The sequence below is a fragment of the Chinchilla lanigera genome, unplaced genomic scaffold (genome assembly GCF_000276665.1).
Source record: "Chinchilla lanigera isolate Chin_1 unplaced genomic scaffold, ChiLan1.0 scaffold00008, whole genome shotgun sequence".
In the NCBI taxonomy this organism is placed as follows: domain Eukaryota; kingdom Metazoa; phylum Chordata; class Mammalia; order Rodentia; family Chinchillidae; genus Chinchilla; species Chinchilla lanigera.
Window position 1 is genome coordinate 34,980,646 of NW_004955409.1, and position 72,089 is coordinate 35,052,734.

The 72,089-nt window shown below is 39.7% G+C and overlaps 2 long non-coding RNA genes across 3 annotated transcripts; one reads left to right on the forward strand and one right to left on the reverse strand.

Moving 5' to 3' along the window:
* Window positions 1-13,266: 13,266 nt before the first annotated feature.
* Window positions 13,267-20,678, reverse strand: LOC102019985. The gene is made up of 5 exons (XR_259802.2): window positions 20,467-20,678; window positions 19,063-19,127; window positions 18,700-18,757; window positions 15,419-15,970; window positions 13,267-13,367 (listed from the first exon to the last, which is right to left on the reverse strand). It is a non-coding gene; the product is annotated as an uncharacterized LOC102019985 (long non-coding RNA).
* Window positions 20,679-20,809: 131 nt separating this feature from the next.
* On the forward strand, window positions 20,810-52,714 carry LOC102020220. Of its 2 annotated transcripts, none has more exons than XR_001232614.1 (3): window positions 20,810-21,069; window positions 34,163-34,244; window positions 52,477-52,714. It is a non-coding gene; the product is annotated as an uncharacterized LOC102020220 (long non-coding RNA). The 2 variants fall into 2 exon arrangements; XR_259803.2 differs by lacking the exon at window positions 52,477-52,714 and adding an exon at window positions 41,247-41,548 and having other exon boundaries at window positions 20,812-21,069.
* The last annotated feature ends 19,375 nt before the right edge of the window (window positions 52,715-72,089 follow it).

Below are 72,089 nucleotides of genomic sequence, written 5' to 3' on the forward strand. Positions count from 1 at the left end.
CACCCATAATAGACAATAAGAGAATATCAAAAATACAATATTGAGTGAAAAACTCAGGTCATGGAAGAATAAATAAATTATGAGTTTATTTAAGTAAAATATATAGGTTAAGGGTGTATCTTAGTGCTTGCCTACAGTATGCAAAGGCCCTGGGTTTGATCCCAGCACTAAAAACCAAACCAAAATGAATAAAGTTCAAGTCAGACAAAATTAGACCCAGTGTGTGAGAAAGTGCATGCTACAGTCCAGTGCATGGGCTTGCTCGGGGCCAGTTAACCACACTGGCTAACATGACCCAGGAAAGCCTGGATATCTGGATGTGTCAGTGCAGGCACAGAGAGGGCTGCCACAGCCTCTGCTTATAGACATTCTGCTCCTCCACAGATATCGCCAGAAACATGACAATAATGAATCAGAAAGGAATTTGAAGTTAAAGCTCTGGAAAGAAACAATGAAGAGGCTGTAACCTGAGAAATGAACACTGCACTGCGTTGGACAGCCCCCATACATCACCCCGTTCTCTCCCTCAGGTACTCCAGTCGCTGCTCACTGGTGAATACCAATTCCTTCGTATTGTGAATCCGACACGCGGAAACTAAACAAAACAAATCATTCTCCTCTCAACCCCACTGCAGTGGACTGATAACTGGCGGTCACGTTATAACCCCCAGCTGAACTAAGCGTGGTGCTGGGTGTGGGAGGCCCACCTGGGGATTGTTGCCAGCAGCGTAAGAGGCAGAAAGGGAGAAGAAGTGAGGCTGTTGGGAGCTGAGGAATTCTGTTGGGAGTTGGTAGAAGCGGTCAGGAGCTGTTGGTTCTGTTGGAGGAGCTCGTCATGCTGGCTTCCTGATGAACTTAGCTATTTTCATCCTCCGAGGAGCTCGGGACCTTGTTGGCACTGAGAATAGCTTCAGTTCACTCTGGGGGAGCTCTGGTCCTCACTCTGAGCATCGCTTCCTGACTCCGGAAGGGAAGATGGTGCACTGCCAGTCTCCGGGAGAAGCTTGCTGCGTTGGCTTTCCTGATGGGACCTCAGCCATCTTGTACATCGGAGGAGCTCGGGCCTCACTGTTGCTGAGGACGGCTGTGGTACCTTTCAAGGAAGCGCTGGTTCTAACTTTGCCATCACTTCCCGGTTCTAGTGCAGATTCCTCAGCCTGCTAGCACAGATCCTTCACCCCGCTGGCACAGACTTCCTAGATTCCACCACTGACCTTTGGGCCTTCCCGGCACAGATCTATAAAACAGGTCTGCATGAGATATTGTTATGAGCTCTAGGTCTTCAGCTGGACTCATGCTGAACATTTCTGTGGGGTCCAGGCCCTCAGCTGGATTCCTTGGTCTTAGTGTGTGGACAGATTTCCTGTACTCTTTTGTATGTCATTGTTTGGGTGACTATTATAAATAATCATATAAAATATATGTCCTGTATTACATTGTTTCCCTTGCAAAAATATCCCCCAAACCATAACATCCACGTTTCTCCTTTTCCTGATCTGTTACTTTGGTTCCCTCTCTAAAGCTTCCTTTTGGGGCCTTTCATCATGTCGCTGCTGGTCGGTCAGTCAAGGTATAAAGTAAACAATGTTTGATGAGACTTTCCCTAATTCTCCTAGTCACTGTATATGTAATCTCTGACCTCTCCAAAAGGAAGAAACTTTATTGCTACATAACACTTACAACCTTGTTTATAACATAAAAAGCTGGGGCAGTAGATCCTATACTCTAAGAGAGCCAGACAGCCCCATGAATTCTATTTACACAACCTACTGCTGTGCCTCCTGGCAGACAGGGCAGAAAAGTCTTCACCAATGACAGATGCAATGAGGAGTGTTCCTTAAGCACAGAAGAAAAATAAAGATTAGACTAGACTACTTTTGGAAGCAGTTTCCCAATGAAAAATGTACACTTGCAGACAGAAAAAAGTCTAGATTTCTGGGCTAATCTACTCTAAGACCTCAAGGTTTGACAATCACAGCAGTCTTATACTTAGTTAAAAATTGTATATATCAGTTTATCAACTTGTGAATTATGGACTGTATACTTATATTCTCCTAAAATACCTGTGTTGAGCCCTAAGCCCAGTGTGGTGGAATTAGAAATTCAGCTCTGTGTTGGTTCGGGGGATACTTTTGCAAGGAGAAACAATATATATAATAGAGGACATATATTTTCTATGATTATTTATAATAGTCACCCAAACAATGCTATCCAAAACAGTGCAGAAAATCTGTCCACACACCAAAGCCAAGGAAACTAGCCAAGGACCTGGATCCCACAGAAATGTCCTGCATGAGTCCAGCTGAAGACCTAGAGCTCATAACAGTGCCTCCCATGAGTCCAACTGGAGGCCGAGAGTCCACAACAATGTCTCATGCAGGCCTGTTTCACGGATCTGTGCTGCAAAGGCCCAAAGGTCAGTGGTGGAATTTAGGAAATCTGTGCCAGTGGGATGAAGGATCTGTGCTAGCAGGCTGAGGGATCTGCACTGGAGCCAGAAAGCGATACTCAGGAGAACCAGAGCTCCTCTGAAAGGTACCACAGCCATCCTCAACAACAGTGAGGTCCTGAGCCCCTCTGATGATCAAGATGGCCTGATTCCCATCAGGGAAGCCATCACAGTAAGCTTTTCCAGGAGACTGGCAGTGCACCATCTTCCCCTCCAGAGCCAGGAAGAAATGCTCAAAGTGAGGACCAGAGCTTCCCCAAAGTGAACTGAAGCTATTCTCACTGCCAACAAGTTCTCAGGCTCCTCGGAGGATGAAAACAGCTGAGTTCACCCAGAAAGCCAGCAAGACAAGCTCCTCCAACAGAACCAACAGCTCCTAACTGCTTCTACCAGCTCCCAACAGCCTTTCTCAGTTCCCAACTGCCTCACTTCTTCTCCAGTTCTACCTCTTATGCTGCTGGCAACAATCCCCAGGTGGGCCTCCCACACCCAGCACCACGCTTACTCAGTTCAGCTGGGGGTTATAAGTTGACCACCAGTTATCAATCCACTACAGGCCCTTTGGGAGGTTTAGATGAAGAGATGAGAATGGATTCTCTTGGTAAGATTAGTGCCCTTATAGAAAAGAGAAAGGCACCAGAGCTTCCTGTGTTTACCATATGAGGACTTAGCATCTCACAAAGAACTGAATCTGAGACACTTTGATCTTGTATGTCTCAGACTCCAGAACTATATAAAATAAACATTGGTTGCTTAATCCACCTGCTCCATGCTATGTTGTTGTTCCATCCTGAACAAAGATCATGACTTTAAAATGTGCAAACACTAGTGCAATAACCTCCTAGACATGAGAGAGGAGCAGCAGTGATGTCTGCAACAAAAAATTGTACAAAACAAGCAGCAAAGGCAGCAGCTACAGAAGTGTGTGTGGTACCCCAGGGGAAGGGGAGTGCTGGCACTTTTCTCAGGAAAGGTGAATAGACTTTAACACCTGTTTCTATTAACAGTTATCAGGTATCTAGGCAAATGGTTCTAATAAATGCAGAGAAGTCAGATCCTTTTGCAACTTTAAATATACCATTTAGAAATGAAAACTACAAAAGAATGCAAACTAGAAAGAAGAGGCCATCTAATGCTTCTCCACCCCCAAGGGCTTTAGTATTTATCACTTATTATGAAAGCTGTCCAAGCCGAACTATCAAGAATGAAATGGAGTTTCTATATGGACTTTCCATTTATTCCCTCAAGGATTATTAAATTCCTCTGAAACTCCAATTTCATCATAAACACTGCTCGTAAGGGAGGCTGCATGCAGCATAGCTGAGCTACTGAATTGTAAGTGCTGGCTTTATCCCACGCTCTCCATAGTGACTGTCAGCTACCTACAAACTCTACAGTCTAGCTCTCCCAAGTTTAGCCTGGTCGGTGAGTTAGACAGACAGTCTCATGGGGAAGCTGGCAAATGTAGTAAAACACATCGACATGGCCTTTGGCAGTTATACACTAAGTCCTCCATATCAGCAGATTCTTCATCCTCCAATTAACCAACTTCAGAGAGAAAATAGTCAGAGGGGAAAACTGTATCTATACAGAACAGGAGCAGACTCTTTCTTGGTATTATTTCCTAAAGAATATAGTATAACTAATATTTTCATAGTACTTGCCTTTCCATAGCACTACTTAGTATTAGGGATATTAACAGTGATCCAGCTTTAAAGTCAATGAGAAGATGTATGTAGGTTGCATGCAAACACTGCCATGCCATTTCATAGAAGAGACTTATCATCCTCAAATATTGTTGTCCACTTGGGCCCGTGGAGCAATCCTGCATGGATGTAAACGGAGAGACAACTATACTACCTGGCAACAATCCTTTGAGCTCTCACCAAACCTTAAATTGAGCACATTTATTCCTTCTACTTGTCATAATCATGAATTTAGTACACATGAGTTCACAGAGTTAAAAGATGTAACTAAGAAATTACAAGTCACATTATTAGGACTAGTTACTGCCATGTCCCATTTAATCCAAACACTGATCTGGTATTGACCACATGTTTATTTGTTGTAGCCATCTTCTCTGAGAAATCTTTTACAGCTGGAGTGTGTAGAGGATTTACTAAGTAACTGTATTTAATGAAACTGTTCTTTGAATATTAAATTCTCCCAGAGTTAAATTCAAATATATTACTTTTATTTGTGTCATTCATTTGCTGCAAAACATGCTCAAAAATAAATTATTGAACTCCAAAATTTTCATAATGCCTTAACTCCTAAGTCCTATGTTTCAATAGCAACTCTTGGAAATTTTAAGCAAAAAATTGTTGAATATAGTGTCTTTTGAGACTGTAAAGCAGTACATCACAAATTACATTTGTTGAAAATGAAAAATAAAGGGAACATTAATGGTATTGCATATTAATTACTACAAAGCTTAAGTGAAAATTATGGTTCTTCAGCATCTTGCAAATATAAAATTAGTTTTTTCCTAAATCTGCTTACTATAAGGAAAAAAATTAAAATGTTTCTTTTAATAGCCTATAACAATTATTTGCTTATAGGCTTTGGGGGAAGGATGGGGAAGGGGATTTCTAAAAAGGAAACAAGTTATACTATATACATGTACTCACTTCCGAAAATGATTATAAAATGTATGTATTACAAACATGTACAAATAAAAATAAAATAGAAAAAAATAAAATCAGAAGATATATTTTCTACAAGTCTTTGTTCAGACAGTGTTTGTCTTGAAGGTTAGCTTTTCTAACCTGCTATTAGCAAACCACTCATGATTTCACTGGCCTTGCTCTAAGTAAATTAGGTTTAGAGCAAGACCAGTAAAAGAATAGAAAGATGCTCTTAGGATTAAAAACATACATAGGAAATGAACTTCCAGAACGGTGGTGTGAGTACTGTGGACTTTCTCTCCAGGCATACTACCATTCAAGTGCTGAAAATGTGATAAAATATTTAAACCTCGAAATGATCTTAAGGCCACACAGCAAATAGAAAAGAACTATTCAAGAAAACCTACTAAATCTTGGTAAGAACATCAGGAGCCTGAAGCATTGAGCTCTGTTGTGCTTACACTTCCTTACTTCCCCCAGGCCTCCACTCAATAAGAGAGACTCCAGTGTCTCCCTGTGCAGCCAAGACTAGGATGGTTCTCTACCTAGCTTGCAGGCAAGGACACAGAACTAATAGATGTCTATGGAACACTAACCAACAAAGTAGAGTACACGTTCTTCCCTAGCACATACAGAATATTTTCCACAAGGCCCATGTGCTAGGCCACAGGGAAAGGTCAAGAAACGTGTCAAGGAAAACTAACTTCACTGAGTTGCTGAACCAACCCCAGCAGATATCTTCTTAGAAATTTTGTCATCCATGCCTCTATTAGCTGATATTGACAAGTATTTTTATTTTTTCCACCTAGCTGAAAAGATTCATAATTAATTCTATTGCTGTACCAGACAGGGGAGAAGACAGTGCTCATCATTTTGACAGGGAACTCTGAGAAAAGATATAGACAAATGTGGAATGCTACCGTGGAATTTGAATTGCTCTGTCATTTCCCACCATACCATTTCCTAGGCACCACACTGAGAGTCACTTGTGCTATGGCTGCCATAACCTCACCTGTTATTATGAACAGCTCGATGGCAAAACAGCCCAGTTGCCAGCTCTATTGACTGTTCAGGCTCTCCGTATACACGTGTAATCATGATCAGTTCCCTTGTTAGTTTCAAGGCTCTCAACTTCGGTTAAATCAAAACTTTGCACTGTTTCCCATTGTGTACATCTCGTAAATCTCATTTGAAGTGAGTGATTCCTTCGCCTTTTCTCCTACTCCTCTGCAGATGAGACCTCCTCCATAACCTCTTCCTGTTGGGAGACCATCAATCATGAGCCCACAGAGAGAGAGAGAGAGAGTAAGAGAGATGAATCATTGGTTCAGTTGTGATCATGTGATCACATACTATTCTGATTGCAAAACGTCATTTGTTTATCAGGTTAAAATTATTAGAAATGTTTGTTTGTCCTGTGAAATACTAACAGAAAAAGTTATTTGCAATCCAAGGTATGTGTGTGTGTGTGTGTGTGTGTGTGTGTGTGTTATACACACACACACACATATATTCAGTCTAATTATCTTATGTTAAAGACAATATATTATTATTCCATTTATTTTTTAATGGGGTGTTGTAGTTATGGGTTGTATCTGGATGTCTTCCCAAAGCCTTATGTGCTCATAGGTGGGGCTTTTGGGAAGTGGCTGGGTCATGTGATGCTGGGATTATATGTGTGTGGTACTACCTTAGCACATTGACTAACTTAACATAGTTCTGGGTGAGGATAAAAGGAACCCCCACCTAGATGTAGGTGGAATATAAAGAGAGAGAAAGAGGGCATGCTTGCTGCTTGTTGCTTGCTGCCTTCTGCCTGCTACACCATGGACTGTTTCTCCTTGTGATGCCCGTCTGCCATGCCACCCTGTCATAGAGCCAGCTGACTATGGACCGAAACCTCTACAAACTGAAAGCCAAAATAAATCTTTCCTCCTTTAATTTTGGGTGTTAGGTATTTTGACTCAGCAATGAAAAGGTAACCAAGACACCTACCACTACAGTGCAATAATGTCCCGTTCAAGAGGAGCTGTCAACGTGACCACTTGCCTTTTACTATCTAATACACATAAATGTTAACAAGGTTGTTTTGGTATTCTCCTCATTGTACATCTCCTAAAGTATTTTTCAAATGATATTTCTCCTATATTTTCCTTGTATCTTGATGAGTTTTGAACATATGATGTTTTTTATGTGTTCAGTAAGATGTCATCAAACACCAACCTTCCAACTAGAGACAAAAAGGGGAATGGAAGGCAAAAAAAGCTATGATATCCCTTATCCTGAACATGTATTTAAAAATGTAAAAATTATTTAAAGTGTAATAGAGCTGACATCTCTCCTCAGGTTTTGGTTATACAAAGGCAGATTAGAAGAGTATAATGGAAATTATGACTATATATGTCTGCTCGTACTATTCTATGGAAAAGTTACACTCTACCAAGCTTTTTTTTTTAAAGAGTAAAAGAAGGATAACAATAATGGGGTGGGGGGCTTACCAAATTACAGATAAAGTGGTAGGAAATTATCAATGGTTATTGTTTTACATATTGTTATCTACAAGACAGTTTCTCAGGAAAACAAATAAACAAATAATAGTGAGTTACAGACAAAAGAGGTAGGAGACTGTTGTACTCGACTTAGGTATCTTCAAAAGAAAATAAATAGAACTATACATGAGTGACCAATTGAATAATCATTAACTATTCTCAATGGTTGTTGTAGGAAACACATAATAATAAACATGCATCCATTTATGAAATAGGATAGGAACAATACAAATATTATAAAGTTATGGATAGATTAGTAGGAAAATATCAATGACTGCTGTAATACATGTTGGTATCTTAGAAGTGGTTTCTCAGGAAGATAGAGATACACAAGAAGGATCTAACAAGTAGTTACAGCCTAAGGGTTGTCAAAAATCAAGTGAGCCATCTGGGGCCAAAGCCATTTTTTGTAGCATTTTCTCTCCAGCCTCCCATCGCAATGGGACCCCACAACCAGTTAGTGTCCTCTCCCCAACTGTCAGCACAGGCAGCAGGAATCCTGTTGCAGACTTCTCCGGGGCTCCACCACAGCCCATACTGTCAGGGGAAGAATGGCTTCCAGGGAGTCTCTGCATGTATTGTGCAAGGTCCTCCTGGTTTACAGTTTCCAAGCGGCTCTCATGACCCCAGTCCACAGGACCTCTGACCCCTCGGGCTTAGTCTGCATTCTCATGTTCTCTGAGTCCTTGTTCAGCAGCTGCTCCTCTGCTAACTCTAGACCTTTCTGGTTCTCAATGGCAGGAGCAAGACTGGCCCGTTGTATAGCATGTATTCCCAGGGGTTTTTCCATGTTTGAATGATTCACACACGTCCTTAGGTGGGCATCTGCAGCTGGTGCATGGTGGGCCAACTGTGTCATTGTTTCTCTGTGTCATGATAGTTCTCAATTGAGCAGCAGCGGCCGACCTGAAGGCGCATGCCTCCCTGTGCGTCAGGGGCCCTCCCTCCGGGGGCCTATGAGGCAGAAAGTGAGCCAGCCAGAAGACAGACGCTCCCCGCCCATGGCTCCCCGTGCACCCAGGGCCCTCCCTCCGGGGGCCTATGAGGCAGGGAGCAAGGTGCTGGTTGGAAGACCAGCGCTCCCCACCCATGGCTCCCCATGTGCTGGAGGCCCTCCCTCCGGGGACCTACGAAGCAGGAAATGAGTTAGCCGGACGACCAGCACTCCCCGCCCGTGGCTCCCCATGCGCCTACACTCTACCAAGCTTTATATCCTCCTTTGCCTCCTTGATGCTTGACATTTCTTTATTTTTATTTTACTATGCCTTTTGAAGTCATAACAAATAGTTTTAGAAAAAAATCATAATGTCAATGATTTACACTTAAAAATAGTTGCAACAGTATATGTATTACCTTTAGTAATAACTAAGGTAACAATAGCATAATTTATGCTCTGCTTGTAACTTTTCTAAGCATTTTTCTCATATTTTTATAACAGATTTTTAAGTAAATCTAAGAACAAGCATTGAAATCTAGATATGTGACTCTCTGAAGGTTATGCATTTAGATATTATTAACAATAACCAAAAAACCTCAAGTGCCCTTTTACATTTGGTGATTGCTAATAAGAATTTAAACACAGGTCCCCCAATTCCAGTTCCTACAGTTCTTTGTTCTGTGTGTACTGTTATGGTTTGTGCTTGCACTTCCTCCAAAAAACCTCATGCAGTCATGTGGGCGGGCTTCTAGAGTTTATGATCCATCCATGGTCTAATGCTGGGATTATGGGTATGAGTGCTACACCTGCCCTGGGGCATATGTAAGGGAGAGAAAGAGGCTTCTTGCTGCCACTCCTTCCTCTTGATCTTGCTGATTTTGCTGTCTTTCGCTGCCATGAACAGTTTCCCTGTGCCATGTGCCACTCTGCCTTGGAGCCAGCTGAGTATGGACTGAAACCTCCACAAACTGTGAGTTAAATAAACCTTTCCTTCCTTAATTCTGGGTGTCAGGTATTTTGTCTCAGCAATGAGAGAAAAGTAACCAGGACAGAATTTGGTACAAGGAGTTGGGCTGTTTCTGTGACTATACCTGACCATGTGGTTCAAGAGCCTTTGGAAATGGCTTGTAGGAAGTGTTTGGAAAGGTTCAGAGATGTTGTCTGAAAGAGTACAGCTGGAACACCTTCAGCTCTTCTCTATGGGAGATTCTGGTCAGAGCTCAGAAGACCAGAAGGCTGGTAGAAATCCTGCTGGTAAAGACTAGGTTCAGGAGGTTTCTGCTGAGAAGGACTGCATTGGTTGTTGGACTCCAGATGATGTGTGTTGTGATTTGGTAGAAAGTTTGTCTGCATTTTACTTGTGTCCAGAGACTTTGCTTGAGACTGAGATTAAGGGTGGTGGACTAATCAATCTGGCAAAAGAATTTCAAGGCAGCCAAATGTTGAGGTAGTGTCATGGCTATTGTTGAGGGCTTTTAGCCAGATTTATATTGAGAATCAAGAGCAAAGAGCCCAGCAGGATGATTTAAAATGTGAGTTTGGCCAGAAAGGAAGCTGCAGTAAACCTGTGGACTACAAAGATAAGGCTGAGAAGATTGCTATTGCTGAGAGGGAAGAAGAGAATAGAAAAGATGACCTGAGGGCATCATTAGGAGCAGCAAGTCTTCACCCTTTGCAGCCTCAAAACTGCAAAGGTGACAGATTTTGCTTTGAGAAGAAAGTCGCAGAGCACCATGTTCCAGAATGGTGGAAGCAGAGGCCTCATCAGGTTCCAGAATGGCAGTGGCATAGAGAATTTGCTCCTCAGAATTGGATTCAGTGTGCCCCTGAGAGGGCAGTGTGTGAAGCTGTGAGTGAGAAGCCAGAGGTTCAGTGGAAACCTCAGAAGTTTGGAAAAACCATGAATGTGGATTGTCTAAGGAGAGCTGCAAGGAGGGAGCAAAGGGGGCCCAAGAGAGAAGCCCAGGGAGTTGTAACCACTGGAGGTGCCATAGAGGTGGAGTCATGCAAGTCCTTTGGAGCTCACAGTGTGTCACGAGTTGCTTCAGATTCTGGATGTGGAATTACAGGACTTAATGTTTGCCCTGCTGGATGTTGAACTTACTTTGGTCTCCATGCTTTGTATCCTCTGTTTGTACCTTTTGGAATGGTAATGTTTATTTTGTGCCAGTGAATATTGGAAGTGTTTGACTTTTCATTTGTACAGGGGTTCAGAGCTAAGAGTTTGCCTTGCATCTCGGAGGAGACTTGGGACTTGGACTTTTCAGTGCTGAAAGTATTAAGACTTTGACAACTCTCAAAGATGGACTAAAACGTCTTCTTCATAAAGGGATGTACATGAGCCCTTGAGGGGCCAGGGGTGGAATGTTATGGTTTGTGTCTGCATTTCCCCCCAAAACCTCATGCAGTCATGGGGTGGACTTCTAGAGTTTATGATCCATCCATGATCTAATGCTGGTATTATAGGTGTGAGTGCTACACCTGCCCTGGGGCAGGTAGTTTTGCATATGTAAGGGACAGAAAGAGGCTGTTTGCTGCCACTCCTCCCTTTTGATCTTGCGACTTCTGGTGTCTTCTGCTGCCATGAATGGTTGCCCTGTACTATGTGCCACTCTGCCTTGGAGCCAGCTGAGTATGGACTGAAACCTCCACAAACTGTGAGCTAAATAAACCTTTTGTTCCTTAATTCTGAGTGTCAGGTATTTTGTCTCAGCAATGAGAGAAAAGTAACGAATACATGTAGTATACTCTTCCAGTACTCCTGAGAGATAGCCACTAATTTACTTAGGATTACCAAGAGGGAGAAATAATGAACTCTTGAGTCATGATACACATAAGTAGTCACTACCATACACCTATATATCCACATTATTGCTCAATTCTGTATTTAAAGGGTGTGGAAAAGAGACAGATTAAGCGGTACAACAAAATAACAGAAAAATCAGTGAGATAGGATTCACCTTATGGCAGAGCAAAGACCAATTACTATTCATATAACATGTTGGAAATGCCCAATTGCTCCCAGTGAAAACCATTTTTTCTGTCTTCCCTTCTCATATTTTGAACTTGTGCTAAGTCACTGAGCTCTGTAAATCTTGCTGGTTTTCCCTCGGAAGCAGCTTTTTGGAATAGGTGATCTTTAAGGTCCCCCTATTCTAATAGCTCTTCCTAGGAATGAAAGTGGGCAAGTTTTTTTTCTTTAAAGAGAAAAGTACAAAAACAAATTAATAAACACAAAGACATAAACAAAACAACACAAAAATAATAAAAATGATAAAGAATTTCAAACAAGGATAGGAAATTTGCAGTGGTTGTTGTATTACATATTATCTTCAAATTGGTTACCAAGATAACCAGATATAGGCATGTAAGATTGAACAAACAATTAAACATTAACAGTTCTTTTAACAGTACTTTAAAAACAACAGTTGAAAAAGCAATGCTCAATGATTTTCACTTTGGCTAACGTGGACCAACTTTGGCGCATGACTCTTGTACTTGATCCACAGGAGAATTACTTGAAAAGTGTTTCTTGGTTCTGAGGTTGAGAAATCCTAATCCACAGACCACACTTTCAGAAACACTATCTCTGCTATAAATGTCAATCTTGAACTTGGTGGTTCACCTGAGTGGAACCTACTGCCTTGAGTATAGTTGGAGCTATCAATCATCTTAATTGTAGATAAAAATATCAGTTTTTTCAAGACATTTTAATATTTTCAAATACCAAAAATATAAACAAATATGTCCTCCTAGCAATGCCTTAATAAAAAATATACTAAATAAAACTACCTGAAGAGAACGGTAACTATTGAAATAGAAAGCTATTAATACTCTAAATGTATATTTTAAGTTATTAAATTTATTATTTATTATTATTATTCTTAATAAATATTAAAAATATTTTATTGCTATAGAGATATTTTGTTTTATGTAAAGAGTTTCAGTCAACTTTAGTCTCAATTTCCTATAAAATAATAGTAAACTAATTCTGAATAATTTTAATTATTGAAGTAAATGTTTTATTTTTTATATATGAAATGGTAATATGTTCTGATAAAAAGTCTTTCCAGACATATTTAATTTTTCATCATAAATATATAAGCAAAAGAGAAAATTTGGAACAAAATATTAGCACAAATGTTTTAGAGTCAGGAATTCCCAAAAGAGGGATAAATCCCTGTAATACTGAAAGCAGTGGAATCCAGGAAATCCCATAATACTGAAGAGTTATGGAATTCAGTTGCTAAGCAGCAACCCAGTTCTGAAGGTTGGACAGCTCTGAGATGTAGAAACCAGGGTCCAGCAGAACAGAAGAAGACACATTAACTCTTAGGGCATCCCACTTGAAAATTGAACTCTTCCTTAGACCCAGAAAGCTCTGAGCTCTCAGAACATCCAGGAGAAAGAGAACTGGGAGCAAGAAAGAGGTAATGGGTCCCTGTAACCTGTTGGGAAGGGGTTCAGCCAGTTTTAATCTGTTTAAATTTTTAACTATTAGAATCCATTTTTCTGTATTACTTGCATTATGTGTTATTTTGTAAAGGTGTGTGTGTTGGTTAATATGTTTTCATTCTTTTATCTTCAAAAAATATATATAATATAGAGGAAGGGCAAGAGGCATATTTTTGCTTGAGGTTGAATTCCCAAGGAAAAGAGTCCCAGAGATTTTCTAATTGTTGCATGCTTATTTGTTTACCTGTTTTTATTTTTATTGAGGGGCCACATCCATATTGGAGTAATAGAAGCAAGGTCACAGAAGGCGGGTGTGGGGGCGCACACCAGTAATCCCAGCACTCCGGAGCCTGAGGCAGAAGGATCATTGTGAGTTCGAGATCAACCTGAACTACATAGTGAGTACGTAGTGAGACCCTGTCTCAAAAAGACAAAAAAAAAAATGGTGACAGAAAGAAGTCACAGAGCTGTTATGCCAGTGTCACAGACACCTGGACCTTGAAGGACCCTGAAGAGCTGTTTCAAACAAAGCCAAAGGGGCCAGGCCTGTGTAGCTCCCAAAGTGGCCAGGTATGCTCAGGCAGAGCATCTCCTTCGGCAGGCGAAAGGTGAGAGGCTCAGAGGGTACTCAGGTGTGAGTCTTAAGTAGCCAACGCCCCAGGGATCTGGGAGGAGGGTGTTGCTCCTGAGGGATAGGGACAGTGCCTCACAACAGCACCCCTGTTGTTTCAGAGCTGGACGTACACTACTTAGAGGAATCTGCCCATTTCTGCCAATACAATTTTAAAATCTGTGTGTCTATATATCTCTGCATCTCTGTATTATCCACAAATTTAACCCGGCACCATGAAATGAGGGTTTGCATTCCCTCCAAATTCACGTTACAGTCCTGACCCCTACAACAATATATGAGGGGGCAAGACCTGTGGAAGATAATTAGGTCCTGAGAATGAAGCCCAAGGAACCAAATCAGTGCCTCCTAAGAAATGGATAAGCCCTCTCCCTCTCCTTCTGACCCTTCCTCTCTCCCTTCCCGCTCCTTTCTCTCTTTTTGTGAGGGTGGAGATCTCATGGATACAATCAGGGCCCTTACAGGAATGCTTATCTCCCTTTCCCCTCTTGCCATGTGGGAACAGAACAAGGAGGTGGATGGCCTTGTGCAAGCCAGGCTACCAACTCTCATTGGCACCAGGCCCACTGGCACCCAGATCTCGGCCTTTCCACCTGCAGAACTGAAAAATAAATTTCTACTGTTTAAACAAGCAAGTCTATGGTATTGTATGACAGCAACCCAATCAGATTGCACGTATAAGCAGATGTGCAAGTATAAGCAGTGATCTGCACGTATTACTCAATGACTATGTGCATATTCTCACAGAATTTCCAGGAATGGAGACCAGTAGGAGGACAGATGGCTAATGATGACAGGGGAGCCAGGAAGATAAGCCAGTTAAGAAGAAAAGGAGATGAGAGAGGGCCATGTTGGATACCTGGAATGTAAAGGGCAACAGCCTTGCTGAGTAAAAATGGTCAAAAGGGACTAACCATGTAGGAAAGTAGTCTTGAGATACAACAGAGTTTTTGACATCATTTTCCATTTATAAACATATGTGGGGAAGAAGGTGGAGTGGTTAAGTATTTCTCCTTAATGTTTTATGGAAGATACAATACAGTTAAATGGTCACCCAGGGTAAATTTTCAGGGAAAGAGAAGATAAAGTTTGTGACCAGAAGTGCAAAAGAATAACCCTCCTTCCTCTGTGTGTTTTAGAATTTTGTCAGAATACATATGTAAGAATAGCCCCAGGCTCAGTGCTTCAGGTTTTCCACTGACTAATGAACAAAGGATCTCTCAGCTTTTCAAATACACATTTTAGTTGAAACATAGTAATTGTACATATTTATGGGTGACAGTGTGGCATTTAAATACATATATATAATCAGTAATGATCAGCTCATGGTAAATGACACATCCATTGTCTTAGGAATTATCACTTCTTTGTGTTTGGAACACTCAAAGTCTTCTCTATACTTTATAGGACTGCTTTCCCCAAATATTTGAACAGTTTCCAAAATGCTCACAGGGATCATTTCAATGACCTGCTACAACTCAGCAGGATTAGGCCCTTAATGACATCACTTTCTTCACAACTGTGGTGGTGCAGGCCTTTAATCTCAGCTACTCAAGAGGCTGAGGCAGGAGGATCTCAAATGCAGAGCCTAGCCAGGATGAACTTTTAAGCCTGTCTCAAAACAAAAAAGTAAAAAGTACTATGGATGTAGCTCATTGGCAGAGTGTCCTGGGGTTCAATCCCCAGTACAACAGCAACAACAAAAATTACTTTGTCAGGGTTTCCAAGGGTGGGGAGGTTATTGTAGTAAGTATGAAAGCAACTACTCACAGCTCAGGGTCCCTTTGCTCCGGGATCCAGGGCTCATCTCAGGTCCCTGCCATCTTGAAGGTGTTCACTGAGAACCACTGGCCCAGAGATGTCTGTGACTTATCATTCTGTCCAGCTCATAGTAAAATATTCTCTTCTCTTGTCCACTTCTCCAAAGACTAGCTGAGAGCAGGGCTGCTTTGAACCCTGACAATGGATGTTTTCATTCCCGGTGTTCAGGAGCACTCTCCAGTTACTTACATTCATCTTCCATGAGCGCCCAGAGATCGTGGGTGGTGGAGGTCGTTTCATCACACAGGTGGCCTGTCAGGGTCTTATTCAGGTTGTCTTCACTATATGCATCCTGAGCCACTCGTCTCCTTACTGTCATGCTACACAGCACCTCTTCTTTTCAATTCCCATTTTCTTTCTCTTTTCCCTTTTCCTATAACTTCCTTTGACTCTTAGAGTTACACAAAGTGCCCCTTAGTATGAACTTCAAAGTAACTCACTCAATTTGCTACACCAGCGCTGGCTCTGATAGTCTTTTTTTTTTGCATCATGCAAGTTCAGCTTGAAAACAAAAAGTAAAATCTAATTTCAATAGGAAGAGAGAGCATCTGAAAGCCCAGAGATAGGAGCTAAATCAATTGAAAATCAATAAAAAGCCCTCTCAGCACATCGTTCTCTTCAATGACATCTTTCTTAATGTTGAATGTTCTGTACCATCAGGCAGAGAGGGAAGAAGATTGATTTTTATAAAACTCAAGTTCAGGAACACACATAGAGAAGGTGATGGGACTAAGGAGAGTAGAAAAATTGAATTTCTGTGCCCTGTGCTAGTCAGCTTTCCATCACTGTGATGAAGCACTTGACACAAACAGGAAAGATTTACTTCAGCTCACAGTTTCACAGGGTTGAGTCCATAGCCAAGTGGCTCCATTGCTTTCAAGTGTCTGGTCGGGCAGATGCATCATGATGAAAGGGTGATGGAGCAGAGAGAGTGCAAGAGCCAGAGAAGGAGGGGCAGGATCAGGGAGCATCCCCAGGCCCAGGCCCAGGCCCACAGGACCCACTCCCCTCAAGCAGGCCCCAGCTCCTGAGTGTGCATAACCTCCCAATAATGGCATCAGAATATAACTCCATCAATGGATTCATCTACAGGTACAGTTAAAGCCCTCATGATTCCATCACCCTCCAAAATCCCCACCTCTGAGCATGTAGGCCTTTTAGGGGACAACTTAGATACAAAGCGTAACACCTCCCTAGCCCAGCCCCGAATATCTTTTGCAAGGAATAACTTTTGCACACATAGCGTTATGGAGCAGTGTTTTTCAACCACTACATTTGAGTGGTGAGTACCAAAATCATAGGTCCCAAGAACTCACCAGATCCCCAACACTGCCACTAATTTGCAGCAAAAGGGGCCCTCACTGAACTTCTTTCTGACTGTAGAATGATGGTGCCTTCCCATCCTGAGTTAGCAACATGCTCCAGTCACAGCTGCTGGTGACTTTATACAGTAGGCAAGGCTTTCAAAACTACAGATATTTTAAAAAGAAATATTTTCAACAAATTTATAAACTCATTGGAAATTTTCAAAAGCAATTTTAACCCAGGAGTAGGCATGGCAAAGCATTCTCCCCAGGTAAATCTGGGAGGCTGGTCCTGGGCCAGTGCCACTAAAGGCAAAACCATACGTTGTACCTCCACAGATGGTGTGAGTTTTTACAAGCAAATTACTTTTCTGCCTCAGCAGTGAGACATCTCTGACCTTCGATTCTGTCTTGCAGCTCACATCATTGTCGTGATGGCTCTGTGTCTTGCTTTATGCCTAGCTGTTTTCCCAAATCCCCACATGCTGATAGGTGATGCTTCTGGGAGGTGACTGGATCATGGGGATGTGATACTCATCAGTGCATTAGACCACTGATGGGTTTACAGCTGAGTATGATGCTGAGAAGCAAGCCTGGTCAGAGGAAGCAAGTCACTGTGGACATGGCCTGCAAAGGAAGGAATACGTATTCCTCCATTCTCCCTTGGTGTCTCTCTGCTTCCGCTGCCATGTCATCAGTGTTTCACCTCTGCCACGCTGCTCTGCCTTGGAGCCAGCTGACTTAGCCTCTACGAACCATGAGCCTAAATAAACCTTTCCTTCTTACAGTTGTAAATGTCCGGTAATCAGTCCCAGCAATGAGAAAGTAACAAAGACACTCTGACATCTACTGACTTATATCACTTTGTACTAGGATTTCCCTCATTTTTAGGAAACCAGGAGTCTTTAAGATCCATCAGATGATGAAACATAGCAACTCAAAAATAATGTAACATATCCACTGACTAGAAAGAATCCTGTCCATGAAAACAAATAACTCTGCTTTTCCTCCCAAAAATAGTTGTGGGAAATATCTGAAAATAAAGTATATTGAAAAATAAATATTTGGATAATGGTCAACTACCATTATCTTGCTATATAACATGTAGCTTCTAAATGTTCAACTTCATATTCCAGTCAGGTGGAAGGTTCTTGAACTAGTATCTGAGTTCTGGATCTCCTTTAGGCAATTCTCAATTTAAAAAGAAACTGCTGCTACTTTTACTTGCCCTCCTTTCCCTCTTCCCTCGCTGCAAATTTCCTGTTAGCTAGCAGACTTTCCAAAAGCCCCTCAACCTCTGGCTTCCAAGACAGGAAAATATCAAATGCCAACATTCTTCACAGAACTTGTAAAATAAAATCCTAAAATCTATATGAAATCAGGAAGGACCCCAAAATAGCAAAAACAACCCAGAAAGAGAGAGAGAGAGAGAGAGAGAGAGAGAGAGAGAGAGAGAGAGAGAGAGAAAGAGAAAGAGAGAGATTGGAGCCATCGCCATGCCAGATATCAAGTTATACAACAAATATATAGTAACAAAAACCAACATGGTATTGGCACAGAAACAGACATGTAAACCAGTGGACTAGAACAGAGGACATAGAAATAACCTCAGGCATAAACAGCATCTGATTATGCCACAGATGCCAAAAACATGTATTGGAGAAAAGACAGACTCTTTAGTAAATGATGGTGGGAAACCTGGATATCTACTTGCAGAAGATTGAAACTAGATTCCTTTCCCTTCCCTGTATTGAAATTAAATCAAAATGGGTCAAAGATCTGCTATGAAAACAAAAACTGAAACTGCTAGAAGACGGCATAGAGAAAATACTTTAACTCTGTAAGCACAAGAGAAGACCTCCTGAAGGGGAACCAAATAGCACAGGAAATAAATAATATCAAGAATCAACATATGGGCTTACTTACATCAAATTAAGAAACTTCTGCTCAGTAAAGAAGACAATCAGCAGAGTGACGAGACAACCTACATACAGAATGGGAGAAAATGTTTTTCTGATGAAGTAGTATCTAGAATGTATAAAAACCTTTTTAAAAATCCCCCAAATACAAATGACCCAAACAAAAAAAGAGCAGATGTACTGAATAGATATTTCTCAAAAGAAGTACAAATACCTGAATGTATACAAAGCTTCAACATCTTTAGCCCTTAGAGAAATGTAAATCAAAACTATGCTGAGAGTCCTTCTTAGCCCATCAAAAGCTATCATCAAAAACACAAAAAACAGTGAGTGCTGGGGCAAGCATATGATGAAAAAGGAATCCTCTTACCTTGTTGGTGTGAAGGTAAACTAGTACGATCAGTATGGAAATCAGCACAGGAACTCTTCAACAAACTAAAAATAGAAATACCATTTGATCCAGCTATACCCAGAATAGGTATAGCTATTATAAAGAATTAAAAGGTAAAGTACTCTATCAATTAATACATGCATACCCATATTATAGTGGCACAATTCACAAAAGAATTAAAGGTAAAGTACTCTGTCAAAAGAATTAAAGAATTAAAGATAAAGTACTCTATCAATTAATAAATGCATGCCCATATTATAGTGGCACAATTCACAGTAACTAAGCTCTTAAAATAGCCCAGATGCCTGCCAACAGATGAATGCATAAGAGAAATGTGATGTACGGCAAGCGCGAGGTCGTGAGTTCAATTCCCGGTACTGGAAAAAAAAAAATTTAAAAAAAAAAAAGAAAAATGTGGTGTATGTATAAACAATGGGACATAATGCAGCCATAAAGAAGTGTGAAATTATATTATTTGCAGGAAAATGCACAGAACATAAGACCATCATGCTTACTGAAACAACCCAAGCACAGAAAGTTAAAACATGACATGTTTTTTCTTTTATGATAAACGTAAAAATTTGTTAATGAATAAAATACAGTGGTGACACTGTAAAACTACAAGGTGGACTTCTAGAGGTGGAGAAATCTGTTGGGGAGAATGAGAAGGAAGGAAGAAAGGCGTAGTAAAATTTTAAATGATCAGATGAGTAAATGCAAGTACCAGATTTCCCTCAAGTGAAACTCACCATTCTGCACTGCTAACACAGACTAATTAAAGAAATATTGGAGGAAGGGAAGGCAAGAGGGAAAGACAAGAATTGCTAAAATGTATCAGTGCTTATGCTGAGCTTAAGGGTTCAGATAATGAAGAGATTTCAGAGCTGTGTTTATCAAATGGAAATGTTTGTTCACAGTTAAACAAAAAAAAACTTAGTAATAAAAAAATGTATTGTTTTCTTAAAAAGAAAAAGGCAAATGGCCTCAAATTGTTCAATAACTCAGTAAATTCATAAAAACCTCTTGTTTTTATGTTTAGATTCAGCCAGTACTTTGAAATGTTCTCTCAAAATACTCTTAGATGTATCCACCAAGTGTTCTGGATCATGTTTGCTTACAGATTATCAGAGGGGCAAGTGAGGCCATTGATTTCTGGTTCTTAAATCCTTCACAATGGGGCATGAAGAATAGTGCACTTTTAATTATTTGTTATTACTACAGTACAACAAGTAACCACCTAAAGTAATAGTGAAGAAGAGACAAGATCAGACTAACTAACCCCACAGAACTCCTAACTTCCTGCTAAATGTAACAAAAAGATGTACTGAGGACAAATCCCAGCGTCACATGCTACTGGAGACATAAAGAAGAGTCAGATGATACCAAAGAGGCCCTGGTGCAGGCACACAGATCACCGCAGTACAGGACAGAACCAGAAACGCGCCAGTGGGTCTTCAGACGACAGTGTTCAGAGGCGAGCTGGGGGACCAGGAGGCTTCTGGAGGAGATGACAGCTGAGGTGGATTTCCAGGAGTTAGTGGGACGTAAATGTGAGTTGGCGCAGAGAGAGTCTCAAATTCTAGACCGTGGAACTTGCATGTGATGAAGGCAGAAAAGAAACAAAAACATTAAAATCAATGATTACAAAAAGTGTTATGCCATAAAGGGGTTACTTTGGAATTCACATATACATGGACTGGAGAAGACAAAATCTAGAACGTTCAGTTAAGAAGAGATTTTAACAGTGGGGGAGCACAGTGAAGACTGGAGTTAGTACTGGAAGAGTTAAGCCCAGTCAAGAAGGGACAAAATCTTCAGCCTTGGCAGCCAAGGGTATGCGCAGGAAAGAGAAGAGAGAAGGCTAGCGACTGACCTCCGCCGTCACGGCTGTCCCGGCAGCGCCATCAATGGGAACAGCAAGGTCAGTGGGAGCAGCATCTTACGGAGTCAGAGGAGGAAGACGTGGAGAGACTTTCGGTTTGAGAGGTTAGTCTTTCAGTGCTTGCTGGGACATAGATAAATGACATAGGCAGGCATTTGGGAATGTGAACCTGGGGTTTGAGAGAAGAATAATGCAGGAGGATATGTACATGGGACGTTCGCAGCCTCGGGAATGGATGGGGTACCAAGGGTGAGAATGCAGAAGAGGGAAGGCAAGGAGAGAAGATGCCACACGTAAAAACCTAAAAAAGTGCCAGCATTTAGAAGGGAGGTTGTGTTCTTCCCACATTTACACACTGTGCAGAAGTTACACGAAGGCAGAGAGGGTCTGAGTTACTACGGTACTCCCAACAGTGCGTCCAGAGATACTTAATAAGTACCGTTGAATACATAACTGAAGCCAAAGGAAAACATAAAACCAGAGTGAGTGACGCAAAAGAAAGCAGGCAATACAGTGTCTCTATAGAAAAGGGAAGAGAGAACAGTAAGAATAACACCATTTATGACATCACTTCCTACATCAAAATGACAAAGAATGGAGACAGAGAAAGCTCTTGGATTCAGCTATTAGAATCTCATTTAGAATCTCTAAGAGCACGTCAAGTGGACTTGAACAGAATGGTCAAGGTAGAAACCACGTTGCAAAGGGTTATCAGGGAACAAGCAGCTTTAGTTTTTAAAGTTCAGATAAGAAATATACTCTAGCCTTAAAAAATCAGGTTTAGAAGGAAGGAAAGTCAGGATTCAACAGAGTCACATGGTCAAGGGAAACAAAATATATTTATAGATGTCAGCAAACCTGACAAGAGAAAAGGGAAAGAGTCAGTTTTACGGTAAAATACTTTCAGAATATACTCCTGTTCACAAAAGTAAACAGATTTCATCATTGTAGAACCTCTTGGTAGCTTTAACAACCTATTATGAGTTCTACATATTCAAAAGCAAACAGGACAACTAGACTTACTTTTAAAATATTTTCCTGGGGCTGGAGATTTAGCTCAGCAGTGCAGTGCCTGCCTGGCAAACGCATGGTCATTAGTTCAATTCCCGGTACCGGAAAAAAACTAAAAATATTTCCTTTTGCCATTGAATACCTCCTAAAATCACTGTTAGGTAGATAAATCTTGGAAATATTACTTAAAAAATAGAGGAGAAAACTTTATAAGCCAAGGAGAAAGGCAACATAAAACAGGAGAGATTAGAAAAGCATAGGTGAAGGGTGCCTAGTTGGAAAATGCCTCAGAAAATGTAAAAAGAGAACCCCCTCCACACAAAAAGAGCAAGTGGAAGAGAGAAAGCTTCTCCTTCCTCTGCTGTCTAGGAAACATGAAGAGAGGTAGTAAAAGATGTTAACAAATATACATAAGGAAATATGAAGAAATTCACGGCTGAACACTTCATTCTTTTCAGAGAAGAAAGGTTCAAGTGTACAGAAAGGACAAGAGGCAGGGGTAGACTGAGGGGAAGAGAAACAGAAAGTCTCAGGGGCCCTGGGGAGTGACAGGAAACAATGAAACTATGAAGAAATGAGGCTGGACAATATTGGTTTCAAAAATGTGTTTTTAACTAATTGTCCAACTAGGCACAAGTTTTGGCCTAAAATGTCACGATAGTGGAAATCACCATCACAGATATGCTTGCATAAGTCTGTACTTAGATATTCAAGCATGCTCATGGCAGCATTATGTACAGTAGCAGAAAATTTTTACAAATATCCGTATGTTACTTAATTGATGATAGTTCATTAAGTCATGTCTTCACAACAAAATACTAGGTAAACAGACCATAAGAATATCCTGACTTGGAACACCTTTGAAGACATTCTGTTAAGTAAATAAAACAAATTGTAGAAGAGTATGTATGTTGTGAACCCGTATAAAAAAATGTGTGTGTGTGTGTGTGTGTGTGTGTGTGTGTGTGTGTGTGCAAAAAAAATCAGTGGTCATACATCAAAGTGGTAAATATTTCTAAGGTATAGATTTGTGAGCTGGTAGGGAAGGAGAAGTTTTTACTTTAGCTCACTATCCTGTATGGATATTTTACTGTGAGCACACAGCACATTTATCATGTTTATGGTCTGTTCTTTCCCAGGCCTGCACTTCTGAGACCCTCCTCCTCTCCTATGCATAACTTTGTCTCCCAGTTCTGAAGAATCAAGCTTAGCCTGTGCGCCAGAGCTGGGCAGATCCTCCTAGATGTGAGGGCCCTATGAAAGATAGAGAGCCATTTTAAATGTGATGATAATTCACTTTTGGGACCTTTGCGGGGTGGGGAGTCTTTAAATTTCAGACCACAAAAATCTCATCCAGTTCTAACCTTAATTCCAATTCAAAACAACCAAAAAGGGATATTCTGGAACAATTTAAAACATTAAGTTTGGAGGGGAAAAAACTTTTAAATGCCAGTAAAAGCATAGAATTGTTTCCTGGAACATACATGTGTTTACAAGTAAAAACAGATCATATGTGATTTAAAACCAATTTTAAAAAAAGATTAGGAAATTATTTTCATAGAAACTCAATTTTCTTAAATTTCTATTTTATTAGTATTTCTGTGATAAACTCATAATTTTCTATTTTCATATTCTATTTATTTTTAAGAAAGAAGACATAGCTTGAAATTTACTTTTTGGAAAAGCCAAAATTTTCTCCTGCAAGGAGCAGTGTAGATGTTTCTTATAACCACTAGGGGTCAGACTATTACATTAATACAAGCCAAACCAAATTTGAAAAGTAGTATTGGTTAAGGGGCATGCTAACTTATTTTCCTGCATAACAGAAGACAGCCTATTTAAATTAAATATTAAACAAAGAAGATAATGAGAAGAATGAATTTGACAAGAGAGAGTCAGAAAGTTGAAATGATCATATATAATAAATATAATATAATAAAGAAGTCTCATCCTTAATAAAAGTTTCAATTATTCACTTGCTCATTCTGGTTGGAAAGATATTACCCCAATCCAAGTGGACTCAGATCTGAGGACTGATCACTCAACTGGACAAATGCTAAGAGAGCAGAAACAACTCAAATCATGAAACTGTCAGCAAAAGGAAGAAATCCTCATCTATAACGGATGGGCTGCATGACTAGCAGAGAATTGAGATGGATGGCAGAAACAATTTTATAATGGATTTCAGCCGTGCTAATAATAAATCTGAATCATCTTGGAGCAATGAGCACGTTCAGAGGTGGGCAGGAGGCAGCCCTAGAAATGGGCCTCTGTTCCCGTCTGGCCTCTGCCACAAACTGGCCGGTTGCCTTTGAACGAGCTCCTTTGTTTCTCTTGGTCTCAACCTATCATCAGAATGAAAAAACACATAGCCTGTGTCTTAGTTACTTTGTTGTTGCTGGGACAAAATATTGGACACCCATAAGTTAAAGGAGAAGCGGTGTATTTTATCTCACAGTTTGTGGCAGCTTCAATCCATAGTCAGCTGCGTCCACGGCGGCATGGCAGAGGGGCATGGCAAAGGAAAAACACTTAGGATACGGTGGCAAGAAGCAGAGAGGATTCAGCAGCAGAGGGGGAGGGAGGCATACACCCTCTCGGATCACGGCCACAGTGACTCCCTCTTCCCACCAGGCTTCACCTCCCAGCATCTCCCCCAGACAGAAACCCATCCGCGGGTGAATGCAGTGATGAGTATCACACACTCAGGATCCAGTCACCTCGCCAGGGCCCCACCTAGGAGTGCGTGAGACTTCAGGGGGACATCGAGGCATAAACTACTATAATCTCCAAGCCTTATAATTAAGCCAAAATATTCAACAATATTATTATATGAATAACAGAAAATGAGGGCAAAATTTACCAAAATTTAATGTTAAAAAAATTAAAGCTGTTAACTGCTAAGACAAGTTATGATGATCTGTTTCCATGAAAAAGTGAAATAAAGTGAGATCATACATTGTATCCACAGTCAGACAAAGTAATAAACCAAAACTCAAACTTCAATTTATGTACATATTGATGACACCATTCCAAAGTAAGTAAGTATAGTGAACACATATGCTGATCATTCTCTGGAGTGATTTTTAAAAACGAAAATGCTTACCTGTTTGGGGTAGAGCAAAATTGATGGACATGAGTAGGGTGGCTGTAAAGATGCAGCTGTATTTTATTTCTTTATAATTGTTTTATTATTTCTACCCGTGTGAATGTATTACCTATTCAGACTTTTTAAAAGTTTAAACACCTCTTAGATGGAGCAAAAGTACAAAATCAAATTGAAAGTAAAAAGTCTCCCATGGTTGGAAAGTGGATTAGAAATAACGTGGGGATGTCTGTTGTTAATGCAAAGGGGAAATAAAGCAGGATACTATGTTTTAAATGGGCTGCATCAGGGGCTGGGGATTTAGCTCAGCGGCAAAAGTGCCTGCCTGGCATGCACAAGGTCGTGAGTTCGGTTCCCGGTACTGGAGAAAAAAACAAAAAAAATAAAAAAAATTTAAAAATAAAAAAAAATAAATGGGCTGCATCAAATCCCCTCAGTTAAGTGACCACACCAGAATGGCTATGGCCAAGAGGTCCCTCTGGCCATTGTATCACATGGTCCTCATTGTCACTGAGCTGCCTAGGCCTGGCCCTCTATCCAGAGAGACATTATCTCAAGACAAGGAAAAACTTTCTTCCTAAACACAAATATGTATCTTAATAAAAATTAATGTATCTTAATAAATATTAATGTAGGCAAATGCAATAGAGAAGACCTTTAGGCAAATCGGTTCCACAAATAGCTAAACCACAACTCACAGACTTCTCAACATATAGCTCTAACACACTTTTTACCAAAATTTGTAGATATAAGTAACATTTTTGGTTTTTTGTTTTGTTTTGATTTTTCTGGTATCAGGAATCGAACTCATGACCTTGCACTTGCCAGGCAGACACTGTGCCTCTGAGCTAAGTTCCCAGCCTCAAGCAAGATTAATTTAAAAGTTAATATGAAAATATGAAGGAGCTAAAATAAACAAAATAATTTTGAAAAAGAATAAGAGGAAAAATCAATATGATTCATTTCAATGTATTATAATAGCTACAGTAATCAAGATGGCATGGTATTGCTAATAGATTAGACAGTGGTCAATAGAACACTTCAGTCAGAGCCCAACATATACCACACAAAAAATGTCCTGCTTCTTTTTCACAAAGGTCCAAGGTAATTCAATAGAGAAAGGACAAATATTTCAACCGCAGAGCTGGAGTGCTTGTACATTGAGAGGCCAAAAAGGTGAACCTTGGCCTAACTTTCACACGTTAAACACACATTAACTCAAAAAAGATTAAATACCTAAATGGATAAGTAAAATTTAAAACTTTTAGGAGAAAGAAAAGAGAGAAACTCTTCAGAATCAGGACTAGCAAAGAGTTCTTAGACTGGACTCCCAAAGCACAATCCACAGAAGAAAAAAAATTCATAAATTGGCCTCCAGAAAAATTTGGAATTTTTAGTGCTTAAGAATCTACTCAAAGAATGAAAAGACAAGTTACAAACTAATAGAAAATATTGGCAGACCCTAGGAATAACAAGTGACTAGTGTCTAGAATAAATAACTCCAAAACTCCAATAAAAAATCCAGTTAGAAAATGGGAAAATGAGGTGAACAGACATATCGCTGCAGAGAATAACAGATGGCAGATAAGCACATTAAAAGATGGTTAACCTTGCTAATGAAACGTAAAATAAAAAACAATGGAGATGCCACTGAACACCTATCAGAATGGTAAAAATAAGAAGTCGTGACAACTCAAATGCTGACCAAGATGTAGAGACACAGGGTTATTCATAACCACCATATGAATGCTACTAAAAAATGTTACAGTCACTCAAGACCAGTTTTATAACTTCTTAAAATCCTAAAGATGCAACTGCCATATTATCAGAAATTGCACACCCCAGCTTTAACCAGAGAAAAGACACTTATATTCATAGGAAAACTTACTCATGAACAGTTTCGGTTACTTTATTTCTAATAGCCTAAAGTTTAGATACAAAATCTGGTGTGTTTATTCCATGCAATACTATTAAGCAGTAAAAAAAAGTGAATAGACTATCGATAAGCAATAACTCCAGAGAAGTGTGCTAAGTAAAACAAAAAATCCCCAAAGGCTACATACTGTATGATGCTATTCACATAATGTTCTTGAAATGAGAAAATAATGGAATTCAAGAACAGATTAGTGATTAACCAAGGCTGAGAGGAGGGTAGAGGAACCAGGGAAAGGAAGGAAGTTTGGCTATGAAAGAACAGTATAAGGATACTTGCAGTGATGAAAATTTTCACATGTCTTGACTCTATGTCAATATCTCGATTATTGATTATACTATTGTACCACTATTCTGCAAGATATTATCATTGGGAGAAAATGATCAAGAGTGCATGAGGAGCTGGGGATTTAGCTCAGTGGCACAGCACCTGCGTGGTAAGTACAAGGTCGTGAGTTCAATTCCCGGTACCGGAGAAAAACAAAACAAAACAAAAAAGAGCACACGGAATTTCTCTGTATTATTTCTTACATCTCTATGTTAATCTACACCTTAGAATGTTTGGCTTTATATACTTGCGTTTGTGTGTGTATATATAATACAGTCACGAGTTTAGTTTGATATGCAAATACAATCGTGTGCATATACAATGGGTCATTAGGCAGTTTCACCATTTTGTGAACATCAAGGAGTGTAATTACACAGCCTAGATGGTAGAGGTCAATCATTCAATATGGACTCAATACAATCAAGATAGGAGGTAAATACAAGAGCTGTGAGGCTGCAGCTGGAGTAACACGGAATGCTGTTTCTATGTCAGGAGAAGAAATACATTCTAAAACAGTGGTAAGAAGTACAGCATTGCAAATATATAAAAACAGTGATGTGGTCATTTATTATTATTTTATGTGCTATGTATACAGTGTTATACACTGTGCAAACTGTATTTGCTGAAGTGTTCATATGACTGGCAGTGCAGTAGGTTTGTTTACTCCAGTTTCATCACAAGTGCATGAATAATGCCCTCTGCTGGGACATAACAATGGCTGGGGCTTCATTAAGCAATAGGAATTTTTCAATTGTAATCAAGAGATCACCATCATATATGTCATCCATTGTTGACCAAAACACGTCATTATGCTGTGTATCTCTCTCTCCCCTGATATTTATTTATATATTTATATATTTACACTTATAAAATCACTTCAATTTTAATTGCAAAAATGAGGGCTACGGGAGCTATGCATATTTTCTTTGCTGGTTAGGTGTGTGTATACACATACATGTGTGTGTTCTCACATTATGCAGTTGTTTTCAGTAAGTTCCAAACCGACCTTTCTCTCTGCTTCATGCTCCTGGGATTAGAACTCCATAAACCATATTTCCACTGATAGAGCTTCTTCTCTCCCTAGTGCCAACAACAGCAGGAAACCAAGAAAAGCTAAGAGACTGAAGGAGAATAAAGTGCCTTCCACCTCCTCACTTGCTATATTCCTCCAGCCATCATGCAGTAACACATCTTCTTCACCTAAGAGTAGAAAGAATATCCAATAACAGTACCTGACTCTAATTTGCATTTTCCCAATACTTGCAAAACTAGTTGCATGGAATAGGTGTCAGGAAACTTTCACTATAAAGGACCAGACAGTAAATATTTGAAGCTTTGTACGTGACATCCTCTTATAACAACTACAAAATTCTGCCACGGTAGCTGCACCATAGACACTATTTAAGTAAATGAGAGGCAAGTATAATTTTACTTATGGATACTGACATTTGAATGTCACATAATTTTCACAAGACTTGAACATTATTATTGTTATGGGTCCAACTGCAACTCCCAGAAAGGTATTTTGTAGTTCGACCCTCTGTCCCTGTGAACGTGATCTTTTGGAAACCATGTCTTTGTGCGTAAGATGAGCTCGTGAAGGTGCCTCTAGTTCAATACAACGGCTGTCTTCGTGAGAACAGGAAAGCATCACTTACAGCTGTGAGCACAGAGAGGAGAACCCGAGGTGAATGTGGAAGCGATGCAGCCATGAACACAGGGATGCCCAGGACCCACAGCCACCGCCAGAAGCCAGCGAGGGAGGATCCACACTCAGGCTCCCGAGGAGCATGGGCTTCCTGACACCTAGCGTTTGAACTTTTAGCCTGTGGAGCTGTGAGAGAATAAATTTCTGGTATTCTAAGCCATCTAGTTTGTAGGGCTTTGTTATAGTAGCCATAGGAAACGTACAACGTTCTTTAGATTTTTTTCAACCATGTAAAAATGTAAAAGCCATTTTAACTCACAGGCCATACTCAAAACAAGCTAGACTTGGCCTATGGGCTGCAGTATACAGAATCTTGTCTGTCATCAAACCCCTGTCCTCTCAATCTGATTCCCACTAAGATATCAGAGCCAGCCATGCACTGCCCTCCCAAAGTCAGAGTCTTATCTCCATACTACTAAATTTTAATAATTCCAATTCCCTTCTCCTTCCTTTAATGGCTTAGTGGCTACTTCCATTCTATTTTCCTGTTCTTTTTCTTCTTCATTTACCTCTGTGACAACTATATATGTAGTTATCAACTAATTTTTTTATAAAATTCTCTCAGTTGGGATAATTGTGTGATTTATTTCTCCTGACTGCTCTCTAACTGGCATAATTTCCTTTCTACAATATTCTTCAAGACTTTATATGAAATATACTAACCTTTGGATGCCTTGGTAATTACTACATTTAATTTTAGGTAATTAAAATAATTCTTTACAGAGTTGGAAGTTCTGACATAAAAATTGAATACCTTGACTTGAACTTTTACTAGCAATCATTCTTATTTTAATTGATTTACTCCCCCTGAGAATTTCCAAGTACTTTAGAACTAAAGAATCTTGGTGCGTTACCCTGAAGACAAATCAAGGCTGCCAGCGTCTTACAAAGTTAAATGCACACCTACCTTTCACTGGGTAATTCCATCCTAGGTGTTTACCCAAGAGAACCAAAAACATGTATTCACAAAAACACCCATACAATGTGTTCACAGCAACTTTATAACAGCCCAAATCTGGAAATAAATTTCCATCAACAAGATAATGGATAGAGAAACAGGTATGTCTGTACAATGCAATACTACTCATCAACAAATAAGAATGAACTAATTCCAAACAAGAATGAATCAACTAATACATAAAACAACACAGAAAACCATAGAGAAATGTTGAACAAAAGAAAAAAGGCACAAAAAATTATATATTAATTAAATAGGAGGAATTAACTCTTATGCTCTATAGCATAATAAGGCAAACAGAGGCTACAACAATTTATGATACATTTCAAAATAACTAGAAGACTATGCAGTTTCAAATAGAAATGATAAATAGCTAAGAATATGCACACACTAATTCCCCTGCTTTGATCTTACATTGTACATGTTTTAAAGTATTTTGTCATATACCCTATAAATAAGCACAGTTATAAAATTTAAACTTATGTTTATTAAACTTAAAAATTTAAATAAAAATCACACATATAATTTTGCTTATATTAAGTTCAAAGACAGGTAAAATTCTAATGACAGAAATTACAACAGTTGCCTTTTAAAAGACATTTTAAGATACTTACTTAAATGCCACCTGTATTTTCTAACACCAGTAATATGTGTGTTTAGATCTTCCCATTTTCTAGTTGAATTTTTAGAGTTAAATTTTCAGAGTTGTTTATTCAGGAAAAAGTGTTAACTAGGAAGTGGCAGAATAGATTTGGGGTTGAAAGAAATATATCTTGATTTAGGGATTTGACAGAGGCTTATACATCTGTCAAAGCACATTGATCTGCACTCTTAATGTGTGCATTCTACTCTATGTATGTCTTAAGAAAACTCAGAGAATAAATTTTGGAGAATGAATTGAAAATAATCTAAGTTGTCATCAATAAGAAAATTAGTGGAATAATTATGGAAATATGAAGTTTTTTTCTTCCGTAATGAAGTACATTTACTTAAAGTATCATGAAACATTTCCTGAATATATTATTGTTTTTTAAAAATAAGTCACATATAAGTAGGCATAATATGATCATACTGTTTAAAAATCTATAAGTGTGTGCAAAGAAATAAGCGTTTACAAATGCAGATCGAAAACAGCTAGAATGGGGCTGGGGATTTAGCTCAGCGGCAAAATCGCCTGCCTGGCAAGCACGAGGTCATGAGTTCAGTTCCCGGTACCGGAGAAAAACTAAAAAAAAAAAAAAAAAAAAAAAAAGAAAACAGCTAGAAGGAACCATCTAAATTGGTAAAGCAGTTAACTGGAAAGCAATTCTAAAAAGAGGGTACATACAAGAATTTAAACTTGAATTTTACAATGACCACATAAATCTAGATCCTGGAACAATGGTTGATACATAGTAGATAATAGTTTGTTGAACAAATTAGTGGATTAATTAATAAATTACTAGTTTCCATAACATTAGAACAAAAATTCAAAGTAAAAAAGTACAAACAAGTAAAATCAGTAGAAATCCTAAAATCTGGCTCTCAGAGGAGTATTCTTTATATTTTGGTATATACATATATACCAAGCTGTTTCTTTTATTTATTTTTGTGATTGGTTAAAAATTATATCTATTTATGGTGTGTAACGTGGTGCTTTGATATACATACGCATTGTGTAACTGTTGAATCAAACTAATTAACATATTCATTTCTTCACATACTCTTCTTTTTCAGTGCATATGGTAAGAACACTTAAAATCTATTCTCAGCAATTTTCAATCATACAATATGTTGTGATTAACAATAGTCATTATGTTGTCCAGATCTTCTGAACTGATTCCTCCCACTGAGCTGAAATTTTGCTGAAGATATAGCTCAGCAGCACAAACACTTGCCTGCTAAGCACAAGGTCTTGAGTTCGATCCCCAGTACAAAAGAAAAAAAAGAAAAATAGCTGAAATTTTGTGTTTTATATCTAATTTTTAAACATCAACAATATTAAAACAATATATAATATTTCATAAATTGGTTATTTCTAATCAAAGATATGCCAGGGCATCTTTCTATGCCAATTAATATATATCCAAGTAATTTTAATGCCTGTACTCTATTCTAGCATTCACAATATTTTACACTGATACAATTTTTCTGTTTAACATTGCTTCACTTACTCAGTCAGGCAGTAAACGACTGCTGAGAATCTATAATATTTTAGGCAGGTACCCCGCCAGGCACAGTAACACAATACTGGCTAGTGGAGGTAAAACTCTTGTAGCTGTCTTCATGCAATTTGAGTCTGAGTTGAGAGAGAAACAGTACGTAAGTAAATACAAAGATAAAGACATGGTTTTAAAATATAATAAGTATGAAAATTAATTTGAGGTAAAAGAATCAAACACCATCTCTGAGAGTGTGGAATGTCAGCTAAGTTTGAAGGATGGGCTGACGCGGGGCTGAAGTGAAGAGGGCAGAGAGCCTTGCAGACACAGAGACCAGCCCAGGGAGGAGCGCACTCTCTGTGAACAGAGGAAGTCAGAACCCTAGAACATCATAATCAGGGAAGGGGTGGTGCTGGACTCTACTGGAGGGTAGAACTTTGAGTTGTTATTCTAAGGGCAAAGGGAAGTCCCTAAAGGTGTTTTGGTTGTTGTTTTGTTTTGTTGCTGTTGTTATTTTGCCTCCCCTACCCCCATCATCACATTATAGATATAGATCAAGATGTTTCCCAATTAAGTTAACTACTTGCTGAAAGCAGAATAGATTACAGAGAAGAAGAAATAAAAGCCCACAGATGAATAAAATGAAGGTTTCCTGGCTTGGAGGAATGTTAAAGGATGGAAGCAGCTATCCATGAGTAACAGTGCTACAGATTTGGAAAAGGAACACAATGGGAAGAAAAAAAAAAAGTATCTTTTTGTGACATTAGAAAGTGCACAATATTTTACACATAATTTCGAAGTTGGTGCAGAACTTCTAGGTAGAAAACCACAGCATAAAAACATGTCCACATGGTCCCATCAAAAGCACAGAGCAGTGGGAGACCTGTGTGATGATTTGCGGGTTTGCAGTGGTTCTGGGATTGGCTTTGCCCGTGCTGCATTCCTTGCTTCATCTCTCTGCCCTCTGGAAGGTACAAAGACCTAAGGAACCATGGCAAAGTCAGCCTGAAAATATTAAAACTGATTTGCATTCTTTGGGTATCTTCGCATTCATGAAAGACTACCCAAAAGGAGTCTGCTGGGAGCAGAAAGAAACCAAAATAGTGCTGTATCCTTCTATTAGAATACACTGCTACAAACCCATCGGTAGGTGATGAAATACCTCCCCAAACTTCTCTGGTTAACATTTCCTGTCTGGCCGTTTACTGTGTGCAGCTCTTCTATATTGCTAAAAATAGTTTTGCAAGCACACCGACAATAATTCAGTCTGCTTTCCTAAATCTTCAGGGAACAGGAGGCTGATATGAAACTGAAAGTATTAATTCTGAATAGAGAGAGGGTTTAGTTGCTTACTTTGGTATGGATTCTTCAACAGTCTTTTAAAACAAAAACAAAATGTCATTTCTCTGGCCCCGGCTAGGTACTGTACCATATGTGCTGAAAACATCCTCTTAATATTAGAGAACATGACATGCCTTTCACCTTGAGGAATAAGGGACTGACAGTCTCCAGCGACCTAAAGAATTGGGTGTCTGTAACTTTCTGCTAGAATGACTACAGGAAAGGGTCATGGTCCAATCTGAAGGTCTATTCTTCCCTGAAATTCTCACAATGTCTTTCTGCTGCTCCAGGCCTCAGGGTTCGCCTCCTCTAGACTCATTCAATGTATGTTTGTTCCCTGCCCTATAAAGTATCATGTACAGTATCTCTGGCCTCAGCCAAATCCTAGAGAAAACACTTTCTTAATCTTCTCTATGTTCCCCACACAAAACGGGCACCATGCTAGCTCCCCTTGGGCATTTCATGAGTGTGTGTTCATCAGAAAGAAAAGTTGGGAAAAGGTTGGGAAAGTTGGGGAAATGTTGTGGAAATAATCTTTCAGAAAGAAAACATTCTAAAATGCAAGCTGTTAGAACAAAACCTTAGAACAGTTACATGTCATTAGGTCATTCCGTGAGAATTACAGTCTAAGGCAGACACCCTCAATGCAGCAGAATCTTTAATGTTTTCCAGGAATCCTCTGGCTCTGGATTTGCCTGGATGACAAACGTGAAGACAACCATTCTACCCCAAGAAGAGACCCTTGCTGAGAAACGTGAGCACTGCGTCACACCACCCTGGCTGGGGGGTCCACCCCAATGCCACATTAAGAACTAGGGACATTACAGAGGGACTTCAGGCCCCCAGAGGACTTGGGCCCCCCTCAAAGGCTGCCACAGGCAGCCAAACCCGATGTGCCTTATTCACTGCGAGCTAATTTCTCTTAGCTTATTTTCAACCTGTCCAGTCACCACAACACAAACTGTTTTTATAAGAACAGGCCCATGACAGGAAATAATTTACTTCCAATGATAAAAGAAATGAGAAGCCCCACAAATTCAGCCCTGAACTGACCACTCCCAGAGGGACATTCAGGAGCCACAAGTGAAGTAGATGGTGTCATAGTAGAGAGAGACAAGAGGAGAGAGACATAACAGTCCAAGGAAACTGCAAGTGCTTAACCTAGAAAAGAGAAAGTATGACAGCTGTCTTCTACAATTTGAGGGAAGGTATATGAAAGATGCGGGTCAACACAGAGCTAGTCAGAGGGCAGGATTAGAAGGCCATTAAGGGTGCAGATGTAAGGCAGAGGTCTTTGCCTACTATCTCAGAAAACAGACCCTAAGCAGGCAAAGTTTAGGAATCATTGCTTTACCTGGGAGTACAGTCTCACAAAGAGATCCAGGGCAGGGAAGGGAGGAGAGCAAAAGTGAGAAGCTGTGTTACCAAGATGTCTACAACTCCCCAAGAAACACAGCAGATCACTACACACACACACACACACACACACACACACACGACAGGAGGAAGAAGAACTAGAAGTTTATCTCCTGGGTACATTTCTGTGTGTCCTCCTCCCCGTGTGACATAACTACCCCTACACTTCTGCTTGCCCCTTCCAGAGGCACCAAGAATCAGCCAAAGTCCAGTCCTCCCCCACAAGTCTGGCCCAAGCCCTGTAGGTCCCACCATACAAATTCAACCAAGTACCCTGAAGCCCAGCCCTCCCGCTAGGAGGTGAGTCCACCAGGAAGGAAGCAGGCGCCAAGGTTTTATGAACTACGAGGATGGCAGGAAGTGGAGCTTACAGTGAAGGCCTGAGGAGAGCAAGGCTGAACAGTTAGTCCTTGGACCACCCCAGCACAGCAGGGAAGATGCAGCTGTCTAACATCCCAGTCCATCCCACAGCGGAACAGCCCATGCTGCTCAGACATGCGGTATACACAGGTACCCAGGGAGCTTGTCAAATGAAGGTTCTGATTCAGCAGGTCTAGGGTAGCTCTCAGATTCAGCGCTTATTTTAACTCCCAGCTCATGCTCTGCAGCTACTCCTAGCTACACTCTGAATATCAAATGGATGTTTTGCTTCACAAAGTAGCAAGTTTTACATCCCTAGGTGTTATGCTTTAGCAGATCGGGCATTGATTGATCTTCTGCCACAAAAACAGTCAGGATTTTGCAGAAAGTTCTCCTGCCTCGGTTTATCAAAATCTTGAATTTGGAAGGGTCTATAGTGGTCCCACTATGTAATAAGTAAATCAGAGTTAAGATTTTGATTTATTTTTCAAAGCTTGATAAATATTAAACAGATGATGAATGAAAAATTAGTTAACAAAGAAACAATGTCTCCCTTAGCTCTGACTCCTTTCCCACGTTTTAGAGACCACTTCTCAGTCCCAGAGCGCAATCAGCAGAGGCCTTGATTGAAACTTAGCTTTACTTAATGACAACTGACCAGGAACAGATGTAATTCAGTCAGTAATTTGTGTGATTGATGCTTTTCTCACCACCTCCCTTTCAATACCTTGCCTCATCCACATGAAGCATAAGGAGTAAATGCAGAGATGTTAAAAGGCATGACATTTGGATCATTAGACACTTTGTCCTCCGGAGATTTATCGAACTTGAATTAAATTTAAAGTGAAAATTCAATCATTTCACTTCATTCCCTGATGAATAAAAACCAAAAGTAAGTTCTCAATCCAGGAACCTTATGGAATGTGAGTTTCTGGAAAATTGAGTTTCCCACAACTGTTAGAACTGCCTGTATTTTCCTTTTTATGCTAATTATTTTATTCCACTTACCCCTTAGAACTTCTCTACAAATTCAAACTACACATAGCCATTTCTCTTTACTTTTCAACGAATTTCTCTAATTCGTATATACTCTATCATCAGGGGCTACAGCACTGGCCCCTTTAACCCTCATCCGCTTACACATTTGGCTTGTGCCCAAATGCTAGGGCGCACACTCTCCAGAGGAAGAACGGCTTTGCTTTCAAGGCGGGGCGGAGGCGGCAGGAACCATACGGTTTGACTGCAGCTGCTCCTCTCGGCCACGTGGCGACGCTGTTGAGAACACCCTCTACCAGCTCTGCAAGAGCCTTTCCTGCTCTAGACATAACTAAATGCTTCTGTGGTTCCCTAGGAGAGCGTACTGCCTACCTCAGTGTTGAGCTCAGACACATGGTTGCAGCAGCCTGTCTTTTGTTCTTGCCTCACACACACACACACACACACACACACACACACACACACACACACACATCCTCAGACGCTGGCCAGCCACAGAGACGTGTTTGGGACTCCCAGATTCAAAATCATTTTCTTCCTCTCTCTAAGAGGTACATACGCGTAGCTCCTAAAACCTCAAAGTAATAAAGGTCTTATGAAATCCCTCTTTCCTGTACAGTCTGCACCAAGCTTTCTTAGGAAAGCTAACGTCAATGGTTCCTAGATACCCTCACCCAGCCTGATCCTCACTTCCCTGACTGGTTTTAGACAAGCTGCACTGCACATTATTTAACTTTTTATTCACGTCTCAGTGCTAACCTTATGGACATGGCTTGGTTTGTCTTTTTAAGTACAAAAGTGTCTTTTACATTTTGAAAGAAGCATAAATTTAGAACAGTGACTTGACTTACTTCATATTACACAGCTAGTATTTGGAAGTCCTGATTTCTAACCCGCCTGGCCCAACCACAGGCTCTCTGCAGTTTACCCCACAGCCTCCCGCTCCCTGGGGCTGTCTGAGGCTGATTCTCCTCCAACTTCCCTGTTCTTTCCCTCCGTTTCCTATTTTTACATACATATCTCTATGATCCAGCTAAACTTGATGACTAATTTTTCTCCAAAAATGAGCTACTTCCCCATCTCTGTGTTTTTTTCACGTTGTCTCTATTTTCCTAAATTACCCTCTATTTCCTCTCTGCTGTTTGAATCCCAAATCATTCCTTGAGGCTGCCCACAGCCCACACATTAACTCCTCCTTCAGGACTTTTCTAACCCCTCCTACTGAATGTGGTCTCTTCCTGTTTTAGACTCTCATAGTATTTTATACATGCTTTTCCTATAGTAATTTCATTCCCAAAATGCAGACATTTGAGGACACCTTGTCTTCCATGAACATAGCACTCTAATTTTTTATTTCCTACAGTAGTATCAGAGAAAAAGATCTTATACTTAGTAGGCATTTAGCAACATGTGCTGAATGGAATTTCAATGCCAAAAGCATCCCCAAACCTTTCCTAAGATTCTCCCTTCAGTCTGAACTTCGTCCTTCTTAGCATACTCTAATTGTATGACTATTAGATACAAAATATGAAAGACAAAATAAGGAAAGGATTATATTGAGGATAATTTTGATAGGTTGAAAAAGTCTCAAATGGTTCTAAGGACAGGAAACTTCTATTGATATATTCACATCACCAAAGTCATCCATCTCTGCAGAAAATGGAGAAAGAAGGTGTCATTTCATACAGCTGATCATGCTCTTTCATCTTTGAGAACAATGACATTGCTATCAGTTTGATTTCTTGATAGCTTACTAAGCCCATGCTCAATCTCTTAATACTGTAGTCACCCCCCACCCAGGAGTTGGTCCCACCTCTTCTATTATTCTCCTCTTCTATTATATATACCTCTTCCTAGGAGGAGAACTTCTGCCACCTGAGCAACTTACAATCCACTAAGAACTGGCCAGTAAGGGGCAGAAATGGTAACTGATCGACGTCATTTAACCATCATGAAATATTTCCAACTTCTGACTTTGGCAGAAACTCTCAGCTTGTGAGTGATAGGCAGAAAGAAGAAATAATCAGTACTTGGTTCCCTTAGGTGCCTCCTAGAACGTGTGATGATTTGCAAGACTGCTAAATAAAAATCAGTTTTTTGTGTTCGCTTGCAAGGTATGAACAGAAATCATCCTGAATCAATGTCTTCCTTTCTGCTTTTTGTAATGCTGATCAGAAAACTCTAGACCTTATAAGGCAAATCAGTGCATGCTTGTATATACTAAATGCTTTGTCCTTTTAGGTCATTTTAAAGACAGAAGAAAATAAAAACTGCGATAGACTTCTATGCTCACTTATTGTCCCACTGTTAGTAGAATTCTGCCACTCAAAACACATGGAATGCTGATTGCTATGTATTCTTCTACTATGAAAGATAGTAACTAGGTACCTGGTAAAAAACACTGCAAGCCTTTGCCCTGGGATACCTGTGCTGGGGTGTGTGCATGGAGAGTGCATGTGTGTACAAATGTGAGTATATGACTATGCATGTATGTGTGAGAAGGTGAGGAAGTGTACATATGTGTGCATGTGGACCAGCTGGTGTACATGATCTGCATAAACTACTCTCCTTACCCAGTTCTAACTGCTGACCTTTCTAGCTTTCTTCTGTGCAAAATAGCTCAAAACTTCCCAGTGAATATGTTGATAATGACCTTTTACTGCTTTGGGGAACTCTATGTGATTATCTTGCAGTAGTGAGAATTTACCAAGGGTATTGAATAGAAGACAAGTGTTAAAGAGAAAATGAGCAAAATTTACTTCCTTTATAGAAAGAGATTAGATTAAATTATCTTAGAAACTATCTTTAAAGCTTGAAGTCCATCAAGGAATCCTTTTTATTTAAATCTTCATAAGAAAATATGGGTCACACAGTTCATAAAGTCTTTCCTCTTAGAAAAATATTTGAGTTAGTTCAGAACTTTCCTTCATAAATTTCCTTATTATGTCAAATATCTGAAGGGCACAAAATATCCAGGTTTAGAGAGGAGAGCTCCAAATCCTATTATCAATGCCCCTAAGCATTAGTAGTTACCCTGTCAGAAAGCATATTTTAGCATTCAATTGTACATATTTACTTGTAAATTATAACATGCTCTATACTACTATCATATTATTTATACAGTAAAATGGAGATAAATTGTTTGTTTGTTTGTTTTTGTCTTTTTGAGACAAGGTCTCTCTATGCAGTTCAGGCTGGCTTGGAGCTCACTTTATAGCCCAGGGTGGTCTCTAACTCACAACGATCCTCCTGCTTCAGCCTCCCAAGTGCTGGGATTACAGGCATGCACCACTATGCCCAGATGAGATAAACTGTTAGAAGCAGAATTAAAGGAAACATTATTTTTAAAAGTGTTTTTTAAAGTGTGTAAAAATCTTTTCTTCTCTTCTTGGAATTTTTATTACTAATTTCAGTGACAGCTATGTGATTAAACACATTTTATTATTTGTGAATTTGGTTTTTCTTCTGTCTTTTCTGAATTATTAGCTTCAAATAGCTTTTAGTCTTAGTGTTTTAACATTATCAGTAGTAAATATCTCAAGGCATAGTACACAATTAGTGAGATATATTGCTACTGAGGCTGGTTATGAATCTATATTCATGTACTAAGGCTGATATAATAACTACCAGGACTGGGGGGCCTAAACAGCAGAAACCCCTTTGTGCACAGTTCCAGACAATGAAAGCTAAAGATCAATCGAAGTGTCAGAGTTAGTTCCTTCAGTGGAAGGATCTACTTATGGGTTCTCTCCTTGGCTTGTAGATGGTAGTCTCCTCCCTGGGTCTTAATGTTGGCCTTTCCTCTAGTCATACCTCTGTGCCCAATTTCTTCTTTGTAATAGGGACACCAACGATACTGAATTAAGGGCCACATGTATTTCTCTCATTTTTACTTAACTCTGTAAGGACACTCCAGAAAAGGTCACCTCTGAGACACCAGGGGATAGGATTTCAACATTTAAACTAGGTGGGATAGTCAGTCCATAACAAAATTCATATTTCAGATGTTTATAATTTTGAAGTTTTGGGTAAATTTCTTGTTAGAAGTTATCAGCTTTCCACTGACATTTTGTTGATACTTGTCTTAGTTACTGTTCTCTCATTGCTGAGACAAAATCCCAACACCCAAAGTTAAGGAGGAAAAGTTTATTTAGCTCACAGTTTGTAGAAGTATCAGTCCATAATCTGCTGGCTCCAAGGTAGGGTGGCACATGGCAGAGGGGCAATAGCTCATGATTGCAGAAGACAGCAAAGACAACAAGGGAAAAAAACAAGACTCTTTCTGTCTCTCATATTGTGTGCAGACTACTTGCCCTAGGCTGGGTGTAGCATTCACACCCTTAACTCCAGCCAGAACTATGCCAAACCAAGCAGTGAACTGATTCATTAATCACACACTCTTAAAATCCAGCATCACACATTCTAGGTTCAACCACCTCTGAAAAAGCCCTACATCCACATGAGGCTTTGGGGGGACATTTAGATACAAAGCATAATGTCTAATATTACCCTTCTTTCGTGGTTTCATTACAGAAATCTAAGATCCTTGTTCCTTTAACCATGTTCACATAAATTCCAAGACATCACAAGATACTGAAAGCAAATAGGTGAATAATGGTACTGTTATGCAGCTCCCCCCGACCCTATGATGCCATGACCCTCTGACATCCAGACCATTTGAAGACACTGTCTATTGCTTTATGGCACGGAGTGAAGCTATAAGCTTCTGTGAACACATAAGCTCTAATACATTCTTCCGATGTGCTAATGGGTTGTCTTGTGGGTGTAATCACCCCACTTTGGAGATCTCTATCCAAACTAGACTTTTAAGAAACTACTGTACTTACATATCTTCAAATTCAGACTGGGAAAGTTACTTGTTAGGAGGACTTACGCTATGAAGTAGGCTGTGAAATCCTGTCTCAGTGAAACCAAATCCAAAGTGCCCACTGAATTTAGTATTCTTGCTTTCCTTTTTTCATAGGATCCCATATGCAAGTATTTAATTGTTCCCAGAGGTCTGAGGCAGTGGGCTGAGATAAGAAACTCCAGCAACACTTCACCAGCCTGTGGATTATGTCATTCAATCTGCAGTGTTAAGAGCATTTGTGAAGATTTCGTTCAGAAGATATCATTATTGCCTGAGTCGTGGCTTGATACACTCTGCAGAATAGTGTAGTAGGAACTATGTTCTTCACAAAAGTCACAAGATAATAACGAGGATGCAGGTTGGGAATGAAAGATGCCAAATAATCTGCTCAATTCAATAAAGCAATTTGACAGGCAGTGAGTGACTTCATAGAATGGAAATATCAGCTGTGAAAGAGCTGCAGAGGGAAAAATCTCCTTTGTGTACAATGAATTTGACAAATGTACTCTGGTTCTGTGAGAGGACCTGGGCCTTCCAAAGAGCAGCACTTCAGTGGCCAGATGACATAGTCAGAGGGGATCAAGGGCCACCAAGGAAAAGTAGCCATGGCAAGTCCTACACTGTTCTCACAGCTGGTCCTGCATCCCAAATGCAAAGCATCCCAAATCAAAACATAATTTTCATCATAATCTAATAATCAATTTTGATAATAATCTAAATAAAAATATCAATGCAAACATAGTCATGTCATCTGCATGAGCCTGAAGTTCCACTGGCTGAACAAAAGCCAACTAAAAGAATGTGCTTGATGTTTCTCATCCTCTAAATGAATTCTAAACTGGAACAGGGTAATTACTTTTTACAATTCTGGGTAGAAAGGAAATAAACTTGATGGGGACTATAGCTATACTTACTAATGGTAATACAAAAGTACCATCTCCGATTCACTGCATATATTTCTACAACTAGGCATATCTCATTACACCATGAGTTTTGAAAATGCCAGTCTGCATTACTGGATTATAAATTCATTAAAATCAGGGACCATGGCTAATCTCTGTATTTCCAGTGTCAATACAGATCTTGACACCTAATAAGTACTCAGTAAGTGTTTTGAAGACAGAATGATGAATAACCCAGTTTGCTGTTGAACATGTTTAAAAGTCCCTATTGTCATATGCATGACCTGATGGACCCCTCACAATAAACCTGTGGATTTGTTAGCAATACTTTCATTTTAAAGGTGGGAAAAGTGTGCTCAGAGGAGATAAGTGACTTGCCCAAGGTCACAAATCTTCTAACAGCAAAAGCAGGGTGTTGACCTAGAACTGATACCAAGATTAGGCAGTACTTTTCTACAACCCTGCAGTCAAAAAAAAAAAAAAAAAAAAAGCACTTGTACCCAAATGTAAGGGACACAAAAGTAAAGTTCTGAGTCTATCAATGAGAGGATCAGGATCTGTGACTTACTTTTTTAAGCTTACAGAATGCCTAGAAGTGTGACCAGCTGTTATGCATCATGAGTTAACGAAGAAAGAAACAAATACCTGCCAAAGTTTAAGGCATAGATAGCTGCTCTCACCAACAGCATGGCTTCACCCTGGCCTCCGGCGTGTAGATAAGGCCTGAATGACTACCAGATTATTCTGAGAAAACAATTGAGAACTTTGCCCCCAGAGAACAGGCTTTGCATTAGTTCAGCATAGACACCACCTTTGCCTTCAGTTTCCTCAAGAAACAACAAAAAAAGATGTGCGCATACCCCTCCCTGCCCCAGGGTCAGTCAAGCAGTTCCTGAGGGTTCCAGACAGGATTTTCCAGAAGGAGAACATTGAGAGATCTCAAAGAGAGAGGCCTTGGAGACAGCCGGACATGGATAGAATCCTCCTTACTCTCTCGTTGTGTGGTGCTGCTCAAGTTCCTTAACCTCTCTGTGCCCCAGACACTCATCTGTAAAACTGAATTGATTCTAATGTCTACCCCATGGGTTCTTGTGAGGACAAAATGCGATGAAGCATTGTCAGGAACTTAACCAATGTTCCTTAACTTGGCTTCTAGAATCTCTGTGTGTCTTCAGGTTGTCTCAAAATTCAAAAAGTCTAGGAAAACATAATTTTGATAATAATCTATATAATCAATTTTGATAATAATCTAAATAAAAATATCAATGCAAACATAGTCATGTCATCTGCATTAGCATGAAATTCCACTGGCTGACTGTGTGTATATGTTTTTATACTGAGAGGGGCACCAAGCTAAGGGCAAGAGATGCTACCACATGTCATGAAATATTTTGTAGCAGTTTCAACAGAGAAAAGTGAAAGGAAAATGAAGTTATAATATGGTTCATAACGGTGTTGAAAAGTCAATCATCCAACACCTGTGCCTTTGCTAAGTGTAATATTTATATTGCCAGTAAAAGCACAATCAATACTTTGTTATATAATATTTTTTTATTTTTCAGAATAAGGAGTATACATTCTAAGTTGGCAAATTCTTAGTAGTTTATTAAAATAGTAAAATGATTATAAAGGAAATGCTTTCATTTTAAATAATGATTGACAGTGACTAAAATGATCATGAGCAAAACCTAACCATGCCCCAAACACCTTTCTACTAATACATTCAGCATGGACAGTTTAAATTGAACCAAAAATCTGTTCCTTAAACTCTCATTAATTTGAATTTTATTGGTTGAGGCTTGGTTTTTATTTAATTTGTAAATTTGTTTTGGTTTTTATTTAATTTGTAAATTTGTTTTGGTTTTTATAATTGTGTAAAATATACACTATCTAGCTTTATGGCTTTATGTAGCTAAGGAATTATAGAATAGAAAGTAGTATGTTATGCTAGAAGGCTGTGGCAGTTCATTTCCCTTAAAAAGAGAGGGATATGCACTGGGGATTACTCAAGTCAAACACTGAACTGGAGTCTAAAATCCTTCTATGTGGAAACTAATGACCCCAGGATATAGGAAGGAAGAAAGAGAGTGATGGGGTGATCCCAGATCATTATAAGACTTTTCATTATAATCATTACACAATTTTTCTCAGCAGAGAAATTCTAGATGATCAAGAATGGAATGCTCTCATGCAAATTCAGACTATAAAGGGAAGTATCTCACACTTGCATGGCTGTATCTCATTACTCAGAGTCAGTAAGAGGGAGAAAGAACTAGCAGTTACCACTTAGGCAAAAAAAGACTGTCATCCATGCAGGATTCATTGCAAAACTGCCCTTCATATTTCTGAACTACAAAAAATACACATCTGAATAATTAACACAGTGGCTTATTACAGGAAACCAGCTGAAAAGTATTTCCAAGTGACTGATGACAGCTCCCACTTTTTTCTAAGCCTAAACAATGACAAGGAGATTTCAAAGCTCCAAAGAAGGTGGGAGAGCCCACCGTAGTGATGCATGTCTGTAATCCCTGCACTAGGGAGGCTGAGGCAAGAGGATTGTTGTGAGTTCGAGACCAACCTGGGCTACAACATGAGCTCAAGTCCAGCCTGAACTGCACAGCGAGACCCTATCTCAAAAAGACAAAAAAAAAAGAAGGTGGGAGAGATGACTTTTTACATGGATAGTATTTATTCTTAGGCTGGCATCATCTTTCCCTCCATGAATGAGCAATGTGTCCTCCTCACATTTATCTGCTCCTTTAAATAATCATGCGACTCCAGAGGATGGGGCAGAAGTGATAGTGATACTGCAGTACAGATCCCATTTCCGTAACTTGTGTGCTACGCTAAGTTAAAATCTGGTACAGTCATATAAAACTAGGTTTCTAAATTGTGAAGTCAGACAGAAACGGTCATGAGCAGGTGGTTAGACTGGTGAGCCCAAACTAAGGGAACACAGCATGTTGAAGGGCCCTAGGCCTTGGACGAGCCCCAGAAAGCCCTGTAGGTGGCACAGCATCATGCATGCCTTCATCACCCTTTCAGTTCTAGCATAAAGGGTGCTTCTCAAGTGAAATATTACAGATCAGAGGAGGGCGCCCAACAGCAAATACACAGCACGCCTGCAGATGCTCGTGGGAGAGCTCAGCTCTGGAGCCACAGTAGTGACTCACTACACAATGTGTGCCTCTTTCTCAAACATTTGACTACATTTGACTGAAGGTTTAGATGGAAACATAAAGATACAAAAAGGAAAGTGACATTTGGATTTTGAGGGCAGTTACTAGGTCCCACGAAATACTCTACACATGTTACGTAATCCTATAAGAAGTCTATGAAATACTACTGTATTGCCATTTTTCAAGATAAGAAAACTGAAGCCAAAGAGAGGTTAAAGTGCCTTGTACAAATAATAAGCCAAAACGCTAACTCAGGTAACTTCATTCCAGGACTTCAACTAAGCTGTCATGCTGTCAGCAGGCACAGGGAAGAGCAGAGTCCTGAAGTGGTGGAGAACCTTTGGCATGTGTGTTGTTTATTTTTCTTTTAAGATAAAAGCTGTCAATGTATGAGTTGTGTTCTTCTAAACTAAAACCTCAGTATTCAGGTTGAATTGTAGTGTTGGTACTTGGCAAGAAATAAGTAGGTTTTGGGTTGCAGTTTGGGCACTTGTCTCTAAAAAGTTCACCATCACTGCTGTAAAGGAAGAAATGGTGAATTTCTGAATCTGGGCAAGCCAGGCATCACCTAGTCAGTCATTCAACATGCTGGATAACACCTCATGTCCCCACATACATCCCAGTTCCTGGGAGGCCTTCCGGTGCCTCAGTGGCTTGTCACATATATCCAGGTTGTACAACTCTTCCTGGGTTCCTGTGAAGCCCAATTTCATCTTTTCATAACCATTCTGTAATAGACCTTCTCTGTTGCAGTGGATAAATGTAGGATCTCTTTCTTGCTTCTCAAAAGTCTAACACTCAGGTAGACTCCTGATAATTATCCAACAGTGGTTCTCAAACTGGTGTACATCAGAATCACCTGAAAGTTTCACTAAAACAGATTGCTAGGCTCCATTCCTGGAGCTGCAGATTCACCAGGTCTCCCCAGGAGCCCAAGAATGTACCATGATAGTGATACTGTAGACCCAAAGACCACAATTTAAGGACTGCTGATCTGGAGCTTACTACCTCCAATGTGGAGAGTGGAAGACACAGCAGCCTCACTCGGAGATTTTTAGGAATGCAAGATCTCATCTTATGGTCCACATAGGCTTACTACATCAGAATCCGAATTCCAGCAAAACCCCCTGGGGGATTCTTGTGCTCATCACAAAAGCATTCCTAGAAACATCAGCTAGCTCTAAATAACACTAATGTGGGGACCACATCCAGAGACGCTGACCTTGGTGCCTGCCCCCTTTCTCTGAGATGATAATTTTAAGCAGGTTGTGCATGTGGCCTGGGCATGGAGAGTGTAGACAAATACAATGTGAGCAGCGTTGTAAGACACTTAACTTTTGCTGATCCACTGGCATTTTCTCTTCCCCCATATCAACTTATAATCTGTGTATTTCTAGAAGGAAAAAGAATGGTCACCATAATATTTATTAAACTTACAGAAAAAGAGAAAGAGCAGAAATAAAATTATGTTGAGATGTCTATTTTGGCCAGCACAGGCTTCAGCTATAGAAGGTTAAAGAATAAAGTGAGATCAGCAAAGTAAAATACTTTTAAACTCAGCAAATATTAGTGCATCCCTGATCTGCTGAGCCACAGCAGAGGCAGACAGAAAAATGCACTCTTCCCAAACCAGTATTTGTTCTCTATCATTCAGATACACTACTTCCTCCTTTTCCTGTAAAACATTTTCCCTCTTCTTTGCTTTGAGTTGGATGTGCAGCTTCATACAACTTATTCTAACACTCTTGCAACTGAAATTTCTCAACTGGAAATCAAGACTGGTCTCCAGCTTTTAATGTGCAAAAACTGAATTGAGTTCCATACAAAGTGCCCAGTGCATGCCGCACCATCTAGTGAGGGTATAAGAAATGGTCTGTCTACTTGGGAGCAGTCTTCAAGTAGGGACTTCAATGATTAGATAGGTAATGATCTGTAATGCCCTCCTGAGCACCTGCTAATCTCATATTAGTAAGCAGAGTGTGTCCAGTCTTACAAGGAAAGCAACGGATACTTTGGCTCAAGGCTGGGACCAAACCAGAGGCTGGTTGACAAGTGCCTGGAAGCCAAGTGTCGATATCGTTCAGCAGAAAGGTTCCCCAAGGCTTTGAGGGACTGTGGGTGGGCAGCAAGCAGCCCTGTCAATCTTGCTATCAGCAGACCGCTCCGGATGGGACCCTCCTCAGAAAGGCTGTGACCCAGCATTTCAAGCCCTGTTTTACCACCTGGAGAGTGGGGTGAGCTGTAAAAAGCTGAGTGCTTTCACAAACACTGAGCAAAAGATCATTTGACATAAAATACAGGGAAGTGAAGGGACCAAGATGAAAAGTTAAACATAACTCTTTCAAAAGTTTTCACCATGCTCCTTCCTGCTCCTCTTCATTTAAAAAGGTACCTCTTCTCATAAAGTTTTGTAATGCTATGAAAATGGTCAGAGGCATTTTCTAACTCGAATCAATATCCTTTGTGTTCTGATAAGATACTGCAGGAACTTAATTAGCTGTCTGCAACTAGTTAATTAAGAGATACTGCAGTACCTTGGCCTCAGGCATTAAGCAAGTCTAGCTGATAAGATTGCAATTGGCAAATGAGAGGACTGACAGGACACAAGAGGATAATGTGTCACTCACTTAAGAATTTATTATTCTAGTGGGTAGATGAGTTCAATAGGATCCGTGAATGGGTCCTTTAAAAGGCCCAATTATTGTCAGGAAAAAAGGATTTGCCATTGCTGGAAACTGCAGCAGTAGAGAGTGCTTCCCAAATGTCATTCTGTTTTATGTTTTTCCTGCTCCCCTAGGACTCTAGTTACTAAAGTCAAAGAGAGTGAAGACTGAGAGACCACCTGTGTTTGCCACTGGCAGAGACTTGGGTGGACTTTTTTTTAAAAATGCCCTTTCCTCCACTTAAACACAGCCCTTACACATACTCCACCACCCAGATTGATGAGTGGGACCTGAGCTGGATTCCAGCTCCACTCACCCTTTGGGAAGACATGGTCCATCTGCACAGCCACTGGCAGCATCCTCATCCTTCATTCCACCCAGAGCAGTGGAACAGTGGGCTTTAGAGATTCAGTCTTGAGGAGAAGGACCAGATTATGTCTCCCTGCCTTTGAAAGGAAGGGACATTCCCAAGAGCAAGGTCTTATCTGGTATTTGCCTGTCCACAATGCAAGTTCAGTGGTACCCTGAGTATTAACAAAAGTCTTCTCACACCCAGACCTTCCCCATCAAGAAATACTGTACAAGATGCCTGGACATAGTGGTGCATACTTGGAATCCCAGATACTGGGAAGGCTGAGGCAGGAGGATCACAGATGGGAGGCCAGCCCAGGCATCCTGTCTCAAAATAAAAATGTAAGGGTAGAAGATGGAGTTCAGCACACCCTACGTTGAATCCTCTGTCCCACAAAAGAAAGGAAGAGACAAAGACCCACTTTTTTCGGAGCTAAGAATCACCTGCTCAAGTATGAATGGTAAATAGAGGAATAGCCCAGGACCTGGGAGAGCTTATGCATGCCTAACTGGAAACTACGATATGAGACCACATGGAAGTATGTACTCTCTCCCCACCTGCCATCACTCTGAGTTATGTGTAATGAGGTGATGGTGAAGGAATAATTCTGTGAAGAGGATCAAAGCGAGCAAAAAACTTTGGAAATTTACAGATTGCCCTAGAGTACTGGGCTATCTGAGCAGTGTCTCTTCCATCCCAAGCAGCCCTGTCCTCCGTGCCAAGCTCCTCCTGTTCCATGTGAATGCCTGCATAATGATGACTTGGGGCACATGTCAAAAACATATCACAGGCTCTTCAGTCAGAATTCCGAGCATCAGAGTAAGAAATCTACATTTTCTAACAAGGTCCCCAGGTGACTTTTATGTATGCTAAAGTTTGTGAATGATTAACCTACCAGAATAAGTAGCTTATGTAGTGGACATTTATTCCTCTAGTTTATCTGCTATGATTTCTTTTACGTTTAGAGTAGAGAGTAAGTCCCCAAAGTCATTTACATAAATATCTATTAGGTAAACCTAGCATGATATAGCTTTACTTGGCTATAAAGCAAAGAATAGCAATCTAACTTCCACTGGTCATAAATAATCAGTTATATGCCTTTACTAAGCAGTTCCGATTGTATCTACATAGGACCAAGCTGCTTCCCTAATACCACTCATACCTCAAGTGTGTGCCTAGTCATCATATGCACAGCCCCTCTTTCTATTTTCAACTCTTAAAACAAGAGTAAAGTAAAAAGAAACAGTGGAGGAAACTTTGCTGAAAGGAAGAGTAAAAAGATAGTTGGAATGCGAGGGGAAACAGAAGAGCAGGTTAAAATGCACCATTGAACAAGCAGTCCATTTCCTGGCCATATGCAGAAACCCCCTGCTAGTGCCCTTGGGAGACCCCATAATGTTAGAGTGCTGAGGGCATTGGGTCAGAAAAGGAGGATAATTGACTGTAAAATAGACAGAGTGTATCAGTGTTTTATTGTGGCTATAGCAAGTTACCACAAATTTGGTGGCTTGAAACAATACAAATTTATTATTGTATAATTCTGTCAGTTAAAAATGTGACCCAGATATTACCAGGCTAAAAGTGAAACCATGAAAAGCCATGTTCCTTTCTTTCAGCTCTAGGTAGGATCTCCCTGGCCTCTTCTGCTCCTAGAGCAGTAAACTTTTTAGAAACCAAGTGCCCAAAGTATAACCAGGAACTCACTATTCATCACAAAGTGCCAAGTCACCCCTATACATGCTACTATCTGGTGCTTGGCTTCTGAAGCCACACTGGGGTGATTCGGCTCCTGTACAGATAGAGGGCACCTCCTGCCTGCTGCGCCATGCATGTCATATGTTCACCACACTGTCCCAGAGGCTCTCACTTCTTTTTTTTTTTTTTTTTTTTTTGGTTTTTCTCCGGTACCAGGAACCGAACTCATGACCTTGCGCTTGCCAGGCAGGTGCTTTGCCGCTGAGTTAAATCCCCAGCCCGGCTCTCACTTCTTGATGAATAACCCCATCCCCCCATCTTCAGAACAACCAAGCCAAGGCCCTCTCATTTCAGATCACTCTGACCTCCTCAGTCTTCCACGTGTAGGAACCCTAATGAGTACATCAAACCCATCTGAATAACCACGCATGACCTCCTCGTTGTAAGGATCTGGTGAACAACCTCGGTTCCACCTGCAAGCTTAATTGTACTTTGCCATGTAAGGAAATATTGTCACAGGTTCCAGATATTAGGATTTGGGCATCTTTAACAGGGTGGGCTTGGGAGAGGGATTATTCTGCTCGTGTTGCAGGGGAACTGTGTCAGTTCTGAGGAGTGAGGTGAGACTATGAACCTGTAAATTGGAAATCAGAGTGGGCAGTAATGTGAAGGATTGGAGCAAAAAAAGTTGCAGAGCAGGGAAAGGCCAGATAACGTGGCTGGGGTCTCAGGCAGAAAGTGATGCTGGGAGAATTTTAAATCAAATTGTGGTATGACCCACAAGCTTAAAAGAGCATATAGAACCACACAGAATCTTGGACTTTGATGTTATATTGTCTTTCAATAACTTATCATTTTTCATCATAATCATCCTTTCTTTCTTTCCATCCTCCCACCTCCTTCGTATCTTCTTTTTAATCATTTTTCTTCAAAATATAGTTCCCATGGCTACAGTGTACCAAGTATCTGTGCTTTCATATTCCTCCATATCTTCTAATTATTACTTTTCTTCAAAGATAAATAAAAGCATATATATATATATATATATATATATATATATATGCCAGTAACAACTGGTTTGCCTCTTCATGGGTACTACCTGTTATTCATCTATGAAAATTTTTACAAGAATTTTATATGTGTTTTAGCACCTATTATAAAGAATCTTACAGTGTCATAAACTTACTAAGCATTAGAATGTAAATTGATGGGAAGAGAAAAGCATAAAAATTGCTTCAGGGGAAAACAAGAGATCAATGTGAAGTTCAGAGTCAAAGCATTCGCTGAGAGTAGATCCTAACGCTACTCAGAGCACTGACTGGAGCCTGCTGGTATATCACAGAAGCTGGATTCTTGTTCTGGATGCTGCAGTTCTGCCTGAAGGGTTTTTTTCTCTCTAAGTGGAGCAGATTTCAACATAAGTTTGTGTTTCTGTGGTACATGCTGGTGCAGAATCGATAATGACCTCAACATACTATTTTCTGCTTCCAGGCCAGAAAGATAGTTTTCTTCTACTGGCTGTTCTTCACTTTTGCTTTGAGTTTATTTTAAATTATGGCAATTAGTTTAAATTATGGCAATCATAAGAGTTTAATGTATCCTATCAAAAGTGAAGCTACACAGAAATATATGAAAAGCGTGGGTTACTATATCTTCCTCTTCTTCATTCCACTTTCTCGCCTCCAAAATAACTGCTGAATGGTATAATCTTCTCACAGCTTTTCCTAGTGCATGTGAACACATAGCAATGTCATTTTGTTGTTAGTTTTCTTGTTAACTTTTTTTTTATACTTAATGTTCCCAGCATACCCCTTCATGTGCATATAGAGTTTGATGACATTTTGATGATGCTCTCAGGATTCATAGTACTCCTCAGGAAGAAATGTCCTCTGATGTAACTCTTTTTAGGTATTAATATTTACATCATTTCATGGAATGGGCAAGGGAAGATAGATAGATAGGTGATAGATAGATAAACAGATAGATAGATAGATAGATAGATAGATAGATAGATATTCTGGAAACATGTTTGTAATCCAAAGCAAGCAAATTTCCCCATAAGAAATAGTTGAAACTCATATGGTTCATTCCACAACCCAAAACATACATATAAATGATTATAATACTGTAATATAATAGAAAATATTAAAGAAAATATAAAATATAAAATATAAAGAAAAAGAAGTAAAATAACCTGATCTTACCTTTGAAACCCTTTGTGCTTTAGGGAGACAAGAGACAGGTGGGCTACTGTGTAGGATAACTTTCACTATCCTTAACAGAATCACTGCTATTATTCAGTGGAATCTTTTTCTTTTTGTCCAGTGTTAACAAGGAAACTATTCAATGGCACTTACTTTTGCCTTCTTTTGAGGATTTCATGGAAATTGTGACATTTCATTGTCATTAAACAGATTTATCTCTCGTACTGCTGTGGTCCTACTTGGGTGGTAATTTTCTACAAAATTTTGCACTGTTTCCCACATTTTCCACATCTCCCTATTCTCATTTAAGTGAGGGACTCCTCCACCTTTTTCTGCTCCTCTGCAGATGCAATATCCTCCATAAAGACTTGCTGTTGAGAAATGATTGCACACAGTCCCACAGTGAGAGTGAAAGAGAAAGGAGAAGAAAAACAAGGAGGAGGAGGAGAAGAAGGAGACAGAGAGGAGCAGGAGGAGAAGGAGAAGAAGGAGAGGAAGAGGAAGAACCACCACTGACTGAGTTGTGATCATGTGCTGTTAAAAGGTAACATACATGCCCTCTAGTCCAACTGCCAATAGAACCTTGTCCCTAGCTGAAACCTCCTGAGTCTGGCCTTTACTGCCCGCTTTCCTATCAACATCCTTGTCTTCTAAGCTCCAACCAGAATCACTCATCAAGATCTGTTTCCAGCATTCTAAGGCTTCTCTAGCCTGTCTGGCCAAACCTTGCCTAACTGTTCCTGTAAACCAGTCCCCAAAGCTTCTAAAGCACATGGCCAGGTACAATCACAGCAGTGACCTAACTCTTGGTACCAAGTAACTGCATTAGTCAGTTTTCCCACTGCTGGACCCCACATCCAACACTCACAACTAACTAAAGAAAAAAAGGTCTTATTAAGCCCACAGTGGGGAGATTCAGTCCATAGTTGGCTAGTGCCCAGACATGGACATCATCATAGAAGGGTGTGGCGGAGTAAAGCTGCTTAGTTCAGGGCAGCTGGGAAGCAGAGCAGGGACACAGTTTCAACCCAAGACGATGAATCTATGACCCACCCAAACACATCCAGGAGCATGTACTGCTAATCTGCTAGGTGTTTCTTAATCCAGTGAAGTTGTCATATCAGGATTAAAGGTCACAGTGTCTAATGATTAATTTAATTTGCTTTTATCTGATCAGTTATAAGACTGAACATCTCATATATTATTATAGTGTTTCCTGTAAAGGCTATTAGGCTCTTGAGGATCCTCTGGAATGTTACTATGGTCACTGACAGTAGAAGGCCACTTGGAGCTAATGTGGAATAAACCAAGCTGAGATTCTGAGGAAGCAGGGCAGAACCATTATTCAGACCCCATGGGAGGCTTCTCCCTATCTTTCTACAGGCATTCTATTCCCTCCATATCAACTAACCAGGGACTCACAGGAAGTACACCAATAGTTTTCACCATGTGTGTCATCAGGTTTAGAAAATATCTTAGGCTTCTCCCGCCTTGCTCTCTGGAAAGACTATTGTGCAGTAATCCCTGAGAATTTAGTAGATGGCATAAAAGAAAGAATATGGACTTTAGAGCCAATCAAACCTAAATCCTCCACCTATAAAATTCATGATCTTGATCAAATCACTAAATGATTGTGTTAAAGATGCTCTCAGGATTGCTCTATGAATTAAATGGAGTAGATAGACTATTAGGTGCTCAGAAATTTTGACAGTTCCTTTCCTGTCTTTCTCCTTCCACTGAGGCCCCTTGGATACCTGGAGTCTCTCCTTCCACCCACTGGGCCTCAATGCACTGGCACGGTCTTGCCGCTGCTTGATTCATGGTGCAGGACCTGCTTTGTAGTATCTGTCCAGTCAGCCAATATCTCTGAAGGTTGAGTTTTGTCCTTTCTCTACCTTATGTTTAGAAAGAGTTTCTTGAAGGACACAAGTCTTCCTGATTTTCATCTTTCCCCCATAATTTAAAGTCTCCTCTTCTTCCTCTGGATTTCCAAGCCTGTCTGATGCTAGTCAGCCAGAAATGACCCTTCCAAGCTTCAATTTGGACTTTTACCACCACCCACCCACCCTCTCGTACCTCAGTCTTTATTTATGTGGCTCCGTCTCCATCCCCCATTCAGGTCCTGCTGTTCAGCTTTGCCATAGCTCCCTTTTACAAGGCATTTTTAACAGGCTCCCAGGAACTCATGCTGATTGTTCATTGAGGTTCTAATAAATGATGCTGATAAAGAGAATGGAGTAAAGCTGTCCTCCCTGTTTCTCACTCTTCTGTCTCTTGCCTTTTAGAAGCATCATTTTCCCCAAACTGTAAAAAGGTATCAGTCTATGAGGGTAAGTCTCTGATAGAGATAGTGGATAAATGAACACACAATATCCCATTCTAGGAACAAAGGATAGAAGTGGAAAGCAAAAATTTCTGCTAACGATCCATACATCTGATATCAAGTCTAAATCCTTGTTATGGTTTATGTCTGTGTGTCCCCTCCAAAGCCTCATGCAACCATGGGGCAGGCTATTAGAGTTGAATGGTTGTGGGTGTGAGAGCTACACCCGCCCTGGGGTGGATAGTTTGCATATGTAAGGGAGAGGAAAAGAGTGCTTGAGGACATTCCTCCCCCATTCCGCCCTGGAGTGTGCTTGCCGCTTAGCTGTGTTCTGCCGCCCTGAGCTGCAGCTCTTTGCCATGTGCCACTCTGCCTTATAATCTGCCAAGTATGGACTGAAACTTCCACGAACTGTAAGCGAAATAAACCTTTCCTTCCTTAATTTTGGGCATCAGGTATTTTGTCCCAGCAGCAAGATAAAAAGTAACCAAGACAATCCTACAGACTTAGACTTTTCACATTTGTGGCTGGCCCTGTTACTTCTTCAGTTATACATCTAAGTGCTTTCAAAACATATGCACATATGATTCCCAAAAGAGCAGAGGCTTGATGTGAAGCATTCTGCTTTCAATAACAAGTCTCCCATCTGGATTTGCTGCTTAGTTTTTTTAGTAAGATTATGCATGTACTTAAGTATTGCATAATCATAAGAACTGAAAATGTTTATATATGTTGCACAGTGGTTATCTGTATTAGGATATTCATTCTGCTTCTTAGGACCAAATCACAATGGTTGAGAACAAAATAAAAATTTGTTTTGCTAGTTCAGGTGCCAGTGAATGAGTTCAGCAGATAGAACCACCAATCCATAAGATCACCCAGGGATCCAGTCTCCTTCCATCTTATTCTGTCAATTTTTAGAGTGTTGCTTTTGATCTTATGGTAAAACCCATCTTACCCCCTTGCTACATTCATGTATTAGCCTGTGGAAAGAGTCAACAGAACATGGAAGCAGGTAACTTTCTTTGGGGAATGTGGTCTGGAAGTTGCTGACATCACTTCTCCTGACATATTTGGGCAGAACATGGTTGCACAGCTACAGTTTGCTAAGGGAAACTGAGACATGTAATTTTTAATTGAATAGTTATGTGTCAATCCAACCTCCAGTGGTTCTGTTACCAAAATTCATCATACCACATGTACGTTACCTCATTTTGCATTTACCATTTTGTCATTTCCCCATGTCATCAATAAAACATTCAAGAATATAATCTTTAATGACTACGTAGTAATACTACATATGGAATTATTTCCCTACTAAAAACATGTTGGGCTAAGGATTTAGCTCAGCAGCACAGCACCTGCCTGGCAAGCACAAGGTCGTGAGTTCAATTCTGGTTACTGGAAAAAAAATAAAAATAAAAATAAAATAAAATTTTAAAAAATGTAGGTTGCTCCCAAGTAAGGATTTTATGAGTAGTTCTACTGTCAACATCTGCTATATTAATCTTTATTTGTTCCTCTGGTTATTTCCTTGGGAATTATTCTTACAGATTGTTTAAAAAAGAAATTACACTAATACATCTTTCTTTTAGCAGCCAATAACAGGGTCAAATTGTCACCACCATAACTAGCAATAATTTGGTCTTTTATGAATCTTTGAAAATTTGATCCACTGAAAATTGTATCTGATTGTAATTTTAAATTTCATTCCTTTAATTAATAATGTATTTATTTCATTAGTTATGAATTTTAACAAATTCCAAGTATTTATTAGCTGCTTCTATTACTTCTCTTAAGAATTTTTCTTTGCTCATTTGTTATATTAGGGTTTTTCTTTTTCATCTGTAGAGCAGAATGGTACTAGTACCTGCATAACTGAGCATGTTGAAGAGAAAATAAGATGTATGATAGAAGCATTATTTCTTCTTCCCCATGCACTTTGGTTTCTTCTGGACAAGCTCTGCAGCATTGGAACAAGTGTGTGTTTGGGTGCAATGGAACCATAGTATGAGAGACCTCAGTCACTCTCCCTACTACCCAATCTTACTTCCTTCATGGTGCTGAAGATCAACATAAATTACACTTGTGGGGTTTCAACTCAGGGCCTTGGGAACAGTAAGCAAGCATCTATTATTGAGCTACTTCCCCAACCCGTTTTATTTTGAGGCAGAGTTTGGCTGGCTATGTTTCCCAGGCTGGCTTTGAATTTATGATCCTCCTGCCTGAGTCTCCCAAGTTGCTGGGATTACAAGTGTTCACCACCTCGCCTAGTTTTTTAGTCTTTCTTTTTTTATTGGTTTTTATTTCTTTACTAACAAAACAGTATCAGGCATGCAGTAAGTGTTCAATTAATATTTTCTGAATAACGAAATGAGCTTCCTTCTCTCACTGCCAGAGGCTCTTGACTATGTTAGGAACTTGAGCACAATCTACAATGACCTATTTTCTAGATGCAAGATATGAAGCTTCCACACACCTCCCACATTTATGCACACACACTCACTAATGCTTTCAGGCTCTCCCTATGTGCCATGCTTATAACCGCATTCCAAGTGCCGTCAGTAATTTCTCCTTAACATTCCACTGCACTCAATCACACACCTGACACAGTTTCTCATACATTTTATAGCAGTTAATCAGCAATAAGTAGGGGAAAGAAAAGAGGAAGCACTCATGATCTGGCTGCCTATAGCATATTGTTCTCACCCAGAAAAGAATGCAGTTGCCTGACTTTCTGGTTAGAATCCCTGAGCTAGCAACAACCTCTGTTGGTAACAGAGAACTTTTTAATATCTTCTGCCAGATGAGGGGTACTTTTCCAAGCCAGAGGGTGGAGCAGAGAGAGTTCATGACTGTACTTCTGGGTCCATCACCACTGATGTGGTAGTTTTTAGAAATCATCCTCAACTCCAGCACATAATTTTCTTGTAGCTTGACTACCAGAACTGCTGCAAATAAAAAACCATACTTATACATTTCAAGAGGAATATTCATGGACTGTGAAGGGGGGACAGATGTGTTACATCTAGCTCACTAATGTTTAATTTTAAATTGAATTTCTTTAGCATGCAGTAAGGGGTATGGTACATTTTTTTCCCCTTAGGTATCTTGTCCTGTTTGACTTTTGTTATTTCAAAATTATTATGAATAGTTGCAAAGGTATTTTAATTTTTTGAAATTAATTCCACTTTAATTAATAACTATTATGATCTACAGTATGAGTAGCCATTTTGAAACCCAGTAATGATGTAATTAAAGTTTCAGAATTTTTTGATGATTTAAAAAGCAGGAAGAACATGGATGTTTTGGGAACAGAGCTAAATGCATCCTCTTAAAATCTGAGCTATCTTTCTGAAGTTCCCCAGAATATGGCAGTCCTCTAGTCCTCTCAATTCCTGAGCCACTCTCAACTTGTTTCTCCTCTTAGTCTACTCAGCTTCTGTATGCATTGGGTGGAAGCCCACCTATTTCCATACTGTATCCTCACCACCCCAGCCTCAAATCTTTCCCCCTTAAATCAAAGGGAAATACTTTCTTTTCACATTCTTTCATGTAAAAGCTCCTAGGAACTCAGAAAAAGGCTGCATGACACACCAGCTGAATTTTTACTGGCTTGGGGATTCCCTGGTGCACTTGGTGAGAAAATCAAACCTCTTCATATGTCTCATCAAATTCACGCATCCAGTACTCATAGATGAGGATCTCTGTTGTGGCCAGCATCCAGCATGGCTGAAACTAAGGCCATTTTAGTTGTTTCTTCTATCTCTTCCAGACCTGCCCTAGAATTCACATCTGGGGAACAAGGATTTATCAACCTGAGAATAATTAAGCGGGGAAAGATATTTACTCTGATGAGTAAGGCTCCGACCTGACAAGCTAACCAAAGCATCCACAGTCAGAGACATCATGGTAACCTACATCTCCTTCTAAGTCTTGCTGCCCAACTATTGATTGAGTAGCTACATAAGATTTTACCTCAGTACTTAATGTTCTTCACAAACTGCTGATCTAACACTTTATGCAAGGGTTATCCTGGGAATCATAGATACTTTTCTTACCATTATGCCTTCAGGGATATTTGATTTCTAGAATATGGGAGATATTAGAAGCTTGAATACTTATGAAACTGGGACTCGAAAGTCTGTCTTGTTCTGAGTAACATGAAAATGGTCGAGGAATAAATTGATCTCTAATAAAACCATCTTTTAATAGCACAGGAATGCTCTACAGTGCAAAAATACAGAGGCTGAGAAGGAACAAAATCACCAACCTTGATGGACAGCCCTCTATGACACATATAAAAAGGTGAAGAAAAATGACAAATAAATAATATAAAATTCTAAAACAACTTCTCAGGAAGATGTTTAAAACTTTCTAAGGTTCTTGGTCTAGAAGAATAATTTTTCAAAGTTTTAGTACATCAACAAAGTGAGCACAAGTAAGACCTATCCCAGTAACTAATGAATCTAGAGGACTGAAAAGAGACAGAACTCTCTTTTTTAATAGTATTTTAAAAGACATTAAATCTCAGATGTTCTCAGATTATTCTTCAGAAGAGTTCAAAGAAGTGGCTTTGATAGTGACAGCTTTGAATGTTGGCAGATCTTCATTTCAAGACGAAAGCCGAAATTCATTTGAGGCAGTGATAGCAAAGAGCGGACAAGGTCCAGGCGCCAGTCAGCAAGGTCACTGAGGGGCAGCGCAGCGTCAGCGAGCAGTTCCCAGCCCTGTCTCAGCCACATGTGAAAAGGCTGCACCTGGAACACTTGCTTACCCAGGCTTAAGGAGTCCTCACAGCTGTGCTGGGCTTGTTACTTTATGTGAGACTATTTTTCCCTGCTTCAGACTCATTGTGTGCCTCTTTGTACTGCTTTAGTTTGTGTCTGTGTTATATGGTACCTGGCCAGCCCCTCTACTCTGTCTTCTGTGGAGAAGGAACAGGGTCCTTCTGGGGTAACATAAAAGCAATGCATGTAGTTGTCCTGTGTCAGCTACCAGGAATGACTCACTGACCATGGGGGGGAGGGTCTCACATCCATTATTGATGCTGATCCTGTCTCTTCTATATGTGAGTAAAGAATTCCATCCGATGCTTGATTGTGTTGTGTGTTTTTTTTTTTTTTTTTTTTTTTCTTGATGAGTTCAGTCTTGAAATGCAGTGGGTAGAAGAGGCTCACACTTTTGCTCCTGTTATAGGCAACAGATGCCACTTGTGTGACAGTCATGCTTTGGATGTGCAAGAGTCCTCTTGTAGGTACCATAGGATGAGAACAAGTTGAAAATGCTAAGCTACCCGTGTAGCAGATGATCTTGCAAGCTATCCTGAAAGACTTCTAACCCTTCACAGCAATTGCTGAGTTTATCCAGATAAAATGTGGATAACTAAATAACTTTTCTTAAAGAATAAGTTATAGAAACATCTAGAAAAGGAAGAATGCTGGCTAGAATTTAATTTGTAAGCCCAACATAACTTTGAGCAAACTGTAAACTCCCTGAGTTGTAACAGACCTTAAGAGACCATGAGGTCTAAGGACCTACATCCATATTATCAAAGACCAGCTGGCCAAACAGCTATGAGAATCTACCTAGAAGGAGATTTTTAAAATATAAATTTCCAGGCCATATTAAGGGGCTTTTGACTTAGTGAGTCTTGAATTGGGCTCATGAATTTTCACTTTTAACAGTGCTAGAAAGATAACTTGAAAAGAAAGGGGGAGAGCAGATAAAACTCAGGACCCAGAAGTGCAGCCCAATTGCTGCCTGGATCCATGTACTTGGTGGGCAACGGGCCATATTTGAGTCAGGTAGTCATGTCAGAGCGCAGTCAGGCTGGGTGTCCCAGCAGGGGCTAGGGCATGCAGTTAGGCAGAGTGTCAAACAGGCAGAGCAGCAAAGCCTTCAGACCTCAGAGGTGAACACATGTTAATTTTTATCTTCCGGAACCATGGTCTCGTTTTTTACATCAGTAAAATAATTCTTGCTCCACAGAGTTTGCAAGTATGGTTCCCTGGCACATGGTAATGTCTAAAAGGAATTTCATAGTTTCTAAAAGGAAATTCTAATCTTATCTCTTACTATTTCACAATACAATGTGTTCAAAAACCTGCCCCGGGGGTTTCTATCTCTGGTTAACTTCCCTACCTGGCTGAGTTATCTTTTTCTCAGCTATGCTCTCTAAATGCATTTCTCACCACATGTCCAAGCCCTGCACCCCAAGCCACTCAGAGGCTCACCAGCACCTGCCACATCCTCATACCCTAGGGTTATGAGGTGCTCACCCCTCTTGTTCATCCTTCCCTTTCCCCATCTTTCCATACACAGAAGATCTGTGTGCAGCCCGTACACTGTGCCAGGCACTATACTAAGTATCATTTTTGCATTATTTCACCCTCCGAGGCAGCTACTTATTTTAGCCCTTTTACCAATGAGAACCTGAGGGCTTTCAGAGAGAGAAGCAGCATGCAGAAGACACATGTTTAGCCAGTGCCAAAGCTATGAGTTGGTCCAGGTTTTTCTCTGGCCACAGACCTTCCTGGCCCCAAGCTATGCATTCTTCTGTTGACTCAAGCTGTCCTTCAAGGCTGCCCTGACTCCCCACTCTATCCTTGAGGTAGAGGGCAGCTCTAGGTTTCACCGGATCAAAGGAAACACCAAAAAAGTTATTTAAGCACATCAAAGTCTGGAAACCAAATAGAACATCAGTGAAAACACTTCATTATCCCTTGCAAAAGATGCCCTCAGAGCAAACAGGAAAACAGTGAAACTCACTGAATACTTAACTAGAGTCTTTTCCCAAGAAGACATTAGTAAACCTTCATTATTTTTAACACTTAGTCAGAGGCATGAAAACAAATAGTGATAAATGCTTCAGGAAAACTACTCTAAACTTTGTTTTTTAACACTGTTTAAAATGGAAAGGGTATTTTAGGGCACGTCAATGGCTCCCTAATGTCTATCTCTGTATCTTTGCTCTCCTTGTATGAGCAACACAGCAGGTCCTCCTGACTCTGCCAGACCCAGTCTTGACCCCTCATCATTTGTGCTTCTCTGGCACTGATCCTATATTCAGTTTCAAAAGCTAAGAGATAATAAATATATAGATAAACTGATATGCAGACTGCCAGCTGCCCATGGCTGGGCCCTCTCCTCAATTAGAAGCCCTTATTTAAGGAACAGTGAGTCAGATGCTGGCTCCCCTGGCCTTTCAGATCTCTGTTTCCCAGTAGTGATCTCCTTAATACTGTTAATTTCACCCAGTGGCCTCAGTCACATGACTCTGTTCACTGGATACCAAGCTCTTCCTAGGTTCGGCTGGATCAATAAGTAATAGCACATATAAAGAGTCACACAAGAAAAAGGCCCCATACCCAAGGAGAGAGGACTGGGAGGTTGGGTTAGACTCAAGTCTTAACTCCTTCTTTCACTCACACATATATATACACACAGGTTTCTCTTTATATCCCCCTCCATCTCTATACATATATTCGCTAAAATGCCTATGCTAGAGCCTCTTATTTTCATTTGTAGTTTGCGTTGGGGTTGGGTTAGCATATTAGTTGTGATGTAGTAAAGAAAAACCGAGCTACAACATGAAGCATTTCATGTAAGCATTTCTGACAAATTACCTGAAGAAATCCCTGAAGAAAGGGATGAGAATCTCCAAGAAGCTCTGTTTTGCTTTATCTTCTCATTCTGGATAAATATTCATATTTATACTTAAGTTAGGATTGACAGTGTTGTGTTACATCAAGAAGGCCCCCAAATCAAACAGGCTATCAGTACACAAACCTAGATCTGCTCCCAGTGAGGGAAGCATTGGTACTGAAGAAGAAAGGAAATTTAAAAATTGTGCTAAGATTAGAAACATCAGGAGGGGAATCCAAAGCATCAGTCCACTGGAAGAAGCAAAGGCAGTGGGAAATCTGCTGTATTGGGTGTGGGGCTAAGAAGGCCAGTTACAGCAAACTAGGAAGGACTTAAAGACTTAAAGAATTGCCCAACTGGGGCTGGGGATTTAGCCCAGTGGCAAAAGCGCCTGCCTGGCAAGCGTAAGGTCGTGAGTTCGGTTCCCGGTACCTGAGGAAAAAAAAAAAAAGAATTGCCCAACTGGTTTGCGATGAGGACACTCCCCCCGCCACCCCTGTCAGAGCAGAGAGAGATAGGAGGGATGGTAAGGGTAGGAAGGCTGGAGCAAGAGCGTATCAGGTTCTCAACCAAGACAGCTGGAGTTGTTGAGAGGCTGCAGTCCAAGTCTGAGCAGACAAACAGTAGAGATTAGGCAGTATGGTCATACACCTTGATCCTCAGCACCAGAGAAGCTGTTGACCAGTTACACATAGGTACCATCCCTGACCCTTAAGACACTCACCTAAATAGTGGAGTCCGGTATCTTACACTCTTAGGCTGCATCAGAGACTTCTCAAAGAGGGTGCAGTAATGTACCTGTATATTATCAGGAGCAGCATCAGAATCTTACCCATGAAATGGGAATAAAACTATTACCTATCTCCTGGCATTGCTGGCATGATTTGATCAGTGGTGTAGATAAAATGCATAACTTGGTACCTTATCAAATCCTGGACAGCCACTCTGGCTTTCTTGAATAAAATCCTAAAGTATGGTCAGGGAAAAAAAGGAATTAAAAATCTCCTGGTATAAGAGTTACAAATGAATTATTCAAAAAATAATGCAGTAAGAAAGGAGCAAATATTTTTTGCTTTTAAAAAGAAATCACAAACACAAGGCAAAAAAATATAGTTATTGTGTTTTCTTACTGGTTGAATTTCTTGGTAAAGTTTTGTATGCTCAGTTGGTTAGTTAATTGTTTAGTTTTCCTTTATAGTAATAGGAATACTTTTAAGGTTCTTATAGTAATGGCTACCATTGGTGTTTTATTTTCTAAATTGATTTTGTACTCTGCTATCACCCTGCTGTCCTCCTTGTTGTGGGAAAACATTTAGAAATCTTTCATTTCAGTGAAGAGGCTGTGGCCCTGTCCTTCACCCCTGGAACATGGTGCCTCCTGCGGATTCACTTGGTGATAATGTCTCCAGGCCCATATGCATCCCAGAGAGGTCAGCCTCAGGAGGACACCTTGATCCTCAGCACTGAGACACATTTGCCAAGGCCTTTAGAAGTGATTTTATCCACATCTGAAGAGTCAGAATCTAATTCTGACTGATCACAAAAGGTCGAGTCTAAACCTTACAACAAAGCTGCTTAGGCCAAATCAAGAGGTACGTGATAAGCTGCCAAAGGACTTTAGAAGGTTAGAAGCTGAGATTTTTCATTCTGCATAGATTTTTTTAAGTCGACTTTTTCCTTTCCTCTGAGGGAAAAAAATATTCAGTATCACTGAGGAAGAATTTCCACTAACTGCAGGCATGTTCAAAGTGCTCACAAAAACTACTTTGAACACCCTTTCACAAGGAAAGAGCATTTATCATTTCAGAGGGGGAGAAGGAACCAGTCATAAATTTTCTCCCCCACTACCCTAAGATTCACAGTTAAAGGAATTAATTTGCTTTTGCCGGATCCTCATGACAAAGCAATCCTTGCCTGACCTCTCAAGTTCTCTTCAGTTCAGAGCTTGTATAACCGGAAAGTGGGATCATAAATCCTCAAGAGACTACAAAGGTGAAAATGGAACAAAGTCTGGCCTCACCCATCACTGCCCACACTGTAGCACTCCGGACCACTTTGTTAAACTGAATCCAGTAGCCATAGCAACATGCTTAAATCTCCCCATTTGGTTTTTTTTTCATTGATAAATTGTTTCTTTTTGAAAGACAGGGAATATTTACCTCAGCTCTTACATATTAAAATGATGAACATTTCATATAGAAAAGAAACACCGGTAGTGAAAAGTCACCATTAGTATACATTATTTTCCAAACTGATTTATAACACAACGTCCAGCATAGATAATAATAAAAATTAAAAGACAGCCATGAAACACAAAATTAATTTAACCCAGTGAAGTCAAAATCAAATCATCATCCTTTAGTAACTCTTGACTACAAAACCTTAAAAAAGTACACAGAGTGAAGAGCTTCAGAAATAAAGGTCAGGGGCTGGGGATTTAGTTTAGCAGCACAGCGCCTGCCTGGCAAGCACGAGGTCCTAAGTTCAATTCCAGCTACCGGAAAGGAAAAAAAAAAAGAAATAAAGGTCATATACACTTCAATTTAGAGCTTATATTTAGGATGTGCAAACTTATCCATGATCTATGTCACCAGCTGCGATGGCCAGTACATATTGGTATGATCTGCAGGAAAGTTTGTGCAGCCTCCACACCATGGGGTTATTTCAGGTCATGAATGCTATTGCCAACTTGCAAAATTAGGGGTTGATTTCTCCTTATTTACCCAGTGGATCAATCAGCTCTACATTCTACTTTATGTTTGACTGACAGGAACGTAATGAAAGTGAAAATTTAGGACATATGCAGATGTAGTTCAAAATCAAGATCCAAGACAGGTGAACAGTGAGAACTGAAGTCCTCACACCATGTGGTCCCAGGGAGTAAGGTGACGACAGGCTGTGCCTCCAGAAATGCCCGCACCTTTGAAGGAAGAACTCATCATTCACTGACCCCTTTGGACAGATCTTCATGCTGCTATAAAGAAAATCTAATCAGGGAATTGCCTGATTGGGTATATTGATTTTTGCCCTAATAGGTATTGACTATCTGCCAGACCATGGCCTCCTTCTAGGTACACTGAAGAGAGAAGCCAACAGATATTTTGCTCACACCAAGCTTGTAGCTTAATCTATTACCTTACACGGTGACCGAGGCAGCCTCTGATTAACATAGTTCAGCCACTTTGAGAGCGTGGTTGTAAAGACAGAGAGAATCATTGCCATGTTTTACAAATGATCCTGACTCCAGATACTAGAATAAGGGTGAATTAAAAAACAATAGAACAGGGTAGGTAAAATGTTATGTCTATCTCTTCTGATTTTCAACTGACATAAAATAGATTAACATGAGAAAAGCATACAGATTTATTTAATGTAAGTTTTACATGACAGAGGAGCCCTCATAAGGGAATGATAGCTAGATGGTTTTATATTAGTTTACAAAGAGAGGCAATTGATAAAAAGTATTTGAACCATGTGAGGAGCCTAGAGGAAAATTAGAATTATTTTAACAAGCTCTGTTTGTACAGAATTCTCTCAGTCTGAACTTCCCATCCTGACAATAAGAATATTATTTTTTTCTAATACAAGAACATCTTCCATATAGTCTTGTGTCTAGAAAGAAAAAGGGAGATGTCAGAACATCCTTTCTGTATCTGCTTTTTTTAAGTGCCTTTAAAAAAAGCCACTTTTAAAAAATTTAAAAATTCTTCTCAAGCCAACAGGTCAGGTGAGAGGGTGATATAAAAGTTTTGCACATGTAATTTCAATATTATGGGGGGTGAATAACTTTCTATATCCTCTTCTTTGATTTCAGAAATTCCTTATGCCAAAGTGACGTATTTGGGGATGGCATATTCTGCCATGCTTCAGTGGGTAAAGAGGAATCTTCAGTAAAGGTGAACATTTCTAGGTTCTGCTTCAATGGGAAAACCTGCCAGTCTGCCCTCCCCTCTGACATTTTGATAGTTGGCTTTGAAACAAACTCAAGCTTAGTTGGGTTTCTTAGACATTCAGAGGTAAGACTGAATATTTTACCAGAACTGGTCCTGCTAGCTTTGGGTAGGTGCCACTTTGTTTCAGACAACAAGAAGCACACCCCACAATGTGATGTGGGAAAGAGAGTATCTGACCAAGAGTCGCAAGACCCAGGTCAGGTCCCGCCTCTACAAGCAACAAGCATGGAATCACCCTCTGGGTCCATTACTCTGTCTTTGAAATGGGATACTTCTTACTGTATCCCAAAATTATATTGTGCACAAATATTACAAGATGGCTCAAATCATTTATAATCCTTTGGAAAAGAAACACGTACACTGATAAGATAGCCAAGGGGCATAGGCTGTTTGCACACAGAGCCAGGGAAAGGAGTCGATTAATGGAACAATTAAAGCAGAAACTGCTCTTATCTGCCACAGAAAAGAAACAATACACACACACACACACACACACACACCAACAGATATTTCACTAATCTGAGTATTTCCCATATAAGGAAAATTTGGACTACTTGAATTATTCAAATGGTTCTATCAAATGCCCTTACTTCACATGTATAGTTATAACTTCCATAAAGACACTTTTAACTGCTGCAGGAAATGTCACAACAGACCTAAAAATCACACTGTCCCATTGGAATTCAGTTTCTGAATAATATAAGTCTCTAGGCTGTGTTCACCCAAGCAGAACGTAAAACGGTCACGAGACCTGCCAGTATTTGAAGTTTTAACTAAGAAGTTAAGATTCATAGTCTTCTAGAAAGTGGCTTTTCACTAGTTTTAGTGTTTTTAGAGTGTTAGACTGAATTCTGGGGATTTCTGGATGAACTCTTGCAAAGTGTAACAGCTTAGCCCCATGGTTGTGCTGCCAGAAACTCAATAAATTGCAATGTCTGTGGCTTAGGGAAGCTTGGGGGATTTTATTGTTATCATTCTAATTTCTGGAAATGGCTTGTAAAAATTCTTCTCAAGCCAAAAGGTAAGCTGAGAGGGTGATATAAAAATTTTGTACATGTAATTTCAGTATTATGGGGGGTGAATAACTTTCTATATCCTCTTCTTTGATTCCAGAAATTAATCTTAACTTTTCAGACATTAGATGCATCTATCTGGAAGTCTGTAATTTTTAATTTATCCTCAATTGTTTCCGTAACTCTCATATGTCACTTAGCATAACAACTTCTTTATCTTTGGAAAGTAGGTCATTTTAATAATGCATAATAGTTACTGAGGACTTTAATTTGAAAGCCTTTATTTATATTATACTTTTACAGTAGCCTTCAGGGGTAGACAGAATTCTGAGTTGATAACTATAAAAATGCAACTTCCTGGGTATAACTTAAATGTCTAGAGGGAAAAAATAATGCTGTTTCTGGACGGACCTTTTGCTACGGTATAATATGTTCAAGAGAAGTTGAACAAATGTGACACAACAAACTTCATAAATACTTATGCTGCTATTCTAGGAGCTTTCTAGCTCCTGCAAATTGTAAAATTTACCATTAAATCTCCTAAACGCGAGAATTCAAACTTTCTTATAATTTACCACATATGCCAGTCATGGTGGCGCACACCTGTAATCCTAACATATGGAAGGCTGAGGCAGGAGGATCATTATGAGTTCAACACCAGCCCAGTCTGCAAAGTGAGCTCAAGTCCAGCCAGAACTGCACAGTAAGACCCTGTCTCAAAAGGACAATAATTAATTAATTAATTAATTAATTTACCACATAAGTCTTACCCTAAACCTGCACAGAGGTCAAAGTCACCTCTGTGGCCTTAATGCTAAGAATCTTTTATCCAAGCAGGGGCTCTGTTCTGTCCTAAGTGCTAGGCTTTCTCTTTAGCCACTAGTAATCAGCCCTAAACAGCCACTCCCCGCTTCAGGAGAGCCACATTCCCATGGGTTCATACTATACACTAATTCAGAGAAACAGCCACAGGTTAATACACAGGAACCCACCATCAGCAAGAAGAAAAAAATTGCTTTCCTTAACCTACAGAGCCTTAAGTGCCTTTAGTTTTATAAAGGTAGAGTTTGAGCCAGAACCAAGAACTTGACCTTATATTCATCTCCAGAATTCCAAACCAACAGACATTGATTTGTTTTAGAGAATGAACAAAAACCTGACATAGACAGATATGTCAAAAATAAAGGAACTTGTTCAAAAATATAATTGTGGTTATAAAGAGTAAGCCCAAACAATATGACTATTGGTATATATCAAGGTCTAAAACTTTTTATGAGAAAATATCTTCATGGAGCTATACAAACCTTCCACGTAAACATATATCTAATATATATGCAAATACATTTGTACATATTGTCCCTTCATTAGCATATCAGTTTTAAAAGGCTCTTAAGGCACTGATGCTCCAACACTGACCTACTGGCCCACTTAGTCAGTGTTGATGTTTTCCAGATCTAAGCAAAATAAGGATAGAAAAAACACATGTATGTGTATAAATCTGGGGTAAAGTGGCCGTTATCCTTACCCAAGAAGACCCACTCTTTGTAATGACCTTCCTATTTTTTTGTAAAATTTTCTTTTTTGAAATAATGATAATAACAGAGTAAGTTTGCTTTTGGTTGTTGATGGATTTATTTGAGGGGAGACATTTCACTAAGCCCCAAAATGTATACATCTGAGAGGTAAGACCTTAACAACATGTACCCAACCCTGTTGACTGAATGTTTCTGAGTAGTATTTATTTATAGTCTTCATTCTACATCCTGCAATCACAGACTTTGTTCTTCTTCCAAAGGAAAGTACTCTCTACGGGCAAAGATGATGCCTCCATTCCCCAAGGTTCTTTTTTCTTCACAAGTAGGCAGATTTTATTGTCTTCAACTCTTCTCTGAAACCAAACCTGGGCAGAGGAAAACAGAGCCTGTGAAGAAGAAGAAAAAACTTGAAAAATCACTTGAATACATACATCACCAACATATAAGAAAAGAAAGAACACCTATGTTTTATAAATGAAGAAACCAAATCTCTAGGTGGTTAAGAAGTTTAACCGAGATCAAATAGTTTGTTAATGACTTTCAATAATCAGCAAATCAGTGTCCTGCCCTCGGAAATTGTATGCATTGAGGGAAAGGACAGAAAGAGAAGCAGGTGTATATAAATTGGTGCAGCAAACACTGTCAATATCTCACCTGTGCTATGCACTGCTGTAGCTGCAAGGAGACAGAGTAGAGTCCCTGCCCTGAGGAGCTCAAAATCATGAAACAGTATACAAGTAAAATAGCAAAACTATGAAAATTTGCATAAAGTGATAGAAACTACTAAGTATAAGACAGAAAATGAAATTTAAACTGACCTATGAGGGATGAATAAGTTTTCTAAGAAGGTTTCACCTTTACCCAAGATATTTACCATGGCAGGAAGATTTTATTTGGGAGGGAGTTCAATTCCAGGGTGTTGACCTTCTGGTAATTTTGAGACACCTTGAATAACTAGCTCAGAAACAAATGCACTATATACAAAGGAAATCGAGAAAAATGCAAATTTATGAGATACATAGGCATAGGAAGTAGAGCCAAAAGAAAACTTTTTCACTCTTCCAGTTATCAAGCTGGAAAATACTCTAGTTAAATACTCAGGATTAATTTATTTTTAATGCTGATTCACAAGGGTTTTCTTTTCTGAATCATGGTGCAGATATCCATTTGCATTGACAGTGTTGAAATGAGAAAAAGAAATGGAAATATATCCTGCAAAGAGGTAAACTTCAGCATTGTAAGAAATCAAGTAATTTAGCATCACATCTTTTGTCTTTAACTCACACATGCAATTAAACAATAAGCAGTAGATTATCAGTGTAAAAGGACATCTACCCTAGTTTACCAGCACTGTAAAGACATGATTAACCATTAGCCTTGGCTTTGAAACTCTTTAAGAGTGTGTGTCTAAAATGGTCTTCAGATAAATATGGAAATGACTTTCTGACACTTGATAACCACTTTGGGATTCTTTTCATCCCAACAAAGATGGGTCTGGGCCAATCAGGATTACTTTGTAGTGAAAACCACTGCTTACAATAAACAGGCTGCATTTGTATCAGACAGTTCTTGCATGATCTCCTCAACGGTGTGTTCACTGAGAACACCTCCTCCACGCTCCCTCCAAAACCAACAAACGTCCATTCTTGGCATCTCATGAAACATAAACTTGGACCTTATCATCCAAGCTTCCAGATACACTTAAGCATAATATGCTTAAACAACATAACCTGCACAGAGCAGCAGCTCAACTATTTTTTCTTGGTAAACACATCCCAAAACAGCAAGTACATGATACAACTGAGCCAGAAATACCTAGCAGTACAGCCTGCTTACAAGCTTAGAATATATATCTGTAGGTCTCCGGCAGGTATGGATCCAAGAAAAAAAAAAAAACCTCTGTAGGTACTATTTACTCCTTCATTTTATGCATCTTTTTAAAGATTCAATTTGCAATTTTGAGTAATAGCCTGGATGATCAATTCAGTCTCTCTTAACCTCTAATACTACATTGAAACTTACTGAACAAAATGATCTCTCCATGTCCTGAGGCTTCTATTTTGAGTTTTCTCTTGGCACCCACATTAACGTGCACTTAAAACTGGGATTTTTTTTTTTTTTGAGCTTGAATAAGATGCAGAATAATTTTCTGATACTCACGACTGAGAAGAAAAAAAAATGTTTAAGGGAAAGTAAGGAAACTGTTTCTAAGGGATTATAAGAATAATTTTGAGATAGGAATGATAGAGAATTTAATTTTAGCAGTATTAATGTCTAAAACAAAATACTAAAACATTGCTTTCATACTCTGTGGTATACTGCTAATCATACCTAATGGCTATGATTGGTGCTTATTTTGGTTTCTTCTAAAAGATTCTTGTCTATTTGCCTGCATTACTCTATAAATATATCTCTAGAGCATGGCACAGTGATGGTATATGTTAGCACATCCCTTAGCCACAGACAAAAGCCAGGGCAGAGTTCTTTGTAAGTTCACTCTAATAATGACCACAGAACATTTAATTTATACACAGAGGTTGCCGTAATTATCTCTTCTGGTAGCTTCTTTTACACATTGATGACAAGAAAATGAAGATCCCAATTAAAAAGATGGATTTTAAAATAAAAAACCAATACTTGACATCAACCATTCAAGGATATTATTCTCCTGGACTTTTGGTCAATCTCTCCACAGTTTAGTCTGCTTCAGAACAAAATTTCTAAGATCATTTCAGAAAATATTACTCTCAAAAGTATCGCTTCTGGGGCTGGGGATTTAGCTCAGCGGTGCAGGGCCTGCCTGGCAAGTGTGAGGCGGTGAGTTCGATTCCCAGTACAAGAAAAAGAAAAAAGTATCCCTTCTATATTTTGCCAGAATGGATTGTTTGGAAAGGAATATTATTCTGTCCCAGAAGCCTTACAGGAACTGTTCAGTGAAAAACGATGAAGTAAATACAGGGTGTCAAACCACAAAAAAAGAAAAAAGAAAGAAAGGGAAAGAAAAAGAAGACACATTTACCGTGCTTATTTTTATTTGAAGCAAATTTGAAGTTTTATTTTGAAAACTTTTTACTCCTGCAGAGATTCTACTCCCTAAGGCTGGGATGAGGGGCTGGGCAGTCCTTCTCTTCCATAATTAAGATTTTACTGAAAACTTTGAACAAATACCTATGAAATTGTGGAATGATCCTTTCTAGAGCTAATTGTAAAATCAAAGCCATAATTTAAAACAAAAAACCAAAACAAAAAAAAAAAAAACCTTACTGCATAGTTTCCCAATTAATCAAGGAATTCCATATTCTCTTTCTTCCCAACTTTTTTGGGCCAATGAATACAGGTGAAAATCATTGGCCCTTCAGCCTCCAGCCCCAGAACCTGCCTTCTTTTTCCTTCCTCTTTAACCATGTTTAGTTCTTTCATCTCTATATGACCTACTCTCCCTCTCTGACCATTAATTCACTATCAAGCCCCCTCAGCTGGGAAAGCTA